The sequence below is a fragment of the Chrysemys picta genome, chromosome 23 (genome assembly GCF_011386835.1).
Source record: "Chrysemys picta bellii isolate R12L10 chromosome 23, ASM1138683v2, whole genome shotgun sequence".
Classification (NCBI taxonomy): Eukaryota; Metazoa; Chordata; order Testudines; family Emydidae; genus Chrysemys; species Chrysemys picta.
The window spans coordinates 19,010,244-19,081,107 of NC_088813.1; the positions used below are offsets into that span (position 1 = coordinate 19,010,244).

General features: G+C 47.4%; 2 protein-coding genes across 3 annotated transcripts; one reads left to right on the forward strand and one right to left on the reverse strand.

Moving 5' to 3' along the window:
• Positions 1-30,799: 30,799 nt before the first annotated feature.
• AIRIM (AFG2 interacting ribosome maturation factor) lies at positions 30,800-34,757 on the reverse strand. 2 transcript variants are annotated; one of them, XM_065576739.1, is made up of 6 exons: positions 34,651-34,716; positions 34,156-34,220; positions 33,729-34,022; positions 32,701-32,880; positions 32,044-32,162; positions 30,800-31,253 (listed from the first exon to the last, which is right to left on the reverse strand). In XM_065576739.1, the coding sequence occupies exons 3-6, from the start codon at positions 33,998-34,000 to the stop codon at positions 31,216-31,218; spliced, it is 609 nt and encodes a 202-aa protein (XP_065432811.1). In that variant the 5' UTR covers positions 34,001-34,022; positions 34,156-34,220; positions 34,651-34,716; the 3' UTR covers positions 30,800-31,215. The 2 variants fall into 2 exon arrangements, with proteins under 2 accessions (XP_065432811.1, XP_065432812.1); XM_065576740.1 differs by lacking the exon at positions 34,156-34,220 and having other exon boundaries at positions 34,651-34,757.
• Positions 34,662-49,366, forward strand: CDCA8 (cell division cycle associated 8). Its single transcript, XM_065576738.1, has 11 exons — positions 34,662-34,925; positions 36,299-36,411; positions 39,469-39,597; positions 40,202-40,242; positions 41,508-41,583; positions 41,989-42,134; positions 43,144-43,223; positions 43,694-43,792; positions 46,678-46,804; positions 47,188-47,274; positions 48,326-49,366. Exons 2-11 carry the CDS (start codon positions 36,315-36,317, stop codon positions 48,368-48,370), a joined length of 927 nt encoding a protein of 308 aa, XP_065432810.1. The 5' UTR covers positions 34,662-34,925; positions 36,299-36,314; the 3' UTR covers positions 48,371-49,366.
• The last annotated feature ends 21,498 nt before the right edge of the window (positions 49,367-70,864 follow it).

Sequence of the window (70,864 nt, forward strand, 5' to 3'; positions counted from 1 at the left end):
GAGGGTGGCATGAGCTCTTTTAGCCCCAGCATCGCACTGGGAGCTCATGCTGAGTTGCTCATCCACTGTGACCCCTAAATCCTTTTCGGTGCCACTGCTGTCCAGGATACTGAACCCATTCTGTAGGCGTGGCCTGCAGGCCTGGTTCCTAGATGTGTAACTGTCCATTGCGCTGTATTAAAACACACTTTGTTTGAATGAGTCCAGATTACCAAGCTTTGTATGACTGCCGTGTCCTCATCGTTTACCACCACGCCCAATTTTTGTGTGTCTCATCTGCAATTTTATCAGCAGTGATTTTATATTTACTCCCAGATCATTGATGAAAATGTTAATTAGCATCAGGCCTAGTACCGATCCTTGTGGAACCCCACTGGATGCGTCCCCGTTACATGATGACTCCCCACTGATGATTACTTTCTGAGATCTGTCAGTTAGCCAGTTCTTAATCCATTTAGTGTGTGCTTTATTGCTTTACTGATATTGTATCATGTTAATTTTTTAATCAGACTGTAATGTGGTTCTAAGTCAAATGCCTCACAAAAGTCAGAGAGACAAAGGGGGGTGAGGTAATATCTTTCATTGGACCAACTTCTGTTGGTGAGAGTGGCAAGATTTCAAGCTATGCAAGGACTTCTTCTTTGATGTGAAGAAGAGTTTGTCTCTTGAAGGTGGTCCAACATTGTCTCTCTATATTACATCTACATAGTTATCTTTATCAACCAAATTTGCAATCTCAACAAAGAATTAAATCAGTCTGTTTGACAAGACCTATTTTCCATAAAGCCATTCTGACTGGCTTTTAATTATATTCCTGTCCTTTAACTCTTTATCAACTGAATCCTGTATCAGATTTTCCATTATTTTGTCCAGGATTCATGTCAGGCTAATTGGCTTATAGTTATCCAAGTCATCTCACTTACCCTTCCTGACTATTGGCATAATGTTTGCACTCTTCCAGTCTTCTGGAATTTTCTCACTATTCCAAGAGATATTAAAAAGTAACATCAGTGGGCCAGAAATTTCCTTTTAGGACTCTTGGGTGCAAGTTATCCAGGCCTGCTAATTTAAAAATGTTTATTCCTATTAGATGTTGTTTAATGTCCTCCTTGGTTACTAATGGATTGAAGGTATTTCAGCATTCTTGTCTGAGATAAGTACATCATTCTGCCTCTTTCCAAATATAGAACTGAAATATTTATTATTATTTTTTTATCTACGTTTTTACTCTCAGTCAATTTTATTCATAATTTTCCTCAGCTTTGAGAAATTAGATCTCTTGATGCACCAAGTATACATACTGCATTTCCTCTGTTTGGTCATATTGAATGTAATCAAATCATGATCATTGGTCCCTAGACAACCACCAACTTCCAGTCCAATGAGTAATTAATTTCTATCTGTCATAATAAGGTTCTAAATCGAGTTACCTTTTGTTGGGTGCAATAATTTCTGTATTAGAAACTTATCATCTATAATTTTTAGCAACTCCAGTGATGTTTTACTACAGGCTGCTTGAGAAAACCCCAAGCCAATCACTTAATGCTCCATCATGCAGCGCTGTCCTTGCTCTGATTTTCATGGCTGAAGAAGAATACATGGAAGAGAGAGCTGAAGGTAAAATATAGTAGGGACATTACTAGAGAAAAATCATAAATCAGGATGAGATGCAAACTTGCAAGGACATTTTAGAAGAGTCTATCAGAGACCTGTTAAACTTCACAGCTTCAGTTTAAGAACTTCAGGAGGTTATTGGCATAGCCTGAAAGAAAGAGGACGATTACAAACACATGTCATGGGCTTGAACTGAGCTGCAGCGACTCTGGAAGGTAATCCTTATTGCTATGTGAGATAGAATAGAATAGCCCTGACCAAGAATCCCTTTCACTTGCCTATTGAATGGCTGCAGTGTTTTTTGATACCAGTGAAATTAAAACCATGTTTGATAGGAGGCTTGAGGGTTCAGAAATGGTCCTGTGAAGGCACTGGGTTTGTCCAAACATCTCTGCTAATTGGCCTTGGGTACAGTTGGGATCTCCTGGCCTTCTGTGCTCCAGATTGCACCCACCAATTGTTTTCCCTTTACTCTACCATCCCACAAGGATGCATGGCTGAACCTGGGTTTGAGAAGGAAAGGCCGAAGCTGGCAGAGTTACATGAGATAATTGATGTCTGCAGTGTTGTTGTTGCCCCTTGGCTCTCTTGAAACAGGGAGCTGTGTGGTGTGGGATGGAGCATCCCATAAGCATTTCCACTTGCCTTGTTTCAGCTCTCCCTGGCCTCCCACGCTGCAGTGGTTTCACTTCCTGCTGGGCCAGATTCTTGCTTCTGCAAGCTCCATTTGTCCTGCTCTTCCACACGTCTCAGATTGAATTCACCTCCCTACAGCCACAGGGCAATTGGAGAAAGTATTCACGTGGACTTCATTTGAAACATTATTGCCTTGTTGGGTTTTTACTTTCCATTGTTTCGTTCTAGGCCTTTGTCTGGAGTCCAGGGGTACAATATGATACTGGACACGTTTATACTTTAACCCACGTAAGCAGTGGGAGCCTCTGCTGCTCAGCACCTTTGCAAATCAGGCGATTTTTATTTGGGTTTCCAAGTTTGGGTTTAGCAACCTAAATATCAGGCCTCCAAGCTTGAAAGTATTGGCCTTTGCCTGCCTAAGAAGTTGAAACAATAGGACTGACCAAATTCTGAATAATTTGCACTTGCTAAATACTGTAATTTGTTTACTTGCATGAAGTATAAACATCCCTGAGAGACCAGTAATAATCCAACAGGACTGTTGGGTGGGGAAACACCTGGGGGCTGATGCTACTTTCTTTGCTTGGGCAAAACGACCATCAAGTCACGTGTGCAAGGGCTTGGCGTCGACAGGCTATTCCGTTACTTCTGCCCTGTGCTTAGGGCCAGAGCAAGTCCAGCCCAAGCCCTCCAAATGAGGGTATTGCACAAAACATGTGCTCGTCCTTTGCACCAGGGGAAATTTCACCCCCTCGGAATCGATTTCGCATTTAATTTTTTTATTATTTATTTTTCCGTAACAAAAGAAAAGCTGAGAAGCAAAATCTGAAGAGGCTTCAATACAGGGAGCTGCTGGATCCAAACAAATGGGTCCTATCCTTTGGAGTATATAAATAATTCACTGAATACTAACACACATGACTGTGTTCTGTTCCTCACCCTTCCATGCTTTGCTGACCACACAGAGGCTTTTGCAACACTTGTTTACTAGGGAAACTGCATATAGAGTGAAAATAATTTGCTAGGCCTTATGTTTCCACTTTAATTCCTGGTGTAGAAAAAAACCTGTGAATTTGCTAATGGGTTATGAAAATGGATTTTTAAAGCCAGGGCAGCATGGGTTGGTGAGTTACAAAGGATTAGAGAAGGAATGAGGTTTGCTGGAAAAATTATTCTGCTGAGAAAAATCCAGAACACTGAAAGGTTGGGGCTTGTTTCCGTCCAAGGAAATAAACAAACTGCTGCATCCGAAATCAAATCTATTTCAGGTATGAAGTGAGCTTATTTATTCCTTGTTTTTTATATACTTGCCGTGGGTTGTAGTGTCTTATTTAATGTGTTCAAGGTCCAGATATACAGGCAGCATTTCCCACCACAAAGTAAAGCGTACAACACGTCGTTACAACACACTTTTGGATAGTGCAATCGGCTCTGCTGAGGTTAGAACCAGCTGGCCACTGCAGAGCTCCTTGTGTGTTTCTGTAGTGTACTACAGAGCTGAGCTTGCATGAAAACTGTCTTTTAGCACTTACAATAAACTGTCGGCCTGGGCAGGCCTTCTGGAGCTGGTGGGTTTGCAAATGTTCCTGTTTTGGGAATCGCAGATTGTTTTATTCCCTTCATTTAAATCCAAGGTTCTTTTTTTCCTCCCAAAGATAATTCAGTTTTTTAAACAATGTTCATTTCTAGCTGAGAGCAGCCTGTGCAGTGGGGATAGAGGAACTCACTGTAAGTGAATTAATAATTGGGATGTAAGTGAACTAATTGTAAGTGAACAATAATAATAATACTTAATAATTAAGCGGTACCTAGGCCATGTGCTGACTCACATGGAATGTTTTACCCCAACTTTGTTTGCTGTGCAAACAGTCCCTAATTCTTCCTCCCTGGGCAAGCCAGTGTGTGTGGCAGGAAGTTATTCCACAGTGCTCAGCCCTGTGTCAGAGTCACTTTCACAGGGTCTCTTGGCAGAGGCAGCACTCGTATGTTCCACCCGGTGGAAAAAGTTTGAATAGTCTTTAAGGGGGTTCAACCACTGGTTTCCATTCCCCTTTATTTCTGCCTTTGTGTTAGTAAATCCCCCCCCCCCCCCCATGATATAGGAGCTTTCAATGGTGAGCCAGCAGCTTCTTCCAGCTACAACATCTAGAAGAAGGTGGCATAAACCTGAGAGAAAAAATGATGGCTCAGCTGGCCTTGCTCCCTTGGTTTCAAAGGAGTTGCACCATAAGAACACAAGGACGTAAGAATGGCCAGACTGGGTCAGCCCAAAGGTCCATCTAGCCCAGTATCCTGTCTGCCGACAGTGGCCAATGCCAGGTGCCCCAGAGGGAATGAACAGAACAGGGAATCATCAAGTGATCCATCCCGTCGCCCATTCCCAGGTTCCAGCAAGCAGAGGCTAGGGACACCCTCCCTGCCCATCCTGGCTCATAGCCATTGATGGACCTGTCCTCCATGAACGTCTCTAGTTCCTTACATCAATTTATGCCAGCTGAGGAGCTGGCCCTATATCTTTGTGTTACTCAAAGTACATCCCACTAGGAGCCATGAGAATGCCCAGCCAATAACCAGGGGGTCATTCCAGTTGATTATTGTGAGTATGCACCATCCGCAGCGCTAAAAGCTCCCCTCCCCCTGGACAAAGCGCAGAAGGAGGGCATGCGCCTCCAGAGCAAGGCAGAACTGGCAACTGGCAGGGGCCGGAATCAGAAGGGAGACTGCCTCCCGTCCTCCCCCGTGGCCCCAGCACTGACTGCACTGCTGGCTGCACTCCCAGGCTGGCATCGGCTCCCTCTTTGCTGCTGTGAGCAGGTGACCCCTCAGACTGGGGTGCCTTGAGCTATTCCCGTGTGCTTTGCCGTGAACGTCAGGGGACTGTGTGCTGTTAACATGGCTGCATCTTGTCTTCCCCTGCTTCTGAAGGACCTGGCAACAAGGGAGCCTAAGCACAGACCCTGGAGGGATTGTCAGCCACTGTGCTAAATCCTGGAATATGTTTGTTCCCCTTGTAACCTTCTAGCCAGGGCTTTTGTAGCTTTTTAATCCCCACCGTGTCGTGCGACGGAGAAGAATATAGGAACCTTCCTGCCCGGGCTTCCTAAGCTCTGGCAGGCTTTTAAAGAGCCCAGCAGCAAGAGACCCAGGCTGAAGAGGTTGGAAATAATCTTGCAGATGATTCCATTGAATGTAGATAATGTTGCTCACATGAAGGGGTGACAGCTAAGCAACAACATCTGGTTCAGTGAATTCTTATATTGCTATAAAATAATGCTTCCTGCAGATTTCACGTCATCTCTGTCTGGGCACCGCTGAACTGTGAAGGGAGAAACTTTTTTGTGGTTTCCAAAGGAGCCAGCGTAAATCTGGAGAGGTGTCATGGCAAACCTCTGCATTTCAAGCCTGGGTCTGTCACTGGCTGCTTGGCTGGTGTGTCATGGGATAGGAATTGGGCAAGTCAGAGAGCAGCACAAACAACTGCCTGGAAGGAGTCAATGCACGCTCTTCCCTCCTGCATAGCTGCAACCAACAGGCGGGGCTCAGAGATCTAGAGCACCAGCAGCCATGCAATAAAATAAAGAGACTGAGAGAAAATGCCTGCAACCCCTGCCCCACCGCTCCACTGACCGAATGAAATAAACCAGTTACAACATTGAGAGATTTCATAAAGTCCAGAAGGACACATTCCGAAAGCTCCTTTGACCTCCTGCACAGCACAAGAGAACCCCACCCAGTGATTCCTGCGTTGCTGCCCAGAGAGATGTGAATCTGCGTATTCAAAACCCAGGTGCTTTTGATGGGTTATTTTCTGAAGTTATACAGAACGCTGCACCCGCAAGGTAAACACAACAGTTGCTATGGTGCCATTAGCAGCTTCTACCCCAAGCTTGCCAGAAGCATGTGGGACTCTAAATGTACCTTCCCCGATTCTCCCAGCAGAGCCCCCAGGGTCCTGAGGCTGGCGCTGAGTGGGGCGGATTGAATGGGTTTAGGGAGCTCGGCATCCTCATCGCTAATACTCACTGTCTGTCCCAGTGCCTGCACACCTAACACAACTTCCATCACAACCACACCGTTCTGAGAGGGGGCCTTAGTCTCATCTAGTGTCTTCCCTGTTTCCCCACCACCATCCCAGGAAGATGAGAACTTGTTTTTTAATAGGAGGATGTTATTTCAATGGGCTCCTTTCTCCAGCCACACAGAGTAGATACAAAAATAACGAATGGTCCATTTTACAGGCCTTTAGTGGCGGGATACCATGAGCCTGGATGAAGCCGCCAGAATGCTGTCCATGGTGTCCGCACTGGGCCAGTGTGTAATGACAAGTCTGCTACATGTGGAATGGCCATTTTCTGAGAACAATGGACACAATAAAAGATTTGTCTTATTTCTGGAAGAGCACTTTGCTTTCTGGGACGCTACGTTGCAGACCTGCTGTCCCGCTCTTAGCCAGCATGCCCCAGGGGCTCTGTTACTATGGAAAGCAGAGTCCCTCGCCTCTGAGTTCTCCCATGAACATCCCATAGAACCATCAAAGTGGCTCGAACACTGGACTGGGACTCAGGTGCTGCGTGTTCTAGTCCTGCCTCCACCCACTTTGCCTTTGTTTCCCCTTGCAGCCATTGCCTATCCGCACTGTAAGTTCTTTGGAGCAGGGACTGTGTCTGAGTAGCACCGAGCACAATGGGACCCCCAGCCATGGTGGGAGTCAGAAATTAATCAACAACACAACTGTTCTCCTCACCCCCCAGCGTCAAATGCCTTTAATCGAAGCTGTCCAAGAAATTCACCCTTGGGACTGAGGCCGAGTATGGAAAGTTACAGCCAAAAAGACAAATATTTGAGGGCGTTTAGAGCAAGTCACGTCTCAGCTCTCCCCACCGTAACAATTCAGTGCACACAAGCCAAGCTCCTGGTAACAAGTCACCTGTAACCCACTGGCTCTGCAGGCAATTCGTCAGGACAGAAATCAATCTCTTCTTACTGATGCCGAGCACCAGCTATGCCTCCTGCCAAAAGCTCGCCTCGCACTGCTCCTTCATGGCAGATCTGCGGATGCTGAGATTTGTGCTCCTTACAGATAAGACACATCTGCACACAATTTATTTAAATGGTCTTTCCTGGGCTGGTTAGGGCTACGGACATTCCAGGTAATTAGAGAGGGTGCTTTTAAAATGAACGATTGGCAGCTAGTATGTCATAAAGAGAGAGAGAGAGAATACTGGGATCTTCAGGTCCCCTAAGTACAACTGACGAGTGAATAAATCCTGCGGTATCCTTGGCATTACTGAGAAAAGAAGGCTGAGTGGGGGGAACTCACAATAGTCTTAAAACATATTAAGGGCTGTTATACAGAGGATGGTGATCACATGTTCTCCATGTCCACTGAAGGCAGGCCAAGAAGTAAGGGGCTTAATCTGCAGCAAAGGAAATGAGGTTTAGGTTAGATATTAGGAAAAACTTTCTAATTCTCAGGCTAGTTCAGCTCTGGAACAGACTTCCAAGGGAGGTTGTGGAGTTGGCAGTTTTTAAGAACAGGTTGGACAAACACCTGGCCGGGAAGGTCTAGGTTTACTTGGTCCTGCCTCAGAGCAGAGGGCTGGACTGGGTGACCTCTCAGGGTACACTTCAGCCCAACAGTTCTAGGATTCCGTAATTACCAGCATGCACTGCCCCAGTCTCTCCTGGGCGTCAAACACTAGACAGCTACATCTGTACTTAGATCTCTGAAAACCACACCCCTCCTGAGGGGCTCCGTCATGGACTTGGGTGTCCAACTTTAGGTACCTGCCTTCGAAAACATTGCCCTTGGTGTTCAAGGCCTTTGCTGCCTGCCTTGATCTGAGCATGGAGCTGGACATACATAATCTCCCTGAAACCACAAATCTGAATCCCCGTCCGGGCAAACCAGCCCTTCACCTGGCCCAGGAAGAGAAACTGAGGACGGGTCAGCAAACTGTGTGCGCCTCTTCCTGGTGACCCTTTAACAACCGGGGTCCTTTCTGCTCTGCCTGGGCATCAGAGTTGGCTGGGCACTTTTCATAAGAGTCAGGGCTTGGATCCTTAGCCATCAAATGTCCCCAGCCCCCCGGGGCGTGCTGTTTGTCTGCATGGCAGCCAGAGGCGGATTCCTGACCTTGTGTACGGTTTGCAAAGGCCTTTGGGCTGAAAGACACAATGGAATGGGAAATAATATTATTCAAATAATCTCCCTCCCCCCGACAGCAAAGTGTTGCCCCAGCCAGTAATGGCACAGTGTGAACACGGTGTCTGCCCAGCCCAGTGACAAGTCAGTGTCAGTCAGTGACCCTCTGTGTGGTGTCAAAGCTTTGCTGGGGAGGACAGAAAGGCAGCAGGGGAGCAGGACCAGGTGGCTGACAGGACGGGTCTCATGAATGCTGATGAAAATCAAGTCCTTGTGTGAGCCATTCCCCAAGAGGACTCTCTTTGTGTCCCCCAAGGCGTCTGTGAGGAGTTCTGCAATCCAGCCAGTCCCCAGCTCGCTCAGGACTCTGCACCCTGCTTCCCTGCTGATCACAGCCTTCCATCTCTGCTAGGAGCAGCACCACCGCCAGCTGCATAGGACGTCCCCTCAGAATCCTCCTGACTGTCATGGACTCTCCTCTTTGCTTGTAGCTGGGGTGAAAGAATCGATCCATCTGTCTATGTGCTAGTGTGCAGGTCTGTGAGGGGGCGCCTGCCCCACACTGGGCTCTAAGGGGTTAATAGAGCCATAGGGAGGCTGTGTGGGAGGCAGCCAATCAGGGCCAGGCTGGCCCATATAAGAAGGGCCGCAGAGCGGAGCAGTTTCAGTCACTCCCTGGCGCCTGAGGAGGGAGGAGGACTGGCTTCCTTCAGGCTGAAGGCAGCAAGCTCCCTGGGCAGGGCAGTGCTGTAGGCAGCGACCCAGGGAGCTAAAGGCAGCTCCTGGTGGGCTGCAGGGATCTGCAGGCTGAGGCCCTGAGGCAAGGGCCAAGAGGGTGCTGGGGCCGCAGGGAAGTGGCACAAGGAGATCTATAGAGTAGTCGGAGGGGATGCGGCAAGTGGCAGCCATCTACCTGGTCCTTGGGCCGGGACCCGGAGTAGTGGGTGGGCTCGGGTCCCTCCCCCTCACCACTGAGGAAGTGGCCAGACATTGGGCTGCACTTGGCACTGAGGGACGTGGCTGGATCGTTGGACTGCAGGACATTGCCCCGGAAGGGCGGAGCACAGCGTGTGGCACAGCTGGAGGGCTGTGTCATGAAGAGGACGCTGCAGTCCTGGGAGGGATGTGGGTCCCTGGCACAGAAGTGACAGCGGTGAGACGCCACCAGAAGAGGGCGCACCGGCTAGCAGAGCTGATCCCTGGGACATCCAGCAGGGGGCGCCGCAGGGGTGAGTTGCACCCGGTCATAGGGTCATAAAGTCATGTCTCATGGGCATGGTCATTTTAAACCTTGCAGAGTAAATGTGTCCCTGCACTGGGATGTTCCCATCACATACGGATTTCAGGCTCTATAATCAATATTTAACCATGCTCTTATTCTAGCCTTCTGGGATGCTGGGAGGCCCCAAGTTGTTCCTCATTCCCAGCGCAGGCTCAGATGGGATGGCCTTACTCATGCTGAATGTATTTACTCCATGAGTAGTCCTATGGATGCCAATGGACCACTGATGGAGGAAGGTGCCATTCAGCATGAATAAGGGCATGACAATCTGCCTTTCACACATCTAATTTCTCTTCCTTCCAGTGCTCCCTAGCTTTGTTTGCATCATCTGACATTGTCTGACTTCCCAAGGCATTTAGGCACCATTCTGCCTCCACGGCTGTGACGCTCTTTGTCCGAGAACATTTCAAATGCAAAACAAGACAGAGACACTCTTTGTGTCTCCACTTGTAGAGCTCAGGGGGCTATTGTTCCCATTTAGAGCAGGGAGACGGCAGCCTCAAAGTGCCACAGAGGCTAGTTGATTGGAGACACGAGACTTATGAATCAGTCTCTACAGGACAACAAGGAGTCTGGTGGCACCTTAAAGACTTACAGATTTATTTGGGCATAAGCTTTCGTGAGTTAAAACCTCACTTCTTCGGATGCATAGCAGGACGTTGTCCAAGACCTGGTGGTATGAATCCTCACTCCAGTTAAGATCATGGACTAGTTTTTGGCTTAGAGTTTCCAGTGCCACAGAGAGATGGTGATCTGCAGCAGAGCCCAGCCAGAGCCATGGTGATGTAGGTAGAACCCTCCCTTTACCGAAGTCTCTGGAGCAATATGTAATATGAAGGGAAGGGCATTTTCAAGGGATAGAACTTTTCTTCTCTTGCCTTCAAATCTCCTACTGTTGACTTAATTGTCTGTATCCTGACACTGATGCTCACAGCTCTCAGATGAGGTCAAAGTCAGGAACTGCCCACTTCTTGCCCTTTGACTGCGATATGAGCACTGCTAGATGTCTGGTGCTCCCCCATAGAAGAGTTCTCCTTTAGACGTGCCGCCTTTCATGCCACCACAGTCACCTTAGCTAGGTGACCCTTGTTTCTGTGACGCTGTACAATTCAGAGCAGCATTTCCCAGGGATTTGGCTCCTGTACCAATGACCTAAGTGATCTTCCTAAAGGCAGGATGAGGGCATGCCTCCCTCATCTGCTGCACAACAGCTCCAGACACTTGGGCAAGATGCAGTAAGTGGCGGTCTGTCAGCATCCCCTGCAGTACAAATACCTTTTTCAAAGGCCCATCTACTTTGTTCTTCTCTGTAGCCCCGGGCATGGCTCGCATAGAGGAGTGCGTTTCCCGCTAAGGTGTTGATTTGCTGTACAGCCCAGCAGGTTCAGTGGTGACAAAGAGCACTAGGCCTTTCATGTTTGAGACACTTTGCACTCATCAGGAATCTCCAACTTTCTCCAGATCTTTTTCAGCATCTGAACTGCTGACCTGGGTGAGGCTTGGAAAGGGAAGGGAACAAGCAGTTTTGCAAATAACAGATACTGCAGAAAAAACAGTGGCAGGATTTATGTTCTGTCCCCTACAAATGATCTGGCTGATTTATTAAAAGCTGGATGGAGCACAAAAGGATATTTATTCAAATTAAATGGTGTAAATTTCAAACTAAATTTAGCCAGCAAGTTCTCCTACATGCAACCAACTAAATTTATGCCTCTACTGACCATGCAAACTTACTTACTATTTATTACAAATAACATGATTGTCCCAGACATATAATTTCATATGTAAAGTACAATAAACACAGCCTTATGGGTATGACATGACCTCTTCAGCTAGATTTCAGAAAGGCAGCATGTATTTTTCTAATTAATTGAATGAACGCTGTTCCATTCCAGATGAACAGAGAAATTACCTGCAGATGTGACTTTAACAGCAGTTGTTAACCAATTGCCCTGCAGCTCAGAATCAATAAATCAGAAAATGAAAAGACAATGACTCAAATTTTCAGCAGTGGCTAGTGATTTTGGATGTCCAAGCTAAGCTGCTTCAAAGGGGCCTAATTTTCAAAAAGTACTGAGCATCCACCCTCTGAAATCATCTACCCTTAAAGATATCTTAAATTGAGTTCACAAAAGCAAAGGCACTCAAAATCACCCATGACTTTTGAACATGTAGGCCTGAATTAAGGCACCAAATTCTGCTTTCAGGTGCACCAATGCAACACTGCAGAAATCAGTGCGGTTGCCTGTGGGTAAATAAAGGCAGAATTTGGTCCAATATGGTTAAATTCTGGCCTGGTCTACACTAGGTGGGAGGCACTATCTACACCAGGGGTAGGAACCTACGGCACACGTGCCAAAGGCGGCACGCGAGCTGATTTTCAGTGGCACTCACACTGCCCAGGTCCTGGCCACCGGTCCGGGGGGCTCTGCATTTTAATGTAATTTTAAATGAAGCTTCTTAAACATTTTAAAAACCTTATTTACTTTACATACAACAATAGCTAAGGGCAAGAGGAGCCCCACCTGAGGGGAATCAGAGCATTCAAGCAGAAGCACTGCAGGAGGGTGTGGTTGAGAGACGCACAGGAGATACTAACAGGAGGCATCATGAGGGCCAGAGGGCTGAACTCCAATCAGAAAGGGTCCGAACTGGTGGCTTCAGATGGAGCCGGCAGATGGAGAAAGAGTCTGGATGTGGCTGAAGAACCAGAGCCAAGTCTGAACTGCTGACGTGTGACCCACTGAGGAGTGTTTGGGTCAGTTTGAGACTAAGGCCTTTGCGGTCTGCGTGAAGGGTCTTTGATACTAATCCAGCCCCCGAAAGGGGTGGTGGGAGCCACAGCAGTGTCGGGAGTGCTAAGGAGCCTCGAAGAGGGGGCTAATCAGGGCAAGGTGCCTGTCAAGCAACCCCGGCCAGGAGGGGGCGCTCACTAAGTGGCCACCCTGCTACAGTATCTTTTAAATACCCCCTGTTGCACCTGCCCCTAGGTATGTACAACTCGTAGCAAGGCAAACGAGTTAAGCAACAAGAGGGACAAGGCGGGTGTGGTAATGTCTTTTCTTGGACCATTTCCTCCCCACCGGGTCTCTCTAATATCCACACTGCACATTAACGCAGAAACAACCTCCAAACGCCGTCCAGAAGGAGCAGGAGAGATCAGAGGAACGTCACACACCTGCCACTCTGGGTCTCTCTCCACCGACTGCCCTGCCACTGGCCCTAGACACCTAGTCCAGGGCTGGCAGCCAGAGCCAGGTGGCTGGGGCTGGGATCCAAAGCAAGTAAAGAGCAACTTTGGATTGCAGAGAGAGGAACCAGTGCAGCCTCTAGAGCCCAGCTGTTCTGGGCTCCCTCTGCAGCCAGCCCCACTGAGCCAGCCACTGTCATCAGCTGTTACCTCTACCCGGGTTACCAGGGCAGCTCCACAGACAGCACAGTGCAGCGATCCCGTGTAGGGACGGGAGTTCCCTCTCCACCACCCCATTCCATCCTTGGACACTCTGCTGCGCCTGCAAGGGGCAGCCGATCTCCGTGGCCCCAGTCCAGCAAAGTGCGTAAGCACGTCCTGAGCTTGAAGCGTGGGAGTGGTCCCATTACAGTCAATGGGATTCTGCGTGTGCCTGCAGTTAGGCATGTATTTAAATGCTTTGCTGGTTTGGGGCCTCGTGTTCAGCATCCTGCAGGATCGAGCCTTGTGCATGGCGGGCGGGCGGGGTTTCGACATGGATACTGGTCCTACCACAGCAAAGCTTCTTACCATCCTAGCACTCTGGAAGTGGTCTGGATTAGTGACCTGTAGGGGCCAAGATGCAATCTCTAGTTACCAGCCCTCCGAGGCATGCAGACCTCTGCCCTAAATGAGACCTATTTTAAAAGATACCATTTGTCTTTAATAAATTGCCCTTCAATAAGTCTCCTCCCCTGGGATAATTCTATTAAATATTTTTTACATGACAGGGTTATGAGCAAAACCTGATGTTTCCATTTCATTACCATGCATTTCCCTCTAAGACAAATACCAACTCATCTTCTGCTTCATATCAGCCTGATGTGTACATTGGTTTTGTATTACTGTTTATAACATTCATATAGCTCAGCGTAATCCGCTTCCGATTGCAGCTGGGTCCGACTCAACCCGGAACCTGAGCTGGGGATACTCTTCCTTTGGCGGGAGCTGATGAGGTCACTCACACCTCAGCAGGGATAAGGAATTCAGTTAGTCAGTCACACTCACAGTCCCCAGAGGAAGTTGCACAAAAATGTCTGAATGCCAGTTTTAGGCTCTAAACTCCAATCCAGGGTTTGACTCAGAATATTCCAAGGTGTCTTTTATTTGTAAGGCCAAAGCTATCTTTTGTTCTTTTGGCACACATCCTAAAAATGAATCTGAGATGAACAAACAGCTTCCGTCTGATTTGTAAAAAACCTCTGCATTCCACAACCTTCACTGCCCTGTAAAAACTGCAAACACTGCTCAGATTGCAAGCAGCAATATTCAGAACCTCCATGCTATCCCCTTAGTCACTGTCCTACCCTTAGTGTTACACACATTGCTCTGTGTGATTTCTTTAGCTCAGTTGATAAAAGGAAATACTTCACAGGTAGCTAATGCAATTCCTACCTGACTGACCGGAATTTACTGCATCTCTCCAATGGATTCCTCACCACCTACACAACTCCTCCAATGGTAAAAAAAAAGCACCTCCAATGGTGTGTGTTTATTCCCATCATCCCTTCCCATTAGAGATGTAAATCATGCACTAAACCACCGTAGGGCCCAAGGTTTTTGTTTAACAATTGTCATTCAAGCGGCATAATTGCATTTCTCAGCTATTTATAACAAAAGCCAATGAAATAATCTCTGCACCATGAGAAGTCACCCTGAACAGCACCTCCTTGCAAGTTCTTCTTTGCAGTTTGAAGCAATGTTCTACTTCACCTCCTCACTGGTTGTCACACAGCGCTTTGTTCAGAGCCAGAGCCTCACAAGGCGCAAGCGACACTCGGAAAAACTAAACCAACATCAAAAGCTCTTACAACTGGCTTCAGAGACGCACCGAAAGATTCAGCTCTTGGGGACGCTGGCCAGAGCTGATACAAGTGAGAGCAGATTCTTCCATAGCGTTTCCCCTTCCGGCAGAAATGAGGAAGACCAGAAACTCCACCATGAAGGAGGGTTGTAAATTAACCCACATAGAAATTAGCTGAATTTTTCCAGCCTGAGAGAGGCCTGGCTCAGGTTTGGGCCAAGACTAGTAGGAGCTCAGATCTCATGGTGAGGAGTCAGGTATAAATACCTAGACAGATTAGACAGAAAAGTCAAGACAGATTTTTACCAGAGCCAGTTCAGCAGATTGCTACAGCCAAGCTCCAAACCGTGACCAGCTTGCGACGGGACAGTTGAGCCACTGACGAGTGTCTTTCAATGTTCATTTCTGTGGGAGTGTTTTACGCTTTCACTAATGGCCTGACTGCAGCAGGCTGGAAATCCCACCTGTTCACCCGTTCCCTTCCGTAGACCCACAGGTGGGAAAGGTGCCACCTCCTACGGACTCCAGCTGGAGTCCCGAATGCCCCACACCCCTGGAATCAGGCCCTGCATCTGCTTGGAGTTTTTATTTCCCCATTGCAGTGTCCAAAGTGGGCCTGGCCTCTATAGTGGCATGTTTTGTCACCAGTAGCCTCAGTAACGTCAGTGCAGACTCCGGGGTCAGGGCTGGTTAGAGGACGGGAGCTCTCTGAGCAGCAGCAGTAGCAGCAGCACAAAGATGTCACAGGAGATGGTGCAATCAGTGGTTGCTGTTTGCATTTATTCCGGAGCTGCAGAGAGAAGGAGGGGTTGGAACCCACAGGCCTTTGTCACCCTAGCACATGGTTACAGCCTTGCTGTTCTCTCTCTTGGCTCTGAATCGCCATTGGCCCAAAGAAGGGGGAAGGCAGGGAACTCTCCTCCCATGATGTTGAATGTTTTGCACCCCCTCCCCAGACTCTTCTCTCTTCAGCTTGTTACTGCTGAGCAGAAGGGGCTAATTGGGAAGCAAAGCAACAGTCTGATCTAGTGAAATCAAAGCACGCCAATGAAATGAGCAATTGCATTCCCTGGCAATGCAGAAACTACTGAATGCAAACCTGCCAGCAAACTGACATCTCAAAGGCTTAGAGACTAATCTTGTTAAACTCAACCAAAAAGCCTTTTAGACTTGGTGGAACAGCGTCCAGCTCAAGGGGGTCTGGGTGATTCCACTAGCATGTTTGGGTTTTCTCCAAACCATTGACCAATAGGCAGGAGCACCGCCAGCTTTTCTGCGCCCTAGGCGGCGGAAGGTCCCGCCCCGAAATGCCGCCCCGCACAGAGGCAGCGGAAGGTCCTGCTGCCGAAATACCGCCGCAGTCGCCGCCCCCCAAATTGCAGCGCCCTAGGCGACCGCCTAGGTCACCTAATGGGTTGTGCCGGCCCTGCCATAGCAGTGTCCTGTGCCAGACCTCCAGGCAGGTCTATCCACCACTGCGGCTCTTAGCCAGTGCACGACTACTAGAAAGAAGGATTGTCCTGACAAACTCACTTGCATCTGAAGAAGTGAGGTTCTTACCCACGAAAGCTTATGCTCCCAGTACTTCTGTTAGTCTTAAAGGTGCCACAGGACCCTCTGTTGCTTTTTACAGATTCAGACTAACACGGCTCCCCCTCTGATACCTGACAAACTCAGGCTCTCTGGTCCCTCTTTGCCTTAACCGAGGACTCCACATGCCCGAAGATTTGCCTTTTCCTGACATGACTGCAGCAGAGATGTGACTAATGCAAATGGGAACGTTGGATTATTCACTAATCCCTTGTTAGCAGGACATTTTGTCTGTGTCTGGGATATCATGCCAGCTCTGGCTGCCACAGACAGTTGGGCTTTGAGCTCTTGCCAGAGATTCAGAATCACTTCAAATCCATTTTTCTTTTCCAGACTCTCTCCCTCGCCTCTTCTCGCACCCAGACCCATTTTTGACATCCGACTCATGGACAAATGCATAAAGCACAAACCTCTTTGGGGCAAACAGCCACAAGATGTTCACCTCTCAGGAGCTGAACTGCTTCTTTTCCCCTTGCACAGGTAACTCAGGGCAAATACTCCAGCCCAGCCTGTCTCGGAGGGCTCCATAAAGAAGCATTTAAAGGTAAACCACTGTGAGTTACCCTAGGCCAGGGGTCTCAAACTTCATTGCACCGCGACCCCCTTCTGACAACAAAACTTACTACACGACCCCAGGAGGGGAGACCAAAGCCTGAGTCCGCCTGATTCCCACTGCCCTGGGTGGGGAAGCCAAAGCCCAGGCCCCACTGCCCTGGGTGGGGAAGGGGTCCAAGCTGAAACCCAAGGGTTTCAGCCCCAGCCAGGGGGCCTGTAACTTGAGCCCCGCTGCCCAGGGCTGAAGTCCTCAGACTTCGGCTTTGGCCCTGGGCGGTGGGACTCAGGCTTCTGCCCAGAGCCCCAGCACGTCTAAGCCAGCTCTGGCGACCCCATTAAAATGGGGTTGCGACCCACTTTGGGGTCCCAACCCACAGTTTGAGAACTGCTGCCCTAGTCCATGGCATCACATGAGCAGCATCCAAGGTGAACTTTCTCATGTTGGACATTTCCTAGCCGGCTGAAGACGAAGGATTGTTCAGTGGTTAGGAACACCAGCTGGGGACCAGGTTCAATTTCTGACTCTGCCACAGACTCCCTGGACGACCCTGCACAAATCACTTCGCCTCTCTGTGCTGCACTTCCCCATCTGGACAAGGGGAATGATTGCATTGCCCCGCCGCACAGGGATACTGCCAGAATAATACATTAAACATTGTGAAGTGCTCAAATGCTGCCGTAATGGGGTCTCTTTAAGCAGCTTAGATAAACGAATGGGAACCTTTCCCTGTTTAACAAGGCTCGGATGGTGAGGTCACTTTGTTTTGAGCCAATAAACAATATTTATTCTTGTGGCATAACTAGGAGCTATGGGGTAATTGTTGCAGACACTCAAATGGAAAACGCCCAGTAGAATATCCATCCTGTTCCCAGCCAGGCCAGGCCAGTTCCTACTGATAATTTCTGAGAGCCTGTGTGACCCACGCTCCAATAACACCACAGTACAGCTCTTTCCGCTTCTTTTGAGAGCCTCTTCCAAAATCTAAGCAACATAATTGCTAGGAATTTCCCCCCCCCCAATAGCCTAAATTGTCCTCTGCTCATTTTTATCCTGTCACTGCCAGTTATTCCTTTCTGAGCATTTCTTCCCATCCCTAACGCTTGACACCGGTCACATATTTCTAGGCTTGGCTCCGATCTCAGTCTCTTCAACCCTCCCCATCTCCCCTCCACCACCACCCTTTGCATTTGTTAGGCACAAGGAAGGGGACATGAGTGAAGATTGTAAAATTGCAGGGAATATGAAAGTGGTGGATGCAATAAAATTATCTGAGGAAGGGTTAAAACCGGAAGGGCACTAAGCAAAACTGGGAAAGGTGCAAGCACCAACGGAGTGCATTGGTCACCTAAACCTCAGCTGGGAACAGGCAGACATGAATGAGTCATGGAGTCAGAGGTAAGAAATGGCAGTGCAGAAAGAGGCAGCTGCCTCATCTCATGGCTGTTACTGTCAGAGGTGGAAGGTCATTGCTCTAATCAGAGGGGTCAGGGAGACCTGATGAATTCCCTCAGCCAGCCTCCTTTGGTGCTCTGCAGGCTTGTCATGGTGCCAGAGGAGGGTGGCGTGAAGACATGCTCTGGGGAGCTGAGGAGAATATAAGCAGAGCTCTCCACTAAAGTGCTGTCAGAGTCTTGAATGTAATGGCCTAGAACAGGCAAACTATTATGCTATTTATGAATGATGATTATTGTAAATGCCATCTCCAATTTGGGTGCAGTGGAAGACTATGCTCTTTCTAAAATGTTGATTGTTTGGTAGTTTTCAAAGCCTTATACAAGGCAGATGTCAGACTTCTCATCTGAATTCGGTTTGGAAATATAATTGGTTTTGCTCAAACTGGTGAGAAGGCTTGAAAACAAAGGGAGCTAAATTTAAGAGTTTGGAAACCAAGAATAAATTGGGAACGAAGGCAGAACTGCTAAACATAAAGGGTCCTAGACATCTGGAATGGATTAGAGGGAAGGCAACCGGGACAAGGAGTTCTAATGAGTTCAAGAGACACCTACTGTAGACTTGTTTCTACAGAAAGATAGAGGGGAGTGGAAGGGCATAGGGGAAAAGCGGGAAGGTGGATTATGATTTAAAAAAAAACCAGCTGGCAGAGGAGGTGAGTTAGGCTGGAGTACATATGCCGAGTCTGGCTGGACTGGCTGTGCGACGCTGCAGAACAGTCTGTCCTAGTGTGCTGGTACCGTAGCAGGGACAGGATGGACTGGATGTGGTTGGCTGGGTTGAGCCAGATTGGGCTGGATGGAGCGTACCAGCCCAGAAAACCTTTTGTTCCATGGATTGCCCTGTTGGCATGACCTAATTCTCTACTCCGCTGGAGCCTCCCATCAGCTCAGAAGAACAAAAACTTGCTTCCCATTTACATGTGTTCCCATTCAACCCCCATCTATAGGATTAAGAGCCTTCCCTCTCCTTGGGACTCAGCAATGAATCAACAGGACAAATGCTGTAATAAAGTCAAAAACACTAAAGAAACATTAGAGTGAAGCCAGGCAAAGGGTAGGAATGAGAGAGACTGAACTTGTTCATGTACAAGGGGCGGGGGGGGGGGGTTGTTTTATTTCTGAGTGGATAAAACTTAAGAAGCCCCTGAAGCTGCCTGCAATCACAAAGGAATTCTGTTTGAGGCCAAGATGAAAGTCTGAGAGAGGAAGTGTGAAAGCCACGGGGGCTTATGGAACTAAATGGCTCCTGGAGCTTTTTATCACACATTTTTGTCCCTAATTAAACCTTAAACTGAAATTCAAATTCCAAATCCCTTTGCCATTTCCTATATGGCTAAATGCCATTGTGGTAAATTCATATTTCAAATCTACTTGAAACTCAGGGTATTCTGCTCATCACTGGTAAGGAGCCCAGAAAGTACTGCTTTCCATCAAATCGGTAAAGTCTGGAGTTCTGAGTCTGGGGCTAGACACCTGTGTGTTTTAGTCCCATTATAAGAACATAAGAACGGCCATACTGGTCAGACCAAAGGTCCATCTAGCCCAGTATCCTGTCTTCCGACATGGGCCATTGCTGGGGCCAATGCTTAAAGGTAGAGGGAGTCACAAGGGGTTGCAGATCCAGGGAAAAAAATAAAAATTGAGCAGGTCACTGATGGGCGCACCATAAGGACTTGGTTTACCAAAACTGCTGCTCCCAGATTATGCTAGACCCCTCCACACACACTTTTTTCAGACCACTGGTCCAAGCATGCCATGGGGGCAAAGTTCTTGGGAACTTGGTTATATGAATTAGTCCGCAGAGCAGAGCAAACTCGTATATCCCCCTTGTCAGAAAACGTTCATCTTTTAAAAAGTCAAACACTAAATGTCAAATTGTTCTCACGTGCATCCTCCCTGCTTCTCCGGCTGCCGGCTTCATGCCAACTTGCCAAGGTGTTGGTGGGTCAATAAGGCACAGCGATATATGCAAAGACAAGGCTCAAGGGAACAGAAATCTGCATTGGACTGAGCCTGAGCGCTCTAGTGCCTGCGCTTTGTCGAGGGATATTAGTGAGACGCAATCCCAGGGCTGAAGTCCTGCTCCTGCAGAGGCCAGCAAAGCCCCAGGCCTGATACCAAAGGGATGTGATGATTTCATCCACAAAATCCTTTGGCAAGGAGACAAGACAGTCATCAGAGTTACAAGGTCAGGGGCCTGGTATTTCAAATGTGGGTGTGGGCATGGGCCAGAATGAAGTGGAATCCTGCAGGCCAGAGCAAGGCAAGGCACTGGGAGAGGCTGTTCAATACCGACAGTTCACCAATGAAAGCCTTCTCTAAACAAATGACAAGCACCTTTATCCACCTCATCTACGGGCTGGGAGTCTGGGCCGGTTCCTCTCAGATGAGGACCTAGCAGCCCTGCTACACAACCCTGGAGGTGGACCAGCCACCAGTGTCCTGGGCCCTCCTCTGCCTCCCAGTTTGCTTCTGGATCTAAGATTCTGGTCCTAAATGTCAAAACCCTCTGTGGTCTATCTATCTATTAAAGATCTTATACTGTGCCCATCTCCATGGTGGATGAGTCTGGGCTACTTCAGACAGCACGTCTCAATCGGGGATCCACCCAGACAGGTTCACTCACCAAGGAAGCAGAAACTAAAAATGCTAAGGGACATTTTGGGGCATTCTCAGTTCTAGATGCTAGACTATGGGGCAGCTTCCCAGAGGAGGAGGTCAGAACGAGCCCTACTTTGTCCATTTTCAGAGCTCAGTGCAAAACTCCCCTCTTTGCAGACGCCTCTACCCACAAGGAGAAGGATTTAGAAAGAGAAAAAAAATCTAAGCAAATGTAACTTTCTGAACCTTAGGCAAGAGAAGCATCTATTTCAATGGGCTTTTGTAGTGCTTAGCTTAAAATTGCATTTAATACTTGCAAATTGCAGTGATTTATACCTAAGATAGACAGACAGGCAGACAGACAGGCATAAATTTGGTACAAAGGTTCTCATGTGGTTCCTATTTCTTTCAAACTGGTTCATCCAGCACATTCATTTAGCTGCCAGGCCTGGGGTCCCTGTCACATCAGTTGGAGTTCAGAGCAGCTTTTAGACATACGTACGCTCAAGGGCACTTCTCAGACACAATGTTATTACCATCTGGCAGGTTTCCGAGGCATACTGCTCAGTAGTCCCTAAATTTGCTCTGATGGTGGCAAGACCAAAAGAAAAAATAACAAGGAGTCCTTGTGGCACCTTAGAGACTAACAAATTTAAAGTGGGTTCTAGCCAGGGCCGGCGCAACCCATTAGGCGACCTAGGTGGTTGCCTAGGGCGCTACAATTTGGGGGGCGGTGACCGTGGCGGTATTTTGGTGGCGGGACCTTCCGATGCCTCTGTGGGGGGCGGCATTTCGGGGCGGGACCTTCTGCCGCCTAGGGCGGCAGAAAAGCTGGTGGCGCTCCTGGTTCTAGTCCACGAAAGCTTATGTCCAACTAAATGTGTTAGTCTCTGAGGTGTCACAAGGACTCCTCGTTGTTTTTGCTGATACAGACTAACACGGCGACCACTCTAAGACTAAAAGAAAGAGCCATGATTAGTGCTCAGTGAAGCAGCAATGGGGAAAGCAAGAGGCAGAGAAGAGGAAAATTACCCTTAGCAAAGCCCCCATGTGCAGAGATTGCATCACATTTTAAGCTCACTGCAAAGTCGGTACTAAAATGTTACTTATATGAAATACAAACTAGCTGATAAAAATCAGCTGCTTCTATAAACGCTTTGTGGCTATTTAATTTTAGTAACTGATTTATTACTTTGTGCTTTTCCTGCAAATGAAAAGTAACTATTTTCACATTAAATCAGAGGGGGGCAGAGCTGAAAATCAAAGCCTGGACTTTGTACTCTATTTTAACGGGGTAGCTTCAGCTGCTAATCTTGCTTTATTGCATTCCTGAAAGACAGGGCTCTGCCCAGCATAATTTGTAAAGGAACTTTCTCCATGAGTAAAAGAGCTCAGATTCACTTTCATTTATGTCTAGATGTATTTACTCAGGGGGAATTAGTCACATGGACTGTGATGCTCCTATGGAGATTAGAACGCTGAACCTTCAGCCCCCAGTATAAGTGTCCACAGAGAGCTACAGAATGTGGTATTAGGAGCTGCACCTTTAAGGGCTGAGCTCCCCAGACAGAGAGGCTGGGTGGGGCTCTGGGAAGTTTTATGATTGTTCTGCCCAGCCAGCTGGACCCGGGTACCGAACAAAGCAGAACTCTTGCAAGCACCTTGGGCACTTCCTCGTTGCCTGGCAGGAGGAACAGAACTTCTGTTCTTGGGGCCCAAGATAGGTCCTCAGATACTGCAGTGATGAGATGAGAGAGACATGGGCCAGCCAGCCCTTCGTCTGGTTTAAACTGGGGTGGTTTGTCCCCATCCCGTACTGAGACAAAACCAAATATGGCTTTGTCTGCTATTGCATGGGGGATGCCATTTTGAAGACTGTGCTGTCCCTCTTCAGTGCAGTGTCATTCCTCAGGAAGTGTCAGGGCCTAACTGGCCCATGACGACCTGTGGGCTACCCCTGGAAGCAATCGGGTGCTCCAGGCGGCACCTGTTAGCTAATTAGAAATATAGCCGCTGAGTTCGGGAGAGACTGCTAGAGCAGTACAAAGAGGTCATGGTCCAGGGGAGGGGAAGGCTCTCTGTGGAGAAGTCCTGCAGCTCTTGCAGGCTGGCAGAACCTGTAGAAGGTGGAATAAGTGAGGGACAAGCCCTGAATGAGGGCTAAGTGCTGGCAGGAAGAGCCTCAAGAGAACTGTCTGGAGATGGGAGCGAGTAGGGCGCTCCTGTCAATAAGCTCTCGGAAGAGCGCAGGCACCAGAGAGGCCTGCAGTGTGAGCCTGTGAACCCCAGCATGGACAGGCCAGAGCAGCTGAGCCTGGGTGGGCAAGAGGTGTTGCGGGTGATTTTCTGAGATGAAGAGAAGAATAAGACTCTGGAGAGGAGAAGCTGAAGCCTGGGGCCATTTCTTTATGTTAGTTTATTGGTTATTAATGAAGAAAGTTCCTCCCTCTCCCTCCTAACAAAAAGTTATTGAATTAAAGTTTGCCTCAGGACTGATTTATATAGCCAGAGGGGAAACTGAGGCACAGCCTGGCGACAGGGCGTGTAACAGCATGTAATGGGACATTCAAGAGGAAGAGTTGTAAAAAAACAAGACTTTGGCCCGGTCTACACTTAAGAGTTAGATCAACCTAGCTCAGGGCTGTGAACAATTTTGCGATATAGTTAGGTTGACCTAACCCACACTGCCGACACTGCTAGGTCAAAGGAGTTCTTCTGCCGCCCTCGCTACCGCCTCTCCAGAGTGTGGATTTACTACAACGACAGAGGAACCCCTTCCATCACAGCAGCAAGTGTCGACACGACATCGGCCTAGCTGCAGCAGTGCTTGTAGCATAGACATACCCACTGCAATGGGATGCTCATTGTCCCATAGCACGCTCCAGGTCATGGGACCTGCCTGGCTGGCGCTACAAGGGACGCTGACTGATTAACTATTTTCATATAACTATATGCTGCTAAGACTCTGTCCGAAGGACCATTCCCAATTCTCCTCCCACACTTTTCCAAAGCAAAACTGAGTGTTGAGAAATCTGTATCATTTGTGTAGAAACCACCTCCTCCTCCACAATGCAAACTAGTGATGTCCTGAATTCACAGCTTCAGTGTGGGAAGCCTCCTGCCCTGCAGAGATCCTCTGATGGATTCTGGCTTAAAAGGAATTAACACATGTGAGAAAAGACATTCTTGTTAACAGCTGGGGATCTTGGCAGGCTGTCTGAGCTGTAAGGTACAGTTCCCGAAATCCATCTCAACCCACAGTTGTGTTCAATTAGAGTACTCTGATGTGAAGATGTGTCTGGGCCTTGGCCTTCCCAGAGAACTGCAAACAAATGCTCTCAAAGGAATGTCCTGTCAGCTGTGAGTGTTACAGCACAATGAAATAATCACCTCCAAAATGCAGGGGCACCCAGCATCACCTCATTTGGAGTCAGAGCGGGGTCACAGCCACTTGTGACCCATCAAGTAGAGCAGTGTGGCCAGCCCTGGTCCACTGGTTATTAGTTAACTCAATCCAGAAGAACGGCTCCCCAAAAATCCTGACGATAACTAAAAAATCATTCGACTAAAAATAAAATTGGTTGTTTTTTATTTGTTTGGCTTCTGAGCCACTAGATTACATTTGGGTCATGTTTTCAGGCATTTCTCCATAACCATGAGAGCTAGAAATATGTGTTTGAAACGAAGGCTCTCTGTGGAAAGTCTGCATAACAGACAGACACATCTCTGTGTGTGGATAGTTCAGAACGCCGTCTGATGACTATGGAACATTGTCCATAACTTCAGAGTGTCAAAGTTGCTGTTGTTATGCATTGAAAAAAGCTCCCTGATTAATGAGCTCTCAACAATACTGGTCAAATTCCAACTCCATTATATTCTGCCTCCCTACAGTTTCAATTAGACAAGACAGCCTTCACTTCCTGTCCTAAACTACGATGTGCAGGTTACATTTCAGGGATGAGAGAAATAAACCCTCTATACCCCGTAACTATCTCCCAGAGCCGCTGTGAGGCTCAGTTAATTTAATTTGAGTAGAATTTTCAAAAGTTTGCATTGGCCTAATTCTGCTCCCACTGGGGTGTCTGGTGAAACTCCCATGGGCTGCAGTGGGAGAAGTGTGAGGCCAAGGCCAAGCACTTCTGAAGATCCCATGGCAGTGCAGATTCAGCTCATCCCCACGATACGCAGGTATAGCCGGGTTCTAGGCAGTCTCTGGGGCTTGGTCTACACTACCCCCCCTAATTCGAACTAAGGTACGCAACTTCAGCTACGTGAATAACGTAGCTGAAGTTCGAAGTACCTTAGTTCGAATTAGTTCAAACTTACCTTGGTCCACACTCGGCAGGCAGGCTCCCCCGTCGACTCCGCGGTACTCCTCTCGGCGAGCTGGAGTACCGCAGTCGACGGCGAGCACTTCCGGGTTCGACTTATCGCGTCCAGACTAGACGCGATAAGTCGAACCCAGAAGTTCGATTTCCAGCCGTCGGACTTGCGGGTAAGTGTAGCCAAGGCCACAGATCTCAAGGTGTGACACCACATTGGACAGAGGCAAATATCACTAATAGCAGGGTCACATTCCAGAGTCCCTGTGTACCGTCAGGGGGAGCTGATTCACAAAACTCCTTACAGGAAGTGCACACCCATTCCCATTCATTGGAATGGAAACGTGGCACCCAGCTTTAAAAATCTCAGCCTACCTGTCCATCCACAGCAATTCAGCAGTCTCAGCTGAAAAGGACAAAGGATGATAACAGCCTGCACCACACACCCCACAAACCCCTGCTCGTGACTGGCTGAGAGCACATGGCAAGTTCACACTGGCTTGTGCCAGGTCTCCAGCTCCATTCCTCCTTTACGAAGCTGCGCTTCAGAAACTCGTGGGCCAAGTGGAGGTTTCCGGACTCAGAACTACATGTAGTGATGCATGCAGTACACAGGCTGCCTGGCTCTGGGAACAGCCTGATCTATTGTCGCCTGAGATTTCTGGTGACCAAGGCAGATACCTCAACCTCCATCTCAACGGAAGTCAATTTCTGAGCATTGTCTTTGCCAGCGGCATGGCATGTGTGCTGAGAATGAGCCCACAAAGCTGTTCTTCATTAAGTGGGGCTGCCAGCTCTCTCAGATTCCATCCCTCAAAAACCATGTTGCTAAATGACATTTCAAGAACTGATCATCAGCATTTGCAGTCGGTCTGGCATGTTTTCCATTAGCCTCTTCCCTCTTCCTGTAAGATCTGGCTCCTAAACTCCCGGGATTTCATGTTTTGCTTTGTCTTCACTGATGCTGCTTCAGAACTGGGGAATGAAGGTCACTGACGGATGCAGCACTGATGGAATGGGTCTAGATGAGCCCGTCCTACCCACATATGACACATGGGGGGAGGGGGGTGCATTTCCTGGACAAGCAGCTCAGAGGAGAGTGGCTTCTAAACCTTAGAAACCCTGGTCTTTATTTGTGGACAGTTACCCAGAATAGCCTGACTTCCTAGCTGCTATCCTTCCTCAGGTGGGATAGTACGTTACTCTGCAAATACTCCCATTGATCTGGGGCTGCCTCACTGCATCGTGTAAGGACAGCAGCATTTGGCCCACAGCCTTTGCTTTAGCAATCAAATTGTCCTGCCCCTTAGAAAAACCATCGACAAACTCAAGTACCTCACCTCTGACTGGCATTTGTTTTGCTCCAGTGTTTTGGCATGACTGGTGCAGGGCTGGGGGCTGGGGAAAGATGAGGCTCCCCGGCTGTAGATATCACGCTGCACATTATCTGCATATAGCAACTCTTTGGCCAAGAAAGTTTTATTAAAGCTGGCTGGGTGCATGTTATTAAAACTAAGAAGGTGTTTATGGGTGGCAGTCATGGGATGTAAAAGCCATCACACAGCAGGCTGAAGAAAGCCCATTATACATGTAAGCTTGATGCCAATATGCTGATGGGATGTGTCAGCATCAGCTGCTTGTATTACCAGCCGTTCGCGTCCTTCTGCACACACGCCAGCTGTGTATGAAGATGGAGCTTAGAAGCTGCGTCTCTTCTCCTGGCTGGTTCGGTCAGGTGTTCAAAATGGAGGGACGAGGGACTAAGTTGCCGCATATACTCTGAAGCAAGGTGTGATCATCCTGACACACCTGAGAACTGACTTGGGTTTCCCCACCACTTCCCAAACGCATTTTACAGAACAACGCGCTATGTCCTGGCAGCACAAGGCCTGTGCAGGTGTACGGTGATAGGACCACGGACACCTGGATTATCTCTTGGGATCTTTAATTTCTACATGGGCAAGGGGACTTCAGTTTGAGATCCCCTCCAAAGGCCAGCACTTTGGAGGATGCATCGACCCATCACAGGGAACACCGCCAGCACTTGCTACTGAAGCTCTAATGCTAGAGAGAGCCACAGGGTGCAGCTGTAACACTCGGACACCAGAACCCCACAAGCCCACAGAACAGCCGCAGTCCTCCCCTTTCACCTTCCACAGCTCCCCCCTCAAGCCCAGGAGAAGCCGGCATGATTTCAGGGGAACCTGGATGAGGTGAATCTCAGGTAGCAGCCAATGGCTCATAATTCTTAACCAGTGACTCCGTCATTGGGTGGGACACAAATGGTTGCAAACCAACCAGAGATAAAGCCAGGTGCTGGGAGTGGAATGGGGGGGGGGGGGAGCGGGAGAGAAGGTGAGATGAAAAGAAACACAAGATGCTGTCCCGCAGTGAGGTACTCAGGGAAACGTTCATCAGCCTCATTAATGGGCCCTGTCTGTAGAGAAGCACTAAATAGCGAGGAGCCATTGATACAGGCCACGGAAGTGAGTGAGTGGTGGGTTTTGGTTAGTGGTGGGCATGCTGTCAGAAAAGAGCCTGGCTCTAGGGAAAAGAGTGCTTCACCTGCAGGGTGGAGCATTCCTCCGACAGACAGTTCTGTGACCCTCCCGAAGCCATGCTCTCCAAGGCTAAGCTCCCAAACTAACATCTTCACCACATCATCTGCTTTATCTTAAAACCCTGCCGGAGGAGGAAGAGGTCTTATTGCACTTCCCTTAGAGGGAGATGACCCACTGCAAAGCTCTGGGATATTTGCACCTTGACTCATTGCACGGTCACATTCCTGTGTGAAGTTTTTGCAGGGAATCCACAGAATCCACATGCACATGGAATTCAAGCAGGGTTGAGCCCACCCTTTAGCCAATCTGCCATTAATGCACACAGAGGGGAGCATTACTGTAATAAATGCCCCTTGACAGGGACAGAGGCCACCAACCCTGGAAGTCAGAGTCCATCTCTTGAAGGAAGACAGGGCCTCTGGGGTGAAATCTCTAAACCAAGCATGTGAGAAGGTAGAGTCAGGAGTCTTATCTCCCTCCAAGCTGCTTCCCCTGGCACAGAGGGGGAAAGCGGCATGGTCTTCACCAGAAAGCCAGCCAGGCATCTCTCACCAATTGCAATAGGCCAAAACCAACAAGCATTGTAACTCACAAGGCTGCTACTGCACAAGCAGGACTGCTGGCCTCTCCTGTGCCAGTGCAGAAGTTGCCATGGGACCTCCCTTAGTCCAGCTCAGCGGGATGCAGGGTGCTGCATGCCCAATCGATACCCCTGCTCTTGCTGGGCACAAATGCCTTCTTGTTATGTGAGAGATGCATTGACCACCTTTGCCTTAACTCTTAATCACACATGCTGCAGGGTTGGGGACCAGTTCGATGGAGCCAGTATGGGAGCACTGCCCCCTAGCTAGACACCCCCTTTGACTGCTGAGAGAACATGTACACTGCATCTGTACCCAAGGGGGGCCCTTGCATCTAACGTGGGCTCTATATTAGCAGAGGAGGGACCAGGCTAGGCAGACCTGAGACACAGCAAAGGCAGGGAGGCCGTTCTTTTTATCTTCCATTCCAATTAAAAGTGCATATAAAATAAAAATTCATAAGGCCAACGCTGTCAGCAGATGGGAGGCATTTGTGCTCCCAGAAGCACACAGCTGATAATATGCTCCCCTCCGTAGGTAGGTCTAGCAGTGCCCTCACGTGGCCAAATGGCTCCTTGGGCTTGAGTCATTTTGTTCTAAAAGCAAAGCACAAAGAGGCGTTTCTCTCCCTTTAGCAGGTATAATTCCTATTAACTTCACAGTGTCTGGGCCCAGGAAACAAGGAGCTACATCTCTCACTGAATAAGTCTTTATAAGCGAAATCCATCTGGTGTCAGTGACTGTGCTAGTTTGGGTCATTGCTGATCGCCCCAGGCAACGTGGCCAGAGGACAGGTGCGTATCCGACGCGGTACGTTTACAGCTGTCAGCAGCCTTCGATACCATTGAACATGATGTTTGGTTAGTGACTGACAGGCTCATGGGAGGGGAGGTGGTTTGTCAGGCAGCAAGTGGAGGTGGATTGGGACGAGCTACAGATTAAGGCTTAAGAGTTCGGAGTCTATTCTGGCATCTGAGTATCTTGCCACCAGTAAGTAGTGAGGACCAAGCATTCACATTTTGGGGAGAACGCCGCCTTCTTCATACATCTCTCAGCAATGCTTTCAGTGGTGCTTAAGGCACCCACCCTTGTTCTCTAGGCTGCAGAGAAACATAGGGAACAAGTCTCTCAGTATCCTGTGCCATGTGCTTTTAGAAAGGTGTAGAATTAAGTCTTCCATTCCCTATTCAGCACATGCCTGCCCCAAGCAACAGCATGGGGTACTTTTAGCCTGGAGGACATTGGTCTACATACAGCTTTCAAAATCTCCATCAAATCAAACCCCCCCCCCCCCCCCCCCCCAGAAGGAAAAGGGAGAGCTATATAGCAAAGGGCAGCACTTTGTTACCAGCACCTTCCTGGTGGGGACTGGAGAGGTTGTAAGCGATGCCACAAGTCAACTTTCTCCCTTTTACATAGTGCAAAGCCATTCCTTCCTTTTCCTGGCACCCTCCCCTGCAAAACTACTTAATTAGCAAAAGAATGGCAATACCACCCCCTTGTGGAAGAAGATGAAAACTTTACAATAGGATGCTTGGCCATTTTATTTTCGCCACTGGTGCACGTAGCATGGACAAGCCCTCACCTTCCACCTCTAGGACAGAGGTCAAATCCATCTTAAGTGAAATGACTTTGGTGTTCTCAGTAAAGACTACATTCCAAAACCATCAGACTACAGCTAAATGGATTTACACTGCCCACAGCGCCTGCTAACATTGGTGGGAGACCCAGAAGCACAGCAAACTGGATAATCTCTACCCTGCAGAAGCCCAAGGTTCTACACGTAAGGAGCCTGCACCTCACCAAAGGCAAATGTTAAAATCAGGGGGAGCTCGCTCAGAGCAGCACTGACAGGAAGCTTGTCTTACAGCTGCCTGGCTGGAGTATAAAGCCAATTTGAATTGCTTATCACTGTCTGCCCTGTAATAGAGAAGTATCTTACTTTTAAATATTAATCACTTTACCTCATGGGACAGAGAGCAGCAGTAAAATGCCAGCCCTTGCTAGAGAAGTGAGCTAGAATTCTTTACTTAAGGACTTGTATCTATTATCTGTTCTACTTGCAGCCAGCAGTTTGAAATCTAGTAAATTCAGAAATTATTAAATGTAGTTTCTGCAACTACAGTGGCACCCGCCAGTATTTCAGCTTCATAATCACCTTTTGAAAACAGGTTTTTCTTTGGCCTTGCTGGGTGAAGGCCCCACCCAAGTAGAAAAGGAAACAATGAAACTGAACAGATGGATGGCTTCTTTTTTGCATTTGTCAGCAATCAGAAGTTTCTCTTTAGACTTCATGCTGTAGCAATCTTTAGTGTTACATGTAATGACAGTAGGTAAGCATCACACAAGGAATATTTTTTAAGTGGAGGTTTTTGCTCCAACATTTATTTAGCTACCTGGGGAATAACTGCAATTAACCACAAATACTCAGACACATTTTTTATTAAAAAAATATATTTCCTTTAGCATACAAAAAGTCCACAAGTGCTGCTGCTCGCAGCTCTCCCCGAGCTAAAGAAGAAAGTCCACATCTGTCATTTTCCACTTAACTTCAGTTTATGAGCCCAGCCACTGTTTCAGCTGCTCCATCAAGTCCACTTTCATAAGCCAAGGAAGCAGCAGGGCCACTCACACTGGGTGCCAGGCTTGTTTGACTTTTAACAGACCACTTAGCTCATAGCAGAGAGCCAGGGAAACCCCTGCACTGGGCTAGCTCATTCAGCAAATCCAGCTTCTTCATGGGTATCCTGAACAGGTATTATCCTGGGCACCCAAAACTAATCATTCCATACAAATCCTCTGGTGTTTTCTCTCTGCAAGCTGGTTAGCAATAGAGCCCCTCACAGAGTCTCCAGAAAGGAGACCTTCAGAAGAGTGTCTAAGTTGGGAGGAAAGAAAAGAAGCCATTAATGTTGCGCTAAGTGTTATTTTGTCATCACACACACACAGAACTTCCCCGCTTATTACCAAGGACCAACGGTGAGTAACCCACCACCAACACAATATCTTAGGAGGACTGGTCAATGGGATACTGAACCTTTTGCCTCTATTCAAAGGCCCCAGGTTTGCAGTGACCAAGTTGTTACCACACAGTGATTGTTCGGTGGGTCTCAGTCCAGCTCCCAGAGGATAGATGTCCACAGAACAAATGGTATCCCGAAATACCAGTACTAGGTGATAGACATTGTTGTGGCTGCATGGACTCACAGGGCTGGGAGGGACCTCGAGCGGTCTCTAGTCCAGGCCCCTGCACTCATGGCAGGACTAAATATTATCTAGACCATCCCTGACAGGTGTTTGTCCAACCTGCTCTTAAAAATCCCCGATGGAGATTCCACAACCTCCCTAGGCAATTTATTCCAGCGCTTAACCACCCTGACAGTTGGGAAGTTTTTCCTAATGTCCAAACTAAACCTCTCTTGCTGCAGTTTAAGCCCATTGCTTCTTGTCCTGTCCTCAGAGGTGAAGAAAAACAATTTTTTCCCCTCCTCCTTGTAAAAGTCTTTTAGGTACTTGAAAACTGTCTTCTCTTTTCCAGACTAAACAAACCCAGTACAGTATAGGTTCAGGTGATAAACAGTGGCCTTCAGTCTCCAGGGCCACCACACCAGCCCCTTTCAATAGCACTAAGCTCACATTAAGATGTTTAAGAGTTGTTATGAAAATACCTTGAACCATGTTTCGGCTATTGTGCTCCAAAATCCTCTCCCAGGACTGCGGCAGGGTTTGCATGTCTGGCAAGTTCTCATATCTGATTTGGAGGAGGAGGAGTTTACTCTCCAGGTATCTTTCTGGAAGGTAAGGATTGAAATGTGGGGCCAGTGGGAGGTCGGGGAGAGAAGGAAACATAAGCAAGCTGACTTCTTAGGAAATTATGAGCTCAAAAGAGAGTAGTGCCCCATTGTAGCCCTGCAGTCCAACTCCCCCTCCCACCAGGACATGCTGAGAGAGCGTGAATTGTTGTTCCTTGTCAAAGCACACTAACAATAGTCACCCCAAGTCTCTAAGCTTCTTTGCCCTCTATGGACTGTATTTTCTAAATTCTTTGGGAAATTCACTTATTAAAAATTTCCCCTATTCGTCTCATTTCCCTTGGCCAAACAGCAGGGCCAGGAGACTGACTCCTGAAGGTGGGGGCAGGAGCAATTTGACAGAGCTGTCCATCCAGATCCTTGGTGAGGTTTTATTGTGACCTTACTGGTCACCAGCTGATGACAACTCACAAATAAAGAAAGGTCAATCCAGTTCTGTTGACACGAATCAAGACAACAACCTCCTTGACCCTGTTTGAGCTACAAACTTTTAGCTCTTCTAGTGAAGGATACACATGTCGGTAATATCTCTCAATATCATGCAGCCATTCCAACATGTCAGCCAGCGAGGGGATAAGAGCAGTATGCTGCACCAAAGCCTCAAAACCAAGCACATCCGCATGCTGCTCATAGAGTTGGAAAACAGTGCCCACGTAGCCACTAACTGCATCCCGCACTTTCTGCAAGTCAGCTCTGCGAAAACAGAGAGTAATACTCAGGGCTGTGTTTTCCAAAGGGTGGCCTCATTTACTTTGTACCCCAAAATGATTTACATGGACAAGTCTAAGTACTTGCTTTAAAAAAAAAAGTGCTTCACTCTGCAGTGACAGTTTGGTAAGTTGAACAATATGCAGTTCATGTAACCTGAACTGGACCTAGGGAACTCATGGGAGGAAAAGGCAAACCTATGTGGCTACGTAACTGATCACATAGAGCATGCTTCTGAAAGCGTGAACAAATTACATAATTTAAAGAGACATTGTAACTTGAAATCTAATGAGTACTATTAACTTCTCTAAACTATTAAGTATTACACATGGCTGAGACCCCTGATAATTCTTGTGGTTTTACAATTACATATTTCTCCTTTTTTAAAATGCTCATCCCACACAAACTTCCAAGATTCTGTGAGAAAGACTGACACAAAACGAGGTCAAAGGGTGACAATGAATATTTAACAATACTCGGCCAGATTCTTAGCTATTGTAAATCAACAAAGGTCCAACAGAACTCAATGGGGCTACACTGATTGACACCAGCTGAGAATCTGGCCCACCATGTAAAGTCAAAGTAAACAAACTGAAAGGCAGGGGAAATTTTTTTTGCTCATCACTTTCAGTTGTTATGATTTTACTTATTGTTAGAACAAGAGGTACAACATTTCCAGACAGAAATGTGATGCTTAGGTTGACATTATCACCTCTCCTTCAGATGTGAATTCTGCAAACAGGCCAGAAGGGGAATCCCACCTCTCTCAGCACATTTGCCCAAGCTTTCCTAATGCGCACAACTTTCAGGGTCTTGACACAACAGCCTCTTACACTTTGCCCCCCAGTTCCTCCAGCAGGCTCTCTGCTGCACAGTGCTGCTTGTACTTTAACTGCTCTTCCAGATCTGGGAAGCCACGCAATGGTGTATGTGCAAATGTGACCTTCTGGCAGGCCTGCATCTGCTCCGCCAGATTGCTGAGGGAGCTCAGGAGAGGCTTACAGTCGGTCAGTGCCGTCTGCCAAGCCTCTTGCTGCTGCTGTATGGCCTGGAAGCACTTTTGCAGGGACTGATGAAGGACCAGGATGGCTGAGCGCTCTGACATCCTCTTATAGGCAGACCTGGAGCTGCAGGAAGAGAGAGGCTCTGGTGATGGGAACCACACAGAAACCTGCGATAAGCACACACAGGTACAGAGACCCTAGGGCTGAGGTCCCCCCCATTCCCCTCTTCCAGTAAGCAGCCACTGTCCACGCTTACCATCCCCCTCCACAGACCAGCACCACTGGCTGAGGAGCGCAGGCCTCCAGGGGATCAGGCAGCTCCTAGACAAGAGTTTGCTTTAGAAATGGAAAGGCAGGGGGGGAGGGGGGATTCGGGGTGGACTACTGCTTATGGGGGTGAACCCTGCCAGAGGTGGGGGAAAGGGAGGGAAGGTCTCCATGCAGGGCCCAGGGGAGGAGGGGAGCAAGGCCCTGGGGTGGGGCAGGGTATCTCCATGTGGGGCCCCTGGGGGGAGGGGGGGAGTGTCTCCATGGGTAGGGTGGCCCTGGGGGGGAGGGGAGCAGGGCCCCTGGGGGGGGGTCTCCATGGGGGGCCCCTAGGGGGGAGGGGAGCAGGGCCCGGGGGGGGAGGGTCTGCATGGGGGGCCCATGGGGGGGAAGGGGAGCAGGGCCCCTGGGAGGAGTGTCTCCATAGGGGGCCCCTGGGGGGGAGGTTGAGGGGGGTCAGGCTAACCCCAGGGCTCTCCCTTACCTGAGCCCTAGACAACGGGAGCCCTGGGCAGCGTAGCCCCTCAAACCGGAAGCAAGACCGGCTACCCCAGCGACAGGCTCTCGCGCGAGGCGGAAGTCACCTGCCTCCCCCAGGGCATGCTGGGAATTGTAGTTCTCTCTCGTGCTCCGTTTTCTATTGGCGGAGGGAGCGCGTGCGCGTTTGTGCGCCGTCCCGCCGCGTCGCTGATTGGGCGTTCGGGTTTGAATGTAGTTGTTGGGGCTCGCGCGCGCGCTGGGGACGCCAGGAGCGAGCTGGTGAGTGGCGAGGGGCCCTGGGGCGCCGGCGGTCGCGGCCGGGAGGGGACCCGGGCCCGGGCTGGGCCTGGACGGGGCGCGGGGGGGCCGCTCGGAGGAGATGGGGGCGGTGGGGGTCGCAGAGCTGGGGCCCCCTCGGGGCGGGGGGGGGGCTGTTTCGGGGGAGGGGGCGCGGAGGGGCCCGCTGGGGGGAGGGGGGAAGATGGGGGCTGTTTGGACGGGGGGGCGCAGAGCTGGGGCTCCCTCGGGGCGGGGGGGGCTGTTTCGGGGGAGGGGGGAAGATGGGGGCTGTTTGGGCGGGGGGGGCGCAGAGCTGGGGCTCCCTCGGTGCGGGGGGGCTGTTTCGGGGGAGGGGGCGCGGAGGGGCCCGCTGGGGGGATGGGGGAAGATGGGGGCTGTTTGGGCGGGGGGGCGCAGAGCTGGGGCCCCCTCGGGGCGGGGGGGGCTGTTTCGGGGGAGGGGGCGCGGAGGGGCCCGCTGGGGGGAGGGGGGAAGATGGGGGCTGTTTGGGCGGGGGGCGCAGAGCTGGGGCTCCCTCGGGGCGGAGGGGGGGCTGTTTGAATGGGAGGGCGCTGGAGGGGAGGGGGCGCAGGGGTGGGGCCCACTCGGGGCAGAGGGGGACTGTTTGGATGGGACACGGAGGGACCCGCTGGGGGGGGGTCCCAGGTGGGGCCCGCTCGGGAGGGAAGGGGGGCTGTTTAGGGGGACACAGAGGGGTCCGCTTGGGGGGACATGCAGACGCCCCCTTCTCCCTTCGGTCACGTTTTCGCCCCCCAGCCGTTGTCCCTCCGCCCCAGCCCTCCCCGAGCACAGGGATCGCGAGCTGCCAGCTCCATGCCCCAATGGCATGACCCCCTCTCCCCGTTTTAATTTGTAAGGGTCACACTCAGAGGTGACTGCGTGAAAAGGGGTCACCAGTGCCACAGGTGCCCAGGTAGGGCGCTGGGCAGATGGTTCCCAGCCGGCTTTGTCTACTCCAGAGAGAGGTGATGCGGATTGGGGCGGGCCAGGGCTTGTCCTGACCCGTCCTCACTTCGCTGTGGGCCTGTTTAGCTTCACCAGCCCAGAGCCCCCACCGCTGGAGCAGATCAGGATCAGCCCTATGTTCAGACAAGCCCCTGCCAGGCTTTCAGCCCCAGGCCACCAGTGGTGCATCTGCTGCCTGGCCATGGTGCTGGGGAACCACTCCCCTGTGTGGGACACCAATGCAGGCTCTCTGCTGTGGCTTGCAATAGTCTCGGGAGCCCTGGTTTTCAATAGGGATAGAGCAGCAGTAGTTCCCAGCATCCCAGAAGACTAGGGGCCTCTTGTCTCTGACTGGCAAGTGTCCCCTTCTTGTATGAACCTAACCAACTGTTTCCGTTGTGCCGCAGAGCTCCATCCAACACCATGGCACCATCCAGGAAGAAAACAGCCAATGGAACCAGCAAAAACAATGTGAAGAAGAAAAAGCTCGCTGCATTTTTAAAGGACTTTGACCGTGAAGGTAACCATTGCATTCATTCATAAAACTTGTTTTCTACAAAGGCTTCAGGGTCCTGAGTTGTTTTCCAGGTTAATTTAATGCTGGTGAAAGTTATTGTCTTGACAACCCTGGAGACTGACACCTCAGGACACTGAAGTCCTGTACAGGCAGGACAGGTACAGCACAAAAGCCATAGCTTTGATCCAGAAGGATGACTTTGAGGGATATGAGAAGGTGGTTTAATCCTTGATGCTCATGCCATCCTTGCCCTTTCCTGAGGGCTAGTTGTGATGAGTATGCTGCAATGTTGATGCGAGTCTACTAGGAACTAAACTAAAATAGGACATAGGAACTCTTTTCAGAGGTCACTGGCAGCTGTCAAATATTAATATTGGGTGCTTGTCAATCGGATATTTAGAGAGACATGGTACGTGAGGTAATATCTCTTATTGAACCAACTTCTGTTGGTGAGAAGCAGGCTTGCGTGCTTACGTAGAGCTCTTCAGATCTGGGAAATGTACGCTCGGTGTCACAGCTAAATACAAGGTAGAACAGATTGTTCAGCATAAGTAGTTAATATATATTTCAAGGGACCATTCAATGTGAAGTGGCCCGTTAATATCTTTCCAGTTATTGGGGGGAGGTTTAGTGGGTTATAGATTGTTGTAATAAACCATAAATCCAGTGTGTGTGTATTCAGGTCATGATTTTTAGTATCTAGCAAAGTTATGAATTTAAGTTCCCAGGCTCGTCTTTTGAAGGTGTTGCACAGGTTTCCTTTGAGGATGAGGACTGAGAAGTCAGACATAGAGTGATGTGGTATTTTTGTCTTTTATCATTTTTCTGTGTGAGTTCATTCAAAAGCATAGTGATTGCCTAGTTTCGCCCACGTAGTTGTTACAAAGGTACATTTAGTGCACTGGCTGAGATATACCATGTGTTGTGATAGGCATGTGTAGAAGCCATGGATTTTGAGAGGTGTGTTGTAAGGGGTGTTCATCACCGCAGCAGTGGAGATATGTCTACAGGTTTTGCATCTATTGTTCTGGCAGTGTCTGGTGCTGCTTTGAGTTAATGTGTCTTGGTCTGTGCAGAACTGCTTTTGTAGTTGGCTAGCCATTCACAGTCTTTGTTTAATCCTGATCTGATGGTGTCAAATTTGCAAATGAACTGAAGCTCATCAGTTTCTCTTTGGAGTCTGGTCCTGAAGTATTTTTGCTGTAAGATGGCTACCTTAACATCTGCAATTGTGTGGCCAGGGAGGTTGAAGTGTTCTACAGGTTTTTGTATATTGCCATTCCTGATATCTGACTTGTGTCCATTTATCCTTTTACGTAGTTTGGCCAATATACATAGCAGAGGGGCATTGCTTGCACATGATGGCATATATAACATTGGTGGACGTGCAGGTGAATGAACCGGTGATGATGTAGCTGATCTGGTTAGGTCCTGTGATGGTGTTGCTGGTGTAGATATGTGGGCAGAGTTGGCATTGAGGTTTGTTGCATGGATTGGTTTCTGAGTTAGAGTTGTTATGGTGCGGTGTGTGGTTGCTGGTGAGAATATGCTTAAGGTTGACGGGTTGTCTGTGGGGCGAGGACTGGCCTGCCTCTCAAGGTCTGTGAAAGCGAGGGATCGTTGTCCAGGATGGGTTGTAGATCACTGATGATGCGTTGGAGAGGTTTAAGCTGAGGACTGTAGGTGATGGCCAGTGGAGTTCTGTTGGTTTCTTTCTTGGGCTTGTCTTGTAGCAGGAGGCTTCTGGGCATACGTCTAGCTCTGTTGATTTGTTTCCTTATTTCCTTGTGCGGATATCGTAGTTTTGAGAATGCTTGGTGAAGATCTTGTAGGTGTTGGTCTCTGTCTGAGGGGTTGGAGCAGATCCGGTTGTACCTCAGCGCTTGGCTGTAGATGATGGATTGTGTGGTGTGTCCAGGGTGGAAGCTGGAGGCATGAAGGTAGGCATAGCGGTCGGTGGGTTTTCGGTATAGGGTGGTGTTAACGTGACCATCACTTATTTGTACTGTGGTGTCTAGGAAGTGGACCTCCCGTGTAGATTGGTCCAGGCTGAGGTTGATGGTGGGTGGAAGCTGTTGAAATCGTGGTGGAATTCTTCCAGAGTCTCCTTCCCATGGGTCCAGATGATGAAGATGTCACCAATGTAGCGTAGGTAGAGAAGGAGCGTGAGTGAACGAGAGCTGAGGAAGCGTTGTTCTAGGTCAGCCATAAAAATGTTGGCATATTGTGGGGCCATGCGGGTGTCCATGGTGGTGCCACTGTTTTGGAGGCATATATTGTCACCAAATTTGAAATAATTATGCATGAGGATAAAGTCAGAGCTCAGCAACAAGTTGTGCTGTGTCATCATCAGGGATATTGTTCCTGACAGCTTGTATTCCATCTGTGTGTGGGATGTTTGTGTAGAGAGCCTCCACATCCGTGGTGGCTAGGATGGTGTTTTCTGGGAGATCACCAATGCATTGTAGTTTTCTCACGAAATCAGTGGTGTCACGGAGATAGCTGGGAGTGCTGGTGGCATAGGGTCTGAGCAGAGAGTCCACATATCCGGATAGTCCTTCAGTGAGTGTGCCAATTCCAGAGATGATGGGGCGTCCAGGATTTCCAGGTTTGTGGATCTTGGGTAGTAGATAGAATAACCCTGGGGTTCTAAGGGTATGTTGATTTGTTCCTGTGTTAGTGTAGGGAGTGTTTAAATACTGTACCTGTAGTGCAGGCGATTCCGCTCGCCATTACACTCAATGTCATTTTGACTATACGCAATTTTTGCTTTACGCGCTGACAGCGGAATGTAACCCCAGCGTAAGATGAGACTCGCCTGTACCTTTATACAGTTCAGTTAATTTTCTACCATTGGCTCACAGCAAATGAAAATATAAGTGCTCAAAAAGGCTCATTTGGGAAGAATGAAATAGATTTGATCAGAAAAGTGTGTTCACAAGGGAGTAGATTTTTGCGGATATTCAGAGAAATATAAATTCTAGCCCTGATATATAAATCCCTGAATAACATTTGTGTTCTATGTAGTAATCAATCAAAATCCTTCTTTTTTTCTTTTAGTCCAAACGAGAATTGATCAGCTACAAACAAATGGGCAAAATCTTCTCAAGGAATTGGATAATCTTTATAACATAGAAAACCTCAGACTTCCTCTAGCACTGAGAGAAATGAACTGGCTTGACTACTTTGGTATGGTCCATCCACTCCAATATGTATTGACAAAATAGTTCAAAAATTTACTAAATGTAGAGCTATAAGTGAGTTTATAAGTCATATTCATCCAGCTAGTGGACTCTGTTTAGTGACATATCCTAGTTGCATGATTTTCAGAAACGTAATTACTATTTATATTGCTATCTATAATGACCTTAAATTATTTCTTTTGTAACACATCACATTTAAAGTCAGTATATTGGATAATTTTATTTGTATGAAAGTGCTAATTCAAAATAAGGCTTCAAATGTTTTTCCTTTGGATGTCTTAAACTCACTGGCACATGAGACACGAGGTGTGGCACTGGGTTAACTGGGTGCAAAATCATGTGTTTAAAAAAAATCTTTGGGAACAAGAAGAGGCAAATTGAATATCCTATCCATTCATAGACAACCACAGATTTTCTGTTTACGATAAATCCTGCTTTCCCACTAGTTTCTTTATCTTAAGCTGGGCATTAACTGCCAAGAAATGCTATTTGTTTAGATGTTTATTGTTTAATTCTACCCAAGTATTAAAACTTTAATATTGCATAAATTACTCTGGTTGTACATTGATAAAAAAATGTTCTGTCTCCAGCTAAAGGAGGAAGTAAAAAGGCCCTAGAAGAAGCAGCAACGGTAGGTAACATACATCTAGTGTAGCTCCTAAGTCAAATAGAAACTTCTTTTCTGGTACTACTGTATAATGTTTTTAGGAACCCAATCTTTATTTAAACCATTGTATCATTTTAAGAGTCTTACCACAGCACTTAGTGAAAGGAATAAATAAGACATGTAATGTTTGTAGTCTCTCCTGTCTGTCCAAAGTGCTAGCCTTCTCCTTCAATTATTTGGTTTATGGTAAATCTTGACACTCCTTTCTCCAAGATACATATCCAGTCTCCCATGCAGTGCATTTTAATGACTATTGAAACTCACTTAGTTGTTATGGCTGCCACCTAACACAGACTTCTCCAGAATCTTTACTGAGGCCAGGTCTACACTCAAAAGTTAAGTCAGCTCAGCTACATCACTATGGGATGTGAAAAATCCACACCCCTGAGCCACATAGTTAAGCTGACCTAAGCCCCAGTATAAACAACCCTTGGTTGATGGAAGAATTTTTCCACCACCTAGCTACTGCCTTAGAGACATGGATTAACTATGCTGATTGGAAAACCCCTCCCTTTGCTGTAGTGAGTGTCTACTCTGAAGCTCTACATGGCTCAGCTGCAGCGTTTCAAGTGTAGAGAAGCCCAGAGTTTGAAGCACTTGGTAACTGGAAGACTTGTTCCTGAATTCTGTAACTACCTCTTTGCTTGTCTTACTCAGAGGCTTCTCAAGTTTCAGAAATTGACCTTGTAATTCAAACTGTGTCTCGGCAGTTGATGGTGGGTGTCTGCCTTTGATTTTTAAATAGCAAGTGTCCTGACATCCTTTCTCTCATGGCCCAGATAGCTGAACGTTTTCAATTGTAGCAGTCTTCTTATAAGAAGCCATTTTTCTGCAATGAAATCTTGGCTTGCCTACCAGTGATACTAAACAGACTATCAATTAAACAATATTTCCTTACTGTTATCTTGCCCTGCCTCACTCACCAGAGAATATGCATTTCTTTGTAAACCAGAAAACTGCTACGTTGGGATTGGATTGAAATGTTTGGGGGTTGGGAATAGCTGTAGTTGTTGAATAAAGCCCTTCAGTGCTAAATGCTACGCAGGTCCTGCAAGCTGTTACCATTTCTAAAATACTGGGGAAGTGTGAACACAGCAAAGTGCAAAGCAGCATAGAATCATTTTTATTGTAAAGTAATGATGAGTTTACACTGCTGTTTGCAGGCAGTTAGGAATGAGTTAGTTCTTTACTAATAATACACATGGTATTCTGATTGCTTTTGGTTTTAGGCAGATTTGGAACTATCAGAAATAAACAAACTTACAGCAGAAGTTATCCAGACGCCTTTCAGAATTGTCAAGAAAGGTCAGTTTGTTTACAAGCATTGCTGAATGTTCTGGGTGCAATCAATAGCGGAATGTTTTTTCGTTCCTTATGGATCTTGTTAACTATCTTCCAACTCTCATTAAATGGCCTAAATAGGTTTCAAAGAAACAATTGTTGCTTCAGTCTATGTGATGTTACATCTGGAGTGTGTTAACTTAGATTTGCTAAATCTTATAGAAGTGTTGTTCACATTTGTTTATGCCTTCCATAAAACCCCTTTCCTTATAAAATCCTACTTTATCTCTATATAAGTATATAACTACTAGTTCAATAACTTTTTTGCCAAACAAACTTCACAACTGTTTTCTTTTCACCCTACCTGTTCGTGGATAATTTAATATGCTTCTAATTTTTTTCAATTTGGACACTATTTTCTCCTTCTAGCTGAAAAATCCAAACAGGATATCGATGCCATTGAAGAAGAAACAGAACTTAGTTTGCTCCCTGTAGCTAAGAAGAGGAAACAGGACAACAAAGCCCTTGAAGAATCAGAGCCAGAACATGCAAATGTTAATCCCAAAACAGGAAAGGTAAATAACTGATCTATGGTGGTGATGGCCCAGGTAGGAAGTGAGTTGACTGTTGATCGAGGTGATGCTTACAGGCTTGCTTGCCATAGGCTAGCTGCTCGTTTTAATCAGCATTATAGGTTTATATAATCTTTTTATTTTACATTTGTAAAATATAACTTTACAACTAGTTTTATTTTGCAGAAGAATATGTGTATTTCTCTTCTGATGCAACTTAAATCACATGACCATCTGAAAATCTTATCTATTCTATTTGTAATATCCAAGATTACTATAATGGGAAGAGAGATATTTCTCATTTTGTTTTCCTGTGCATTTGAAAAAGTTCTCTGTGTAGTCTCTTTCACTGTTTTCCCTCTGTACTGTAAAGTCAATTTTCCTAGTTTGTTTCTGTGTGAAAGACCACACATTGGGGAGAGAATTTCTTTTAAAAGGGGAAAATGTGTAAAACCACAAACTGTCAGGGGACTTAATATATATTTTAATATATTTTGTGTCTCTCCAAACCTTCATTGAGAAATTGTAGTTTCCACCTTTGCTTCATAGCCTGAATTCTGTTTGTCATGAGATCAGAGTCCACGTGATATGTGAGTGCCTTAGATAGATTCTGTTATAAGGTAGAATCCAACCACTGCTGAAAGTGTAAAGAAACATTTCATATCCCTTTTCTCTTAAATTGTATGTTAAACTTCCCTCATGTTCTAGGAGCAGGAGTCTCTTTACCCAAGACTGCTCTAATTAACTACTGGAACTTTGATATCTATGGAAAAGAATTCTGCACAAATCCCTGCGTCTTCCCCAGCTCAGCTCTAGGCTATGATAAAGCCAAGACTCAAAAGGGAAAGGTTTTCCACAATTTTGATCACCTGAGCAGGGGAACACTGAGTCTTGTTCTTCAGGTCCTGTTACCAGTGTTAGTTCAGTTATGGGAACACTTCTTCAGAACTGGAGGTGAGCTGTAGTTTGATCAAGAAACAGTAAATAATTCACTGAGTTCTGTGTGTTCCAGGTGAAGACATCAACGAAAAAACTGCTAGTTTCGAAGAGCAGAAGAGCTCCATCAGCGAGAGTGAAACGCATTAGTAAAAGGTAAGAGTCTGAAGTGATGTGAATCCCTCTTCTTCAGTGTGGGGATGGAAAGGGGAGACCAGAAATGATATTGCCAAAGTAGCCAAGGTTGGGGTGGAAGGATGGAGGAGGGAGTGATCTGGCTGACAAGGCATACTGTTCTGGAGGAGCTAACAAAGGTATGGTAGGGGTAAATGAAGGAGTTCTACAGAAGGCAGTCTCCAGTCTCATAGTAGGGTGAGGTGACTCACCAGCTATTCTCTTTGGGGGCGTGTGGGGTTTTACACTGAATCAAGCTGTCATAAAACTGCAGTCTTTGCAGCCAAGTCAAGAAGCATTACCTGAAATCAAGAGAAACCTCTAGTTTCCAAATACCCTCACATTGTTCTCAGCTTTTCTAACTAATAAAACAGATGGTCAGAACTGAGAAACAACTGCTAAGTCGATCTTTTAAAGGGCATCATCTTATCACAGCCACTCTCTTTGAGCAGGTCAAGCAAAAATAACTTTGTCACTCCAGCCCTTGGCCGAGTCCCTGATGCCTGCACATGGGGAAGGACCTCCACTGTCACCCCTAAGTTTGATTCCAGGTGAGTGTCCATTAATTAGCAAAGCCACGTAATTGTGTATTTATAGTATCCTGCAAAATGTCTCTATTAAATATCAGCATTTGCCAGGTGTCAAGGCATCTAGTGTGTCTTGCCATTAGTCTTGCATGAGATAAGACAGAACAGTTGCAATATAGATCAGCTTGTTACCATTCTGCCCCATGGCAGTGGCTGTTCATATCTGATGCATGTTCTAAGAGCCATAATATAACACTTCACGTATTCAAAGTGCTGTAGAAATATTGACTAACCCTCACAACCCTGAAATATTAAGGATGAGATAACTGAGGTAGAGAAGTGCGATTATTTGACTACTATTAGTAGAGTGTCACCAGCGGAGCCAGGATTAGAATTTGAGACTTCATGATTCCGTATTCATTTGTGCATGGCTTACTGTGCTCAGCCTTGTACTGTGCAATCAGCAAAATTGTAGTCTATTTGTTCGAACCGTCTCCACACTGTCCCTTCTCCCTCTCCTTTTCCCATTTTTCAAACATGTGCATCTGATGTGTGCAAAATTACTACCTGTGGTATGTAACCTATTGCTTAAACCAGCCTCTGTACTTGATGAGAGGGGGATAGCTAATATAACACCGAGTTTTTAAAAAGGCCCCGGGGCAATCCTGGCAATTACAGGCAGGTAAGCCTAACTTCAGTAACAGGCAAATTGGTTGAAACTATAGTAAAGAACAATGATCAGATATGTTGGGAAAGAGTCAACATGGCCTTTGTAAAGGGAAATCGTGCTTCACCAATCTATTAGAATTCTTTAAGGCGGGTGGTCACAAGCACGTGGACATGGGCGATCCAGTGGATTTAGTGTACTTGGACTTTGACAAGATCCCATACCAAAGGCTCTTAAGCAAAGTAAGCAGTCATGGGATAAGAAGGAAGATCCTCTCGTGAGTCAGTAACTGGTTAAAAGATAGGAAACAAAGGGCAGGAATAAATGGTCAGTTTTCACAGTGGAGGGAGGTGTAAATAGCAGGATTCTTCAATGATGTATACTGGGACCAGTGCTGCTCAACATACTCATAAGTGATCTGCAAAAGGGGGTGAACAACGAGGTAAAATTTGCAGATGCTACAGAATTACTTAATAGTTAAGTTCAAAGGGGACTGTGAACAATTGCAAAGGGATCTCACAAAACTGGGTGACCAGGCATCAAAATTGTAGATGAAATGTAGAGTTGATAAGTGCAAAGTAATGCACATTGGAAAACATAGTCTCAGCTGTGATGGGGTGTCCATGCCACACAAGGCAGAGCAGGTTAAATTAGGTCAATTAACCTGGTAGACTGCACCTGGGACAAGCTTGATGGACAAGCACTAAGTGAAGATGGAGCCCAGCTGGGCAGGGGCAGGCTGAGTTCATATAAAGCCAGCAAGCTGAGAACACAAGGGAGCTGCTGAAGTAGTCTGCAGTCACTCCTTGGGAGGAGGAAGTTTGGGTTGGTAAACTCAGAGCAGGGGGAGCCAGAAGATAGAGCAAAGAAGTCAGGGAAAGAGCAACAGGGAGCAAGCAGACCATAATTGCTGGACAAAGGGTCCCTGGACTGGAACCCAGAATAGTGTGTGGGCTGGGGTTCCCCTTCCAGCCACTGGGAAAATGGCACAGGGCCTGGCCTTGGATGGGAAGACTGTCTGGAAAAGACAAGGACAGCTGATCCAGTGGGACTTTGATACCCTGGAAGGGGAGAACGACATAATGACCTGGCTAAGGGCTGAATCATGAAGAGGGAGCACTACATGTCCTGTAGAGTGAGGGGGGATGCAGTGTGAGCCACCATTCGGGGGGAAGGGGACGGCGGCACCAGACCTTAGTGGAACTAATACCCAGATGGGGCCACAAGGAAGTACCCCAACTATATATACAAAATGGTAGGGTCTGATTAACTGTTCCACTCAGGAAAGATCTTGGAGTCATCACGGATAGTTCTCTGAAAACGTCTGCTTAATGTGCAGTGGCAGTCAAAAAAGCTATCAATGTTAAGAACCATTAGAAAAGGGATAGACAGAAAATATAATGCTACTGTACAAATCCATGGTACATCCACACCTTGAATACTGCGTGCAGTACCAGTCACCCTGTCTCAAAAAAGATATATTAGAATCAGAAAAGGTACAGAGAAGGGCAACAAAAATGATTAGGGCTAAGGAACAGCTTCCATATGAGGACAGATAAAAAAACCTGGGACCATTCAGATTAGAAAAGAGATGACTAAGGGAGAGATATGATAGGGATCTAAAATTTCAAAAGAAAGTGCTTTAGTTTTTAGGGTTGGGTGCTTTCGTTTTTTTAAACCCCTTGGGCCTGATTTTTAGAAGTGCTTATCGTTCTCAAGTAAAGCTGTAGTCAGTGGGAGCTGTGGGAGCTCATCATTTCTGAAGATTGGGCTCAGGATATCTGGAGCTATGCACATAAAGCCAGAGTCTGCTTTTGAAATGTTGGCCTAAATATGTCAAATGTCTTCTCCGAATTAGCTCTTTCCGTGTAAAATATGGAATATTAAGATGACTACAACACATCACTTAATAGCCTTAGGTTTTGGCCTCAGAGTTTTGATTGACTAAGAGCCAGAAGCCTGTAGTCCCACAGAAGAGGGTAGATGGAGGTCATAACTAGAAAAAAGAAGATAAGATAAATCATGTCCTAGTTTAATCAGAGTTTTTTTGTCAGTACAGTTGGTTTCTGTCAAGCTCTATTGGTTTTGCGCTTCAAGTTACATATTTTTCTCCAACCTTCTGTTTCCCTTGAAAATGAGATGTTTGAAATCTCTAGTTGGGGAGAATCTCATGTAATGTACTTCTGATCATTTTAATTGGCTGGAATAAATTATTCATCAATAACTTGGGAATGTCTTTCAGGCTTTTCAAGACACCAGGTCTACGCACGCCTGCAGCACGTGAACATGTTTACATAGTCTCTGCAAACGGCAGCCCTCTTGCTAACAGCAACGATGTCATCATTACAGTTCCTGTCGGAGGAGGAGAGGTAAAGCAGAAAGTTATTAAAAATGTAGAGAAATATTTTAGCGGGTTTTGAAGTGCACCAAATGCGATTTAAAATAATGGTTGATAGCAATATGTGCCATGGTACAATACAGCAAAGGTGTGAGATGAGTCTGTGGTCTCTATTTGTAACTAGTCCTGTTTTATCAGTAACCTTATGCTGTTCCCACGAAGTGGGTCCATCACTTGCTATAAAAGCAGTACATGGTTCCCTGCTCATAAATATAGTGGTCTATCAATCTTTCTAATATATAATCCAGATGCTTCAATCTTGTTTGGCTCTTTCACTGATTTCACTTACAAACTCACATGTACCGGTCTGACACAGTTGAACAGTAACTGAGACTTGTGGTCTTTTCTGTACAGAGCATTCGTTTAGCAGCCAGTGAGCTGACCAAAAGGAATTTGAGTCATCTCAATCCAGAGGCCCTGGGAATTATGAAGAAGCTATCAGTAAGTCAATATATACTTGGCTATGAGTTGAAACTGGTCTGCTGTGGTGACTAGCATTGTCATTGTTCCTGTAGCTAAGTTAATGGGCTGTCAGTATCCATTAGATTCTGTCTGTCATCTTTCTTCTTAAATTCTTTTCCTCTTGTGTCTGCCTGGATCTTGGCGCACCCAGAAAATATGGTTTTACACAATGTGGGTCTGTTCAGCTAATCAGGAAAATACACAGACTTGGGGCTTACACTCAGCTGGGCTGTATACAAACAGTGCTTTCATTAGTGGGAGAGAGCTACTGGTAGTGCTTAGGATTTAATTCAAGAGTGAACATGCCCTCCGTTTTTTCCAGTGTAGGTGGCTTTAAGATGGGGGTGGGCAAACTTTTTGGCCCGAGGGCCACATCTGGGTATGGAAATTGTATGGTGGGCCATGAATGCTCACAAAATTATGGGTTGGGGTTCAGGAGGGGGTGAGGGCTCCAGCTGGGGGTGTGAACTATGAGGTGGGGATGAGGGGTTGGGGGTGCAGGAGGGTGCTCTGGGCTGGCACCCAGGGCTTCGAGGGCAGGAGGGGTTTCAGGGCTGGGGCAGGGGATTGGGGCGTGGGAGGGGGTCAGGGGTGTAGGCTCCTGGCAGGACTTACCTCAAGCAGATCCCAGAAGCAGCAACATGTCCCCCATCCAGCTTCTATGTGGAGGCGTGGCCAAGCAGCTCTGCATGCTGCTCCATCCGCAGGTGCCGCCCCTGCAGCTCTCATTGGCCGCAGTTCCCAGCCAATGGAAGCTGCAGGGGCAGCGGCTGGCTGCCCCTACACGTAAGAGCCGGAGGAGGGACATGCCACTGCTTCCAAGAGCCACATGGAGCGGGGCAAGCCCCCGGCTGGAGTACCGGAGTAGGGCAAGCCCCGGACCCTGCTCCCCAGAGGTAGCTCGAGGACCGGATTAAAACGTCTGGAGGGCTGGATGCGGCCCCTGGGCCGTAGTTTGCCCACCCCTACTTTAGGATATGGCAGCATGTGTTCTTTACAAGTGCTATTTGTTAATCTTTCTCCTTTTTAGGTTCGTCTTGCACAAGCATGCAACAGCACGAACACCCAAAGATGAAATTTCAGGGATATTGACTTTCTTTGTAAATCTGGATCATCAATTTTAGGACTACAACCTGAATTCTTACTCTATTGTTTTACCTTTCTGTTACACGGTGAAAGTTAGGAACAGATTTTCAGCCTGTAATATATAATGTGATTAGAATAGGTTGACTTTTTTTTGTACAGAAAAAAGTACTTAGTTTCCTGTTTCAAGATAGCTAGCTACACCTTGGCCTTGGATCCTCCTGAGTGTATGAGAGGATACAGCTGCCCTGCAATCTGCAGAAGATCAAAGCAGTGGGACCTATTGGATTACAGGTGTGATTGACAAAAGTTGTATCTGGTTTTGGAGCAAAAGTGGTGGAGCTGCTCATTGCACTTATTACCAGGCAAGTCTTCTGTTTGTTGATGTCGTCGTTGAAAGGCGCTAGTTAGTTGTATTGTAAGAGCTGGAATATGAACCTCAATTACAAGTAATTAACAGGGGGGTGCTAAAAGAACATTTTGTTGCAGACCAGCTAATGAAGCTGCCACAGGTGATAGGGGTACAACAAATCCTTTGTTTTGTTCTTCTCACAGCAGCCACTGAACTTTCAATCCTGCTTTCCAGTTTACAGTGAACAATGTACTTGAAGTCTTTTATTGTACATCCTACTGTTGTTTTTAAAGAAATGAATACACTGGTGTGTTCTTAAACCCATAATTTTACTGAATTTTAAAGCTTCTATCTACAAAACCAATCATCTAGACCTCCAGTCCTCTAAGGCACATACACTTACTGGTGCAAGTCCCTTTAGAGTGGTTGGAGACAGCCAGTGGAGAACTCCCTCTGCACAGGGGAACTCTACTGCTTCCTGCACTAGCTCCTAGGGAAGAGATGGGGATGTGGCAGAGCCAAGTTCCACTATGTCTGGGTCTCCACTGGGATGTTCCCTGCATTCTTTTCATGAACAAAAAAAGTTTTACATAATAAATACTGTTTATAGATGGAATAAAATTAGTTACATATTCATTCTTTTACTGTTTTAGAAAATTCCTGCTTCGCTTAATAGTGCATGGACAGCACTGATGCATTAGAATGATCAGTGTCCAGCACCTTTCTCTTCTCCAGCATCTCTGTGATGGAAAAAGCCAGAAGCACTTCATAACCTCTGTGTAGGAATTATTTGACTGAAACCTGGCCTGGAACAACAACAACATCTGTTCTGTGTCTTTACACATCGTTTGCAGAGTTCTGAAGAGTAACTTTAAGAAGCCAGAATAAAAGTTCAGAAAGTTGAACTTTGCAATAAGAGTTAACACCCAAAGTGGAACATGAGCCCCAAATTGTCTGGGCTTCTGTTCTGTGCTTCATTCCAGAACTATAGGAATAATGGCTTGTCAACCTCTTTTCCTCTAATATCTGTTTTTCTATAGTGTACTTAACATTATATAAACTAAGGCAGTTCTTAACAGTAAACTACGTGCCCTCTTCCGATTCTGTCCCACCACATAATTCCAGTGACACTTAGTACAGAGCGCTTGGCTGTGATTCTCAATGTGCATTACAAAAGGTAACTATCATCCTCTTGTCTAGAAAGGGAATGGGACTACCTGGGGGGGAAAATCATGGGAAGAAAGTTCATTTGAACTTTTTTGTAGGAAAATTTTCATTTAGATTTTATTTGAATTTAAATTTCAAACTTTTGTTTTTTCCCTTTCCAGACCACTCTTTGCTTTTTTTCCTCCACTGACTGAAATACAATGACTGTCTAGGGTTTGTCTTTTCACTTATTTCTTTTCAGTTATCCTTTATCTCCTGTAACTTTTCAAATCCTCCAACTGTGGAAAAGTTGAGTTGCAAAAGGAAAAATGAAATTGTAACTCTGCCATTCTGTAACTTTCCAAAATTCCTTCAACTTCAGAGAACCTAGAATGGCAAACATTTTCAAAGCTGAGGAAATTTTGAACTGTTAGAGTGGCAGAGTTACAGGCTATTTTAACACACAGGGAAAGACGCTAGAGGTCTGTTTGCGTTATCTGACAACCTGCAGGCTTTGGAAGAAAGGCTGGACTTTTTTGTAACTCTTAATGGTGATCACCATACTGCAAGGGTCTGGAGGGGAAATTATCAGAATTTAGGAGCCACATCCCTGTCTTGAATGGGACAGTTTACCCGGCGTCTTTGTTCATCCTGCACATCATACTTTCTATGCAGCTTTGTGAGGCAGTTGGATTCAAGGGATGCCATCAACTTGAAATTCCTAACTTTTTTTCATTTTTCAGGAGACTGAAACATCTGCACAAAAGGAAGGTAAAGATAGCTAACCCGCTGCATAACATCAGCAAGCTGGAAAAAATAGGAAAAATATTTTGCCTCCCCCATTAGGTAATGTTACTTGAGCCAATAGCAGTTGCAAAAATGTAGGCAGAAATGTGATTTTTTGTGTTTCAGGTGGACAATATTCCTTTTAAACATGTAAACATAATCACTTTCTAGCCCATATATTTATATGGAAGGATTGCTACTTCTGAAACAACCACACACACACACTCCCTGCCCCAGTAAGAATAACCTGGCCTCAAAGATTAGAAAATGATAGCACTTCATGGAAAGCACTGTTTCTCTCTGCTGGTAGCCAGCAATTCACAGCCTCTCTAGTTTCAGCCCACAGTGAAGAATATTTTAATACAAAGTATGATTATGGTTAGAAAGTAGCTAAGCATGTCAGCGCGTAGTGCAAGCACTGGCTGCATGCAGTTGGGATACATCTACCCTTCAGTTGAAGGTATGAGCATAGTGTAGGGTAGGCATACCTGTGCTAGCTTTAATCTGCTATCACGCTAAAAATAGCCACGTGGATGCGGTGGTATCCGCTAGCAATGTGAGTCCACAGGCAGTGTCCAGGGCAGGTTTTGTACAGCCTGTGGAGAAGCCTGTGCCACTGTTTTCATTTCTAGCCACGCTAGCACATGTATACTTACCTCAGCTGCAGTCACACCTCAGATTGCAGTTTAGACATACCCTAAAGGAGCTCAGTTATTTAACACCTTGGTGGTTTTGGCAGCCTTCTCTAAATCCTAACTGCAGGTGGCACTCTGCAAATTATTAAGCCTCAGGGCTTTGTCTCAGCTTTACTACCTTTGCTGAATTCCACTGACATGTAAATATGAAAATGATCATGTTGGCTTAGAATCTAATTGCTTTGTAAATACTGCAGTCTGGAAGACAGAAATCAAAGCCAAAAACCTGCATTAAGAATGTTTTTCATCCTCTTTCAGTGCTTTTCCATGTAAAAGCAAATTTGTCCAGCACAGATCAAACATTTCCCTTATTCCTCTGCCCTCTACACTGGCTCCCTATCAAATCCTGGACTTAATTCAACATCCTGGTCCTAGTCTTCAAGGCCCTACTTTTAGAGTCCTGCAAAGCTGCAGCTATCCGCAGACCACGTTTGCAGATCGTGGATCGGCGCGGATGAATCCGCGCAGGGTTCTACCTACTTTGGTTTGTGCCTAATTACTTTAGAATCATCAGTCTCTGTGGCCCAGCAGTGAGCTGCAGTACTGCTATTGCTGATCAAATGTTCATGGCACTTTTGGTGGAAGGACAGAACTCAAAAGTACAAGACAGCTGTGTGCAAGCCTTTTCCCAATCATGGCCCTTGCAGAATATACCCTGAAGCCAGAACAAACTACAAGGTGTGGATGGCATGGTGCTTTTGGACCTTGATTGTCATTTAACTAAGTACTTGCTTTGACCCAAGGTGCGATGGAGAGGAGCCCGTTAGAAATGACAAAGATTAGGAGCACAAATCAAACTTTAAATGAAGGCAGAGTTTGTTCCTGCTTTGCTCTGTACTGAATCATGCAGCCCCACTGGATACACTATTGTTAAGGCTGTGAGACAGTTTTCACTTCCTCTGACACTTGCCTTTGCGCTTTCTAACATTGGGTTCACTAGCTCCCAGTTCGTAGAAAGCATTGGTTTCTAGCGCTAGTAGCTTTTGAGATAGCAGATATTAAAATCAGGTGATGGGAAGAAACAAGATGCTAATTGGAATGACTTGAATTTATGGTCTGTTGTCTCATAACTTACCTTAGACAAAAACGAATGCCTTAGCCCCCTAGCCTGCCTTCCCAGCTCTCCAGTGATGGAATCCTGCATTCATTCCTAGCTCTAGTGGCGCCTGAGATATTGGACTTTAAAACTGGCACTGATCCCTAGGAGAAGCAATGCTGCTTTTTTCAGCTGAACATAGCAAGTCCTAATCCTCGAAGCAGCGTCCCTGAAATCTTGCTATACGTTTCTGTGCAATGAAAGGCAGTTGCATCCACGCTGGCACAGGAATTAATGCAGCATTTACACCCGCAGCAACAAACAGCCATAGCAAACTTTAACCCCTGGAAAATGGGACAAAGCAGGACCTGCAGAACGTAAGCTAATGTTTTATGGATGCATTTTTAGGGTCCCTATCTAATTTGTTTCTGTTTGGGTTGTTTTGTGACTCGTACTGGCCTCTCGGCCCTAGCATGGGATAGACTTGGTCTGAGGGCGTGTTAGCTGCAGGCTCCCTTGGGGCTGGGTTGGTACCTTCTGAGAATGACTCTGTTTTTGTTGTCCTGTAGCAAAGAATACTGATAATATTCAACTACATTTGCAACTGGTGTCAGCCAGAGTTAATTAGACCAGACATGAATTAAAGCAACCTGGCAGCCACTAGCTAAACCCATTCATTACCTGAGTCCATTTCCCCAGGCTGCCTGTGCTGTTCGCTCTCTGGAACAGGGATAAGAAGTAGTTCATTTTCCTGCTGTTCTATCACTCATGTAAATTACTAGCAACATTTCTGGCCCCTTTGCACATTACATGGCAGATGCATTTTGTTTAACAAAATAATTACAACTGCCCTTTTCTGCTCAGTGCAGGGATTACTGGAACATTACAAGGAAGGGGCTTAGGGTTTTTGTGCTTGTGTGCGTTTTTTTGCATGCCAACCTGGCTAGTGCCAGCGTTGCCCTTTCGAACTAAGTCGTGGAAAATGAAAAGCTACGCAGCAAAACACCGACTGTCAAGTTGAAAAAGCATCTGCATGCATCACTGACAGGTGGTTGAGCATTTGCCATGAGACTGAAATCAGCCGTGTGTTACATACAGTTGCTGCCACTGCAAGACCTGAGAGTTTTTCCTCTGGATAGGCATCAATGATTATATGGACTGGGCTATGTGAAGGGAATGCCTCCCAGAGGAGGAGGAGGAAAGGCCTGGTGCCTCTTTCCCACACAGATTGCCCAGGAAGACATTCTCAGAACAGCTGCTCTGCAAATACTCATCTTGAAAATCAAAACAAAAACACTTCAAGGGCTTTGTTCATTGGTTTGTGGTTATAGGCTTTTCTTTTAAAGTAGAAGGCACTGGGAGACCTCCACTTCTCATAGCTAGTTCCCTGGAATGGGGGTGGTGCCGGGTGTGCGCAGAGGTATCTCTGCCAAAGCTGTGAGCTGTGCTCTTTCCTGGGAGGAGCGTGGCAATCCCCTGAAACAAGCAAGCATGAAAAGTGATGGCATTATTTACCTGCAGATGAGGTGGCTGGGGCCCAGCACATCTTTTTAGGGTCCAAGTGGCTTTCCTGAGCCATTGGAATTTTAAAACAAGTTTCTCCTCTAATAGGTCGGGCAGAAATAGAGCCTGTGCTAGTCCCTAGTGTGTAGGTGACCCAACATGAAGCAAGACAGCAGCAGTGTGTTGCCTTGTTCCCACAAAGTGCTTACACATTAGGAGAGCAAGAACATCACAGAAAAATTCACCCCCCCGTTCGCCCACCTGAGGCAGCCAGTCCCAGAAAGTCAGGTGTAAAGCTCACCCAGCCCTCAGTACAGCAGTTCAGACTTGTGCCAGATGGGAGCAGCAGCAAGCCGTGCTTTGGGGTAGCTCTCTTGTATGCATGCGCCAACCTTTGCTTGCCATGGGTTTCATTCTGGGTATCAAACTCCAAAGTTCAGCCCAAATTTATAATGGAAATCTGAAATATTATTAATCTTCAGGAATATAATGAGCAAAAAAGGTACCCAGCAAGGTCTCTTTCCCAAGATGCACTGACATTGGACTTCCCACAAAAGGATTCTGTTAGATAATGATCCTACTAGGTGGCTCTTCTAGGCAAATTGATAGATGTGTGCTATCAAGCATTGTCAAAAATAGCGCCACATATAAAGCAAGCGTTTATCATCGTGGACACCTTGCGGGTGGTCACCAATTCGGTGACATTGTACAAAATAAATAGATGATAATTCCCTGCCTACCGATAGAAGGGATGATGGCTTAGAACAAATTAGAGATGGCTCTAGGCAGTCACTTTCTGTGGGAGTTTTGGATTTAAAGGTGCAGGGTAGCACATGCTCCTTCTCTAGCTGACATGTCTGCTTCATACCCAAAGTCAAAATCGTTTTTGTCATGTGCCCAGGGTCAGAAGGAGGTGTATCTTCCAGCCACAACTAACTTTTGCCACTAAAATGAAATGGTACTCAGCAGGGTGTGTAAAGCTTTACCATATAAATCTCCCTGTTTTTTCTTATAAGCTGGGACCAGCAGTGAAATAGTTAATGTTGGCATTAATTAGTCACCCCATTGTGAATCCCCAGTTAACATCCCATCGAGATGAATAGGGAATGCTTCCACTACTCTCTCAGAAAGTTTTTCAGGCTCTTTCCCAACTTAAGCAAACATCACTGCATCAGTTACACTTGGCTCATGTTTTCAAGCTTTACTTGGCCACCATAAGGGCTAGAGACTTCTTAGATATAAAAAATTATATGAAACTGATTCTGGAGACTAAAATGGCATCCTGACAGATGGTATTGGGTCACTGACCTGACTCAATTTGAGTCCATACATACTCAGCAGCAGAGCTTGGGAAATGGAATAGGAATGCTTCAGAGCGGTGATATGGCAAAGGTGACCATGTATCCTTATCCATCACCTTCAAGGCCATCCTTCCTGGCCATGTTCCAACTCCAGTTCAAATTTGCTTTCTTGGTTTCTCAAGATTTCCCTCTATGACTTCATATCTGCCCGGTGCCACTGATGAAACCAGTGCCAAGCCGCACCAGAAATCAGCCCCATGAAAGGTGTAGCATTGTGTCACGGGAAGACAACCAAAATCTTTTGTTGCCTGACCAAACCAGTGCTGCTGGTGGGTGCAGTCCATGCCTGAGCTGTGATGCAAGGTGAAGCTGGAAGCTGCCTTTCTCTCAGCAGCATAGCCCTGTAATTTGTACAGGTGCCTAGATTTATTTTCACTGGACAGAAGATCCTCTGAAAAATCTGTGCCTCTTTGTGGTCTAAACAACTCTTTGGCACTGGCCTTCCAACAACAGTCTTTCACCCTGTGCTGCTCCATCTGGAGTAGCCAGGGGAATATACCTCATTCCCAGTTAAAGTGAATAGCTACAAAATGGCAGAATATTGGTTCCAGGGCTCAGGGCTGCCTTAGACCCTGAGCTAACCATGAATTTTAACCCTTCTGGTGTGTTCAGAAGTTGCATGTAGTACGGGCTCAGAGGAGTGGGGAGTGTCAGTACGGTTGGGCTGGAAGAAGGACAGACGTGAACAAGCAATTCCTGTGTATTAAGAAAGGGATCGCCTGCTCTGGATTGTGCTTAATGTAGTGCTGTACTAGGGTGATGTATCAGAACTGATCAAATGAGGACCACACTTTATCCATGAATCCTCATTAGAAATGTGGCCTTTTTGTGTTAACTTTCTGCCAATACACATATGCAGCTACAGTGAATACCTGGAAAGAGCAAATGCTCAAGTGGCAAAATGTGTATTAAATACACAATGCAATTTGCAGTTTGTGATGCATCGGTTAGTTACATGGTGATGTGCATTGTTTCTGTTCCCTGATTGTGTGACTTATAGGAAGTGTGGATAGGGTCAAATGCACAGTTTGAAATTTGCGCTGAATTAATTAGTTTTGTGGCATAAATTGCAGCATGAAATAAGTTTTATATTCTATTGTATTATAATATTGTAATATTTGCAAGTAGCAGTTAGACTATACTGCAGACCAAGTATTATCTACTGATGGAATTCATGAACAAATTCCAGAGTTCTTTGATGTGTCTATGGACAGTGAAAATAGGTGAAATTTGTTGCATAAATTATCTGTTGCTAATTATTTGCCCAACTCCACTCTGTAGTAACAAACTGTCCTAGCCAGAGTGTGTACATATATTACTCATTTTCTTAATTCATGTGGTATTCATGAGTCAGGCTGAATCATGGAGAGACAGCCTCGCAACAGTGAACAGGTGGGGTCTCCAGGGGTAAAGGGCCCGATGTGACTGTTTGCCGAGGGGCATGTTTTAGAGTAAATTTGCAGCATCCACGTTGCTTAATGAGAGTCTAGCTGGACTCAGCCTGGCCAGCTGATTCATTCTGTGTGTCTGCAGCTTGGCTGTGCCTGTAACTCCAGGGCAGCTGGATGCTTCCCACATTGGAAATTATGGCTGAATAATGAGCAGGGGTTTTATTTGTCCCTATTAGGAGATGTGTCTGTTTGGGAACGTGGTATCCGTGTTCACAGACCCTGCTAGGCTGTTTGCTTCCTGCGCCCGGGCAAGCTGGGGCCCCGACTCTGCATTAGTTAGAGGCAGAGAATCCATCTGCTGTGAGGAGAGATGCTGAGGATTATCAGGATGATGAAGGGTGGTAGAATAATGAAATAACCTGCCCTAGATGGCAGCCCGGAGTGTCTGGCATGCCACAGGGCAGGTTTGGTCCTATTCCACCTCTCCGGACACTGCAGAGCAGTGTCACTTCTCCCGTAGATAGTCTCCTTCTCCCGCAACTCCAGAGGAGCTGAGATGGGGTTAGTGACGCTAGCCACTCTCTACATTTTGTTTCTCACCTTGTTCCCACTGGAGGAGAATATACTGGCAGCAACAGCTGCTGTTAGTGGGGTTGACTGATTATTTGCATTGCAGTTATGCCAGGGGTCTTTATCAGGGCCCCATTGTGCTGGGTACTGAACAGCCATATATATAGTAATGAAAAGCTTGTCCCTGCCCCCAGGAGCTGACAATCTAAACAAGGGATGAGAAATGACAGGTGGCTGCACCGAGAAATGGGGGAGCACAAGATAAAAATGGGGATTCAGCTCTGAAGAGCTCTTCTTGCCTCAGAAAGCCACTCGCCCACTCACTCAGAGAGGGAGGCCACTGAGTAGCTCAGAAATGAGCTGTGTTTCGGTTTTGCTTCAGCCCAGCACTGGTAGTTACTGGGGCGTCTCTGAACTGGCACAGCATCCTCTCTGGAAGTGAGAGGCGATGGCAGTAAGAAAAGGAGGGAAAACCCCCCAGGAAGCAGCAATCTACAATCAGGAAATCTATACGTTTCTGTCTAAGGAGGCCCTCTGGGCAAGGATGTGTTACCTAGAATCTTATCTGACATCTGCAGCTTGTGTCAGATGCCTGGAGATGAAAGGCTGGGCTCTGTCCCTCATTTTAAGTTCCTCTGCTGTAAAATGTCAGTGATACGAGACTCTTCTACCGTGGTTCTTAGCTGTGTATAATCCCATTGCTAAAGAAGAGAAACTGCTTCATTTCCCAACCCAGCCAGGTGAGAGGCTCGAACAGTAACCATGCTGCCTGTGCTCACTCATTCCGACACACCCACTCTGAGCCTGTTTCCACACAAAGTCGTCGGCGTACAAGGCTTGATCCTGTGAGCTCACGAGTGCACTAACCCGATCCAACAAAGGGCTTGGCAGCAGGCTTTACTTTAAATCAGTGGTTTTCAACTTCTTTTCATTTGGGGACCCCTAAAACGTTTCAAATGGAGGTGTGGACCCCTTTGGAGCACAAGGTGAAAACCACTGTTTTAAACAATCTCATTGGAGGCAGTGGGACTGCTGCCCTACTTAAGGCGAAGCCTGTGGATAAGTGCCTTGCTGAACTGGGTGCCAGTGCTCAACCCTCTAGTGCGGAGAAGGAAAGTGGCAGGACTGGGGAGAAGGGTTAGGGATAAAGAGCAAAGCCATCTCTGGGCTCCTCAGTGTCCCTGGTGCTGACTCTGAGTTTGGGGTGTGTTGGGGGGATGTCTAGGTAGGTGCATTACTCACATTAACAGGCTTGTAAGTGCTGTCTGACGAAGATTTAACATTTAATTAACCTGACTAACATCAGTTAACAATCGGGCCCTAATTAAGCAGACAGTAATTAACAGATGTGACTGGGGCTGACTTTTCAGAGGGCTGGAGCCTCGCTGGATTAAAGCTGCGCTACATGGTGACCAGCGGTGTCAGGACGGATCCTGCATCCAGGACTAGGCAGGCGGGGTCCTCACTACTGCCACACGTCACTTCCTAACCTAAGGGACCTCGTGGCCTTTATACCTGACCCCGCATCACGTGGCGCAGGTGACAGGGGTATCAGAAATACAAATCAAACAGCAATTCCTTGCTATGAATTCAGCTGCCGTTTGTTTTCCTCTGACTGATTGTACTGCAGGATTTTGAATGAATCACATACATGTTTAGTGAAAGCAGAGGCTTGTTGCTATACAGTTGCTCCACTTTCTGTGAGCGTGTATGTACAAGACAACAGAGAGTTCTGTGGCACCTTTAAGACTAACAGATGTATTGGAGCATAAGCTTTCGTGGGTGAATACCCACTTCGTCAGACGTATTCACCCACGAAAGCTTATGCTCCAATACATCTGTTAGTCTTAAAGGTGCCACAGGACCCTCTGTTGCTTTTTACAGATCCAGACTAACACGGCTACCCCTCTGATATGTACAAGAGTAGATCCAGGGTGATCTGTTCGGACATTTCTTTTAATGACTAGGCAGAGGAGGGATAAGTCATTCAGGAATGGTGAATTCTCCCATCTCTTTTACAAAAGGGGGAGAGAACGCATGTACATACTCTTATGGCAGGTGTCCCCGGTGGCTCTGCTACACTCAATCCTCAAGTTCTTTTTGTTAGCTTGTGAGCAAATGTTCAGTCTTGGGATGACAGGCTGTTGTGTTGCTAGTTTTGTTCTGCAAGGCTCTGCGCCCAGGGAGCTGTGTGAGCAGGCGGAGAGTTTGCTCTGCCTTGGTCTTTGATTGGAGTAAACTCATGAGGCAGGGTTGCTCTTCAGGAACCAGGCCTTGGTGCTGGCCTGAGCTTCCTGGGAGAAGGAATTGCCCTGCATGCCGTTGTGATCACCCCTGTTCCAGGATTGGTGCATGTGTAAATGAGTGTTATACTTGGAGTACACCTAGACACCACCTCACCGATGTGCTGGGAATTCTATCTGCGAGGCTCCAGACTCCTGCTCACCAAAGGCTAAAATTACTAAGCCAGGTTAGCTGAAAGTTTGGCTCCTGAACCCATGGTTAGGCTCCCAAGCAAAGTGGACAAATTTTCAGCAGTTCTGAGCACTCACAGGAGAGCAAGAGAGAAAACAAGACTGGAAGGGGGCAGAATAGGGGAAAGGAGAACAGCAAACACAAATCTGGCAACAGAGAGAATAAGGAGATGGGGCAGCTCAGAGAATGCTAGAGGCATAACCTTAGTGCTGCGGCAGGAGAGGGTGGCAGGGCAGAACAGTGGCGTAGGAAGGATTACAGAGACACCCATTCATCTCTGAGGTGACCTCTCAATGGGGATTGAGGTATCTTCTAGGGAACACTGTCCATTGGGTCGTCCCCTGCCCACTCCACCATGTAAAGTTCCTGGGCCAATAAGCCCTTGTTTGTTCAGAGTCCTGCTGCCCTTCTCTGGCAGGGCTGCACAGAGGGTTTTGTGGGGGCCCGGGGAAAAATTTGAAACTGAAGCCCTCTCCCCCCCCCCTCAAAAAAAATGACCATGAAGACAAAAGAGGCCCAGGGTGGAGAAGAAACCCGCCCCACACTCATTCTGCAGCCGTGACTCCTGTCCTGCAGGACTGGTTCCTGCTCCCCACGCCAAGAGCTGCCACCCGGCACATGGCATGACAACGTCACTCAGGTTTGGCCTGGCCGCCCCTCTGTCATCTAGAGGGATGGCCGGACCAAACCTGAGTGGCCCTGTGATCTGGTGCGCCAGGTCACACTACCACTCACTCACATCCCATAGGTTTGGGGTCCTCTCAAATGACAGTGCCCAGGGCAAACTGCCCTTCCTCCACCCCTCCCCCCCCCATCCCCAGTGACCCTGCTCTCTGGGCCCCCTCCAGCCAGCGATCTAAAGATTTCATATCCTCTCCAGCAAAGCAATGGACATTTTCCTTAGCAATCCTTGTCTGGAACTCATCGAGCAGCTCTGAGGTTAGTTACTGGCCTTTTACTCGCCGGGTAAATGGAGGAGCTGGCTGTGCAAATGGCCAAGCCATCTGAAAAGGGAATAATTTGTGACTCAAACTCCCCATCTCCCCTCCCAGGATTGCGAGGCCTCTCGGGTCAGGCCGCAGGCTGGGCTCACTCAATGCAGCGAACCAATCGGGGCACCGAAAGCAGCTCTATCGACAGTGGGCTTTTCATTCTGTGCCCTCCAACAAGCCACTCGCTTCTCAACTTCCTATTCAAGGCCCTTTCTTGTCATGTAAACAAAGTATTGTCTTTAAAAAGCAGGACCCGCTTCTTCCTCCCTGTAGAGCTGGCCGGGTTTTTCTTTTCACACACTGAGACAACAGAAAGTTTGATTCTGTCAAGAGTTCAAACTAAGTATATTCAATTTATTCATAGATGGTGGGTTTCTTAAGGCAGGATTCCTGTCACAGCTGTGCTGCAAATCAGACCCAGATTGTCCAGTGAATCTCATTTATAGTAAGATAATATGAAAACGGATGTGGCTGGAGTCGGTTTCCGAGCAGTGGAATTGCAGAGCACCGTGACTCAGCTGTCATATCCGAGTGCTGAGCAAAATATAAATGTCCTCTTAAAATACTGGACTAGGAAGCAAAGCTTACAACGGCACGGACTTCAGAGCAATTTCAGCCCCAGCTCTGATGGGAGCAGGTAGAAAATCTCTATTTCATCTCAAGAAATTAGCAGCCATCAGGCACGGGACCTCGCACAGACCTAGCGGAGATGGGAGATCGCACGGAAAATGCGATTAGATGGAATTGTTAAATATTAAATCGCACACGGACGAGAGTCCCAAGAGGCCTTTTTGGCTCCCTATCAGAGTCGATATTGCCTGTTACAGTGTAATCAATTCAAGTAAAGGGGGAGAAAGGTGCGATTCAAAATTGGGTTAGAAATTCAAATCTCGGGCAGAGCTGAAGATGACAAGGGGCTGAGCAAGAGGAACTTCTCTTAGTGTGAGTAGCTGCCTGGGTCTGGATGGGAATAGACGGCACTTGGTGGTGACCCAAGAACTCGCTCCTCAGTCCCTGTGTGCCGTAGAAGGGTTTTAGAGACACGGTGGGAGAGGTACCAGCTTTTATCGGACCAGCTTTTCCGAGTTAACAGACATGATCTTGTCTCTCTGATATCCTGGGACCGGCACAGCTATAGCAACACAAACATAAAAGGGTTTAGCAGAGGCAGCAGCGGGGGACACTGCACAACACAAACCTCAGTGTCCTGGGCCCCCGAGCGGGAATGTCAAGACACTACGGGAGCAGTGACCGTGGGGCACCCTCTGCACGATGCTGAGTTGCAGCAGCCCCTGGGCAGCAGGGCAGAGCCCCCGTGGGTGCCAACCAGCAGCTCCTTTCTCAAACAACAGGTTTTAGGTCTGTCTAGGGCAGAAATGAAAAACATTGAAACTTCTAAATGGGCAGCACAAGGAGCTGGCAAAGGGCCGTTCATCCGCCAGCACAAACCACGATTAACAGGGCCTTTAGTCTTACCCCTGGACAAATGATAGCTGAATTCTTTCAAGGGGCTTGGGCAGCTAAGGCAGAACTGCTGCTCTTCAGGATGGAAGCAAAACCTTTTCCATCCACGTGAGAAAGCTGCTGTGGCCCTTTTCTTTTTTCTTTTTCTTTTAGAACTGGAAGGGACCTTGAAAGGTCATTGAGTCCAGCCCCCTGCCTTCACTAGCAGGACCAAGTACTGATTTTGCCCCAGATCCCTAAGTGGCCCCCTCAAGGATTGAACTCACAACCCTGGGTTTAGCAGGCCAATGCTCAAACCACTGAGCTATCCCTCCCCCCCTTGACAGCTGCTGTGGAAGGACACGGGGCTCCAGCATGGGCAGGAAAATACTCATTAGTTGCTTTGGTAGATGAATCCATTTCTTGTGGGCCATGAGCATCCGCTTGGGACAGGATTTCCAGGGCCCTGCAGCCTGGGTTGGCCATCACACCTGTGCAATCAATGAGAGCCAATCAGAATGGTAGCGTGGCACACCCACTTTGCACAGGTGTCAGTGACTGCCTAGTATGCAAAGAGCAGAGACTCAAGGTCCCCCACCCCCTCCCAGCATCTCAGGGGATAGTGGTCATTTTTCAAGGAGCAGTGGGAGTTTCCAGGAGGCTGGGAGTTGGGCTAGAGGCTTCTGAGTACTAAAAAGGGGCTAAGAGGAGTTGCTCTGCTAGTGCTTAAATTAGCATCGCTGCGATGAAATGTGTCTGGCAGGAGCCTGCCAGTGCAGGTGCTCACAGAACCCTGCTTCAAAGCACTGCATTATCTCAGTCACTCACTGGCCCTAATTCACATAAATGGAGGGCAAATTTAGGAAGAAGGCAGCATGGAAAGGATGAGAGTGAAAGTGAGTTATTTTTGTCTTCTGGTTTCTTAGCCTTGAGAGGTCACATTTTCACACTTTCCTCCCCAATCAGAATGCCTGAGAGCTGATAATCTCTCATAATCACGGGACTCCAGGAGCTAAAGCTTTAAGAAACATACTAAATATCACAAGATTTGTGATCAAATCGTAAGAGTTGGCAAGGCTGGAAATCCAGCTTCTAATTCTTACTCCCCATTACAAGGTTGCTCACAAAAGCGATGTCTGTACACCGGTAGCTGGTCAATTAATAGACAAGGCTCCCGTAGATGGCACTCGAGCATACACTGCATTGTTCATAGGTTTTCTAAGACCAATGAGTAATTGTTGTGCATTGCAAATGGCTTCCTGTGTGAAACTCTGTACATGGAGCTCTTAATGTTCCACCGTTAGCATTCCTCATGCACACGAATGACCTCTGAACTCAGGGCTGGTCACACTCCTTTGCTCGGAGAGTGATAACAGGTGAGACAAAGCCCCACACCTCAGAACAACACAACTGAGGACCAGAATGCAAATGTGTATTTGCTTTTACTTGTTTGGAAAGAGCATGAAATTCTTTCCAAAACAAATTTCTCCGTGCTATCTAATCCAGCCTAGATTCAGTTACGTGCACACATTCTCTGGACGTGTAATCCCATATAATGGAGTCAAAATACACACAGTCAGCTTTCTTAGTGCAACCAACCATTTGAACTCCACCCTGAGAAAGTCCCTGTTTATTTTTTCAGAGAGAAAATCTGTGTTGCAGTCCAGTGTTGTTATACAGCTTGTTATCTTTTGTATTGCTGTGTCTGCATAATCCTATGGCAAGGAGCTGAGAGCAGCTTTCAAGGGAAAAATCAATATTTACTAGTTATGGGTCAACCTTCCTTATAAAGAACAAACCCTGACAATTTTGAACTGCTCAATACCACAGTGAGAGGGAAGCCGATACAGCTCAGACACAATTTGAAATTAACTCATTTTCTATAAGGTGGTAGCTGGAAACATTACAGAGATCTCAGCTGTATTTTTGACCCCTCTTTGTTCATGGGGTCAATAACCACCCATGCAAATCGCTGGGGCAGTGCTGTGGCCGGAGCTATGAGATGGAGGGAATGAGGAAAGCTTTCTACTGAAGATACTTGTATCTTAAAATGAGCACTCGTGTCTGCATCTTGCTACTGATGCACAAAGCAGGTGGTTAAGTACAAGATAATTTATCCTTGTCCAGTAACACTCCTACAAAAGTACCATGGGGTGACAGCTAATTACAGCCTATCTCCGGCCAACACCAGCCAGTGCTGGAGATTATTGGCAGCATCTGCTGGTGTGGCCGTGGGCATGTGGGGTGGAGGTGACAGGTGCAGCTGGACAGATTCGAGGAGGAGAGAGACTTGGGGCATGGGATTGGACGGAGTCACCAGGCAGGCAGGGGAAATGGGATTTGGAAAAAAACAGCTCGTCAAACAGGCACCGTTGTCCCAAAGGGTGCGAAAGGAGAGACTGGGGCGGGGGACTGGGATGAATCTGGTATTTAAGGAGCATGAGGAAAGGTCCAGGGAACAAGGAGAGCACATAGAGGATATTAAAGACTAGGGAGGGCAGAGAGACACCGCTGGGCAGGAATTGTTAGCTAGTTATGTGCAGTGGGAAAGGGCTCTGCATCTCCATGCTCACAGGAGACCCAGTTTGGCAGGACCCCAGCCTGGGATGCTGAAATGTAAGCCAGGCCTGGCCCCTGTATGGAGCTCTAGAGTCTGAGCACGATGCGTGGCGATCTCTTACCGCTCAGCCTGCCTACTGCATCACTTGCTGCTAACGGGGGCTTGTCCCTACTCCCACTTATTTATGTGGCTCTGGGGTGTGACTAACCCACACACACACCCGCGAGCAATGTAAGTTAGGTGGCCAGTGCTCTGTTGGCGGGAGAGCTCGCTCCATCCGCATAGAGCATCTTCCCCGACGCGCTGCAGCAGTGCCGCTGCTTCTAGTGTGGACTAGACCCGGGTCACTCACCAGACAAAGTAATATCAGCTGAGCTTTGCTGGGAACAAAACAGACAAGTTCGTCCTTTCTGATTTGCAAAGGCCAGTCCTTCATTGGGAATGGCAGCTGTGGGGTATTTGGCCCTTTATTCTGCATGCAAATGAGTCATGGAAAAGCTTTGGCTTTTATTAATCTATTTGCAATCATTCAATGAACAGCTGAAGTGAAAAATCGGAGCCACTGGCTTTTTTACTAACTGCTCCCTTCAACTATTCACTGCTCTGTATTTCTGGGGCGGGGTGATTGGTTACAGAGGTTGCATGATATGGCTTCTGCTTCCTGACTGGATGCCGGAAACGTTTTAAGGAAAGTAGAGCAACTAGCAAATGACAAATAAGGAACAGCCTTGCTGGCATGTGAGTACAGATGGGCATTCGCCCGAGTAATGGCCACTCTGCAAACCTTCATCCATTTGCTCAGATGTTCCTGGATGGAGAATACGGGGGAACTTGACCATGGTTTGATATTCCTGGTGAAGAGAAATGCCTTAATACAAGAGGCCAGGTCAGGACTCAGTATCAGCACTCAGTAACAGTAACAGCTGTTATTTTTGGAATCACTCCTGAATCGCCCTGGACATGGCCCTAAACTCTGTGGCTCAAAGCGAGGAGGAGATGTTAGGGGAAGGCAGCGAGTCCCTCCAGGGAGAGGAACGATCCTGCTGAAATGCCAGTGCCATTGGGTGGAGACAAGAGCCTCTCACAGAATCCCACCATGCCCCTGCCCCTCTCAGAAGCAACTGGGACGTGTTTCATGGCGTGGGCAAGTGACTCGTCTGTCTTTGGGAGATAGCTGCTTTGTGTTTGCTGGAGCTGTGTGAGTAGACAGATGAGTTTCCCTTCTCTGCAGCCTGCACTGGAGCTGCCAAGGAGAGAGAGAGACAGAGCCGCTTCATCCACCTGGCAGCAGTGAACTGTTGGCATAGAACAAATGTCATCCTACGTCCAGTTCAGTCACTGCGTTCCCACAAACCTCCTCACGGAGACTGGGGCTGGCAACTTCCACAGGCCTCCAGCTCTGAGTCACGCTGTGTCCCTGTGACGCTGCACTCTATATGGTTTTATTAAAATATGCTAATGAGTGAATATGATGTCACTGGTATAGGCTTCATGCAAAAGGTCTCTTGTAAGGTATCATTACAAAGCTTATAATCTACTGAGTGTGATCATCCGATTTGTATAAATGTACCACTCTTGTATCTGAAACTAGAAATATGAAACATAACTCTGAGGGCCTATTGTAATTATGCAAAGTGTGGGCCATTAATGGTGGTTTGGAATCTTGATGAGTCCCATTAACCAGGATCATTGTCTGCAGATGGGTGTGTTTTACCTGTTAGTCTTCCTGTATACGCGTGTGCTGGCAAGAGGGCAATGAAGTCTTGCAGTGACATGTGATCATGTCACCTGAACTGGAATCCATCTTTAACCTGGTGTCTTTCTATTGAGAAGGAGGGGGTAGGAACCCAGAGAGGGACAAAGGATTCCCGCCTTATGCAAAAGATATATAAAGGGGTGGAACAGAACAAAGGGGGAGAGGAGCCATCATGAAGAATCCCCTAGCTACCACCTGAGCTGGAACAAGAGTTGTACCAGGGGAAAGAATTGTGCCCAGGCCTGGAAGGTGTCCAGTCTGAGATAAAAACTTACTGAAGCATCTCTAAGGGTGAGAGTATCTGTATTCAGTTTGATTAGACATAGATTTGCACGTTTTATTTTATTTTGCTTGGTGACTTACTTTGTTCTGTCTGTCACTGCTTGGAACCACTTAAATCCTACTTTCTGTATTTAATAAAATCACTTTTTACTTATTAATTAACTCAGAGTATGTATTAATACCTGGGGGAGCAAACAACTGTGCATATCTCTCTATCAGTGTTATAGAGGGCGAACAATTTATGAGTTTACTCTGTAAAAGCGTTATACAGGGTAAAACAGGTTTATTTGGGTTTAGACCCCATTGGGAGTTGGGCATCTGAGTGTTAAAGACAGGAACACTTCTGTGAGCTGTTTTCAGTTAAGTCTGCAGCTTTTGGGCACTTGGTTCAGACCCTGGGTCTGTTTTTTATAGCAGACGGGTGTGTCTGGCTCAGCAAAACAGGGTGCTGGATTCCCAGGCTGGCGGAGGGAAAGCAGGGGCAGAAGTAGTCTTGGCACATCAGGTGGCAGCTCCCAAGGGGGGTTCTGTGAGCCAACCCATCACAGTTCCCATCTCTGCAGCTCACCTGTCTCTCCTTAAGTTCCTCAGCAGAGATTAACTTATTGTGTAACATGCTAAAGTCCATACAAAGTTTGTACAGAACAATTACGGTTAATTGCTGCTCGCCCAGTGCAGTTGTCAGAGAAGCATGTTACCTGCCCTCCAGAGAACGCTGTTTGCTTAGAATTCCACCCTGGGCAATTTCCTGTCCCCACTGCAGAGGAGACTTCAGTTCAGAGAATGCTGTGATATTACTGTCGATCGGTCAGGCTGCTGTACGTCTGCTTGTATCCGCTGTTTGGGTGCTGCTTAAAATCATCTCAGTAGCTTGTTGTTCCTCTGGTGTCCCTTGGAACCTTGCCCCTTAATGCTCAGCCCTCCCTGGTTCAAAGTCTTCCTCTTTGCAAAGGACCTTGAGTTGTCTTCACAAAGAAAACTGATTGCAGGGCAGTGTGACATGCTAAATGGTATTAAGTGTCAGCCCATGTGAACAGCAGGTTGATTCTTTCATATTGTTTCAGGAGCAAAGAGATCATTCCAGCCAGCCCACCTGAAACTACTAATGATTAACAGAATGGCTGGGACAATTGGCTTGGGATGGTTGTTTCTCTTTGCACTGTCCCCATTTGAAGGCCTTCATTTCCACATTAATATAGACAATGCCTGCAGAATCCTGGAGCTGGTCATTAATCCTTGGGTTGTATTTTCCAAACACACCAATCTGGGTCTTTCTGAAGAAACAGATGCTTTACTGCAAAGGGCTGTAATCAGAAAAGGTCGTTTTCCCTGCAAGATAATCAGGCTGAAATGAACAAAGTCAGGAGCAGTTGAACCCTCCAGAGTAACAGCCCCCTGGATTCGTGCTTCCAATCCTGAGAAATCTTTGAATCTCTCAAGTGAACCGACAAATGCACAGGCTCCCGTTTTACACGGGCATCAAAGGAAGCGGGGCATGTCTGCTGATGCAAGAGTCACCCCAGCTCCCTGAGGCAAAACCACGCAGCAGATGCAGTGGAAATCAGCAGCTAAAAGCAGGGCCGGCTCCAGGCACCAGCCGAGCAAGCTGGTGCTTGGGGCGGCAGATTCTACAGGGCGGCATTCTGCCCAATCCTAGCGCGGCACGGCCGCTTTTCTGTTTTGTTGGTTCGCCGATCCGGCCGCCCTGTAGGGGGCGGTGGCGCAGAGGAAGGAAGCGCCCTGCTGGGAGCGGGCTGCGCGCTCCGTCTGCCCCAGCCGGTGCCAGGTCTGCAGCAAGCCCAGCAGGGCAGCCCGCGTCCTTCCCTACCCGCCGACCGGAGCGGCGCAGAGCCCTCCCGGAAGGCAGTGCGGCAGCAGGGGCCGTGTGGCGAGCGCCCTGCTGAAGCCCTGGCCGCCCCCCTTCTCTCTCTCCCCCCGCTAGCCGGGGCACATCTGCAGCGCAGGCAGTCCCCCTGCACCCTGGCTCCGGCCGCCCCACAGGTTTTTTTGTTTTTTTCCTTGAGGTGGCAAAAAAGCCAGAGCTGGCCCTGGCTAAAAGGCTTTAAACACCAGTTACGGTAACTGAGGGTGTGAATTCTTACTTCTGAGTAGGGCCGGCTCCAGGCACCAGCTTCTCAAGCAGGTGCTTGGGGCGGCCGCTCCGGAGAGGGGCAGCACATCCAGGTATTTGGCGGCAATTCAGCAGACGGTCCCTCACTCCGCCTGGGAGTGAAGGACCTCCCGCCGAATTGCCGCCGCAGATCGCGATCGCAATTTTTTTGGCTGCTTGGGGCGGCCAAAACCCTGGAGCCGGCCCTGCTTCTGAGACAAGATAGGCAGTGGCTCCAACCATGTCCTTGCTGTCCAGCTGTGGTCCATGGAAGCACTCCCCTGACACATAGAGTCTGCACAACAGAACAGCTTTATTCTTTAAAGTGCTGCAATTTTTTCCTTTATAAATAACTATTTATAAATAAGGAACATCCACCCCAAGGGGAAAATGTGCCTTTAGCCCAATCTGGTTCCAGACAACGACCTCCTTTGTCTCCAGTGCTCACATATATGAACTCCCCATGCTCTGCATGCGGATTCCCCCCCATTTCAGTTACTGATACAGCCCCAAAGCAGCCCCTCACATGTGTGCAGCAGTGACTGCAAGGGACTATATCCTTCCCTACCAAGACGTCAGCCTGGCCTGAGCTGGAACTCAGGACGGGTGATTGATATGTGGCAGATCTGCCATTAAGGGCTGTGCCAGCTGCTAAATCTAAGTCTGGCATACACGAGTGAGGGTGAGGCAGAGGGAGAGGAATTCTTAACTGTGTGGAATTAATTGGTTGTCTGCAGCTAAATAGATCTTTCACGTGTTCAGGCTGAAAGAAATCGATATATTGACAGCCAATCTGGGAGGGTGCAGTATCTGATAAGAAGGTCAAAGAAACCAGAGGAGATTCTGTTCAGGTTTAGAAAACTGGCTGCAGTGAGTTGAGAATCTGAAAAACTTGAGACAGAGAAATAGGATGGGAACTTGACTCGATACTTTCAAACCAGGGTTCATCCATCACGAACACGGAGCTAACTTACCAAGCAGGCTGGGTTTGCAGCCCAAAGGAGTTGGCTGAGTTTAATGGGCATTAGGTGCCTAATTCACTGAGGCTCCTAGACAATCCCAGGCACATGCTTTCCCAGGAAAAGGTCCCCTGCTCTACCCCACTCTCCAGTCTGATGCTCCAGGGAAGCTGGGGGCAGTGAGTTCTCAAGTCAGCACCTCCCAAAGGAGCACTGGAAACAATGGGCTCGTGATGGGATACTGTGATTGTCCCGTCATCAACAGAGAGTCAAGGCTATTCCTGAGGCCACTAATGGCTGCACACTCTTATCCAGCCTCACACTGCCAGGTTTCCTGAGCACGAATCAGCTGTGGGAGCAGGTCTGAGCTCCCACACTCAGCTCCGGGCTCTCATGGCATCAGCCCCCGTTCTCCATTACTTTGCTGAACCTCGGGGTTTGTAGGGGATTCTTTGGCACAGCTGCATTTCCAGTCCAGCTGTGGAGCTCGGCTCTGCCAAGTCAGCCCCCGGGCTGTGCCTGTGCCACGGCCCCTCGTCTCACCAACCCTCCCAGCTACACTACGCAGCCGAAGAGACAACAGGCGTAAAGTTCAAAAGCACCAAAGTCTCATTGGGTCCTTAAGTGATTTAGTTACTTTTCAAACAGGGATTTGGGCTCCTCCGTTACTTAGACACTTTTGAAAATGTTACCTGGTACCGCAGATGGACAGACAGACAAAGGAAAGGTTATGGCTGCAGTGAGGCAACCGGACCGCAGGGCTCCCACCAGAAACACCCTCACTCAGTCCTGTCCACTGACAGGACACTGGCTTACCTGGCTTGGCGCCAGCTCCTGCTGCCTGGGTGGGCGGGAGACGCCTGCTAGCTGTGTGCGAGGGGCACGGTGTCAAAGTAGCCAAAAAAAGTGACTTTGAACTTATCTGTTTGAAACCTGTTTATTTTCTTACTTCTTTGCAGCCTGTGGGGTTTTGTGCTGAATTCTAATGGGTTGAAAGAACAGGAGTCCTTGTGGCACCTTAGAGACTAACCAATTTATTTGAGCATAAGCTTTCGTGGGCTAATGGGTT

Coding starts and splice junctions, on each gene's coding strand:
- CDCA8 (XM_065576738.1), top strand. CDS start 36,315: ATGGCACCATCCAGGAAGAAAACAGCCAATGGAACCAGCAAAAACAAT. Junction 42,135..43,143: donor TTAATCCCAAAACAGGAAAG/GTAAATAACTGA, acceptor TGTGTGTTCCAG/GTGAAGACATCAACGAAAAA. Junction 43,793..46,677: donor ACCCCTAAGTTTGATTCCAG/GTGAGTGTCCAT, acceptor AATGTCTTTCAG/GCTTTTCAAGACACCAGGTC.
- AIRIM (XM_065576740.1), bottom strand. CDS start 34,000: ATGTCAGAGCGCTCAGCCATCCTGGTCCTTCATCAGTCCCTGCAAAAG. Junction 32,881..33,728: donor GAGGAACTGGGGGGCAAAGT/GTAAGAGGCTGT, acceptor CTGTTTTCGCAG/AGCTGACTTGCAGAAAGTGC. Junction 31,254..32,043: donor TAGCCGAAACATGGTTCAAG/GTATTTTCATAA, acceptor CTCCCAACTTAG/ACACTCTTCTGAAGGTCTCC.